Raw genomic sequence first — 72089 nt, 5'->3', positions numbered from 1 at the left:
TATATATATATATATATATATATATATATATATATATATATATGGTTCTACCTGACCGTCACAGCAGAAGACCGACAACGAATCCGAGCTCCAGAACATCGACAATGCAGAAGACCGACACGACGGATGACAACACCGACGCCGAGGATGCCGACATGGGAAAAGGCTGTGTGAGTATGCGGTAGTGACGGACGTTAGGGTGCGAGTCAGGTAAGTGTGGATATTGACGGTCTGTGGGGGATAGGGTTAAGTGAGTTAGGGTTAGGGAGCGATAGGAGTGGGGTTAAGTGAGTTAGGTTAGGGAGCCATAGGGGTGGGTTAAGTGAGTTAGGTTAGGGATAGGGTGGGTTGAGTGAGTTAGGGTTAGGAGCGGGTTAGGCACGCGATAGTGACGGACCTTAGGGTTAGGCAAGGTTTAGTGTGGGTTTGTAAGGATTTTGGTGTGCTTGTGTTGTGTGTGTGGTTTGTGGAATGGGGATGTGTTTTGTTTTTAATTGTTGTTATTGTGGTGTGTGCAGTGTATGGGGTTTCGTGGTTTGTGTACCGGCCGGTTATTTCGTTGTCGGGTATGTGAGGTTTCGTGTTAATGGACTGTCGATTATGTGGTGTCGGTGATGTCGTTGTCGGTGTTGTGTGGTTTCGACTATGTCAGGTAGAACCATATATATATATATATATATATATATATATATATAAATCGCTATCAAACACCTTAAATGCAACTCATTTCTTTGTGTTATGCAACGTATAAAATCTATATAAATTATACTAAAATATTTGACTAATAAAACATCACGTGCATATTAGAAAATTATCTGAAATATAATCCCAAATGGAATTTGTTGTTATGTTAAGTATAATGGTGTATTTTGGTTATACATGAAGGTCAATAATATATGTATAAAAACGCCCCCAGTGCAAAAAATCAACATGGTCCTGGGGGCGTTTTTATACATATATTATTAACACGTGATGTTTTATTAGTCAAATATTTTAGTATAATTTATATAGATTTTATACGTTGCATAACACAAAGAAATGAGTTGCATTTAAGGTGTTTGATAGCGATTTCTGTTTACAACAACTTCGCAAGACGTATCTGAATATACACTGGCTCTTTTAAAATTATGCATTTGTTACTGATTTTATTTAATTGTTTAATTACATATAGTTGTTTCAATTGAAAACTAATTGCACTACTATATAAGGGATGGAACTGTACCACTTTTATAAAGATCTGAAGAAGCTAGTCATTAGTGAAAGCGCTCATCTGTATTACCATCCTGTTCGTTGGAATTCTAATAAAGACTTGTTTTTGTATGGATTATACATCAACGTTTTACCATTTATTTGGGGAATTTGGACTTTGCTTGATGAAGAATTTGTGATTGGTTTGCTACCCACTTCGCAAACAAGAAACCATTCAACTTTTTGGTTTACTTGACTTTTGTGGTACCAGTGTGCTAATCCGACGGGCCGTTAACCTTTACGTAAGCAACATTCCAGGATTAGTTACAACAGCATGCATGAGTATTCCTATTAACCTAACACAACAGATTTGGAACATTTGCATAGTAAACATAACACATGCATATATGGAACCACAATGGGGCATTACACCATGCAGGTTACATTAATAGCAACAGGCCACCAATGACAGTATTTCAACAGGGAACATTAATTGGAATACAGTTCAACATTTATAAAACAACAGGACACATGTCCCAGCAGTAGGCTTGGTGGAAAACATGCCCATTCATTTATGTGTTTAAATTATTGGTGAAAATAAGGTGGGGGACAGAGAGAGATGTCAATTAACAAATGCAGATTCTTGCAGTGGTCACAGCTTTAATAATCATTGCTCTAATCATTACTCTACAGGTATTATTACAACAACCTATGGCCTTGGGTTGGGCAGTGGCATGTTTGTACACAGTGTATAATTACAACTTCTTATAGCTACTTTATACCTTCTCTTATGTGGAAGACCCGTGGAGGGAATGTTTGTTAATACTACTTGACTGTTTCTACCCATATTCACATAGTCAGGGTTACATATGTGCATGCTTAGTGTGTGTGTGTGTGTGTGTGTGTGTGTGTGTGTGTGTGTGTGTGTGTGTGTGTGTGTGTGTGTGTGCTACTGCTATACTCTGCCTTGATTTCTATCTGTCACCCTGGTTGTTGGTAGCAGGGACTGGTAGCTGTGACAGCATGACACTTTTGAACATTTCTTGGGGGAGACCACTTGGTGTATGTACTTATCTTGCTGTCATTTGCAGCCTTGGGGTCAGACTGTGGGTGTTGGACAGAGTATAACTACAGTCTTCTTATAGCTACTTTCTACCTTCTCTTACCTAGAAGACCTGTGGAGGGAATTTAATTTGATACTACCTGACTGTTTCTACACAAATTCACAAAATCCTAGTTGAAATTATGCATACAGCTTACTACCACTCCCGGGATTTGAACTGTGGCTGTTTCTGCTAAAAATATAACAAGTTTGCATTTTATCAGAACCAGCCATTGAGAAACTGCTGTCTTTTTCTTGAATGTTTTCTTTCTAATTCTCTCTTGGTTGTACAATCTGGCCTTGTGATTACAACATTCTTATATATACATTCCTATACATACCTTTTGACATAGCACAGTGTGGAAAACAGTGGTTAACACAACATTACTATTCTGATATCACATTTTGGTGCATGAAACATTTCAAGTCATACGATACCAGAGTAAACACAACCAGTCTGGGTTTTCACTTTTATTGACAAGTACTTACACTTTTATTGATATATAACCTGTATGTCACTATTACTCTCCTACTGGCTTCTTCAGTCATTAAAAATCTTACCCATTTTTAAATACTGCAGGGTGACATTCTACTACTTTTTATTTATTTGCACTACATAATGCCAGCTAGATTGTTACTCACCAGCTTCATGACGCAGTCTTAGCAGCCTGCTGACGTCGGCTTCCAAGTTCACAGTCCTCTCATCTGCAGCTGTACAGGAGATAAGAAAAAGACATTTATGCATACCTATCCATCACATGCACAGGCTGGACATAGGAGAACACTTATTTTGACTAATACTTACACACAACTGAAGAATTCCACACCCTGGCATTTTGGACCCACTGGTCCAAAAGCTGCCTCTTCCTCAGCTTCAAATCAGCAAAGTGGTGCTGTACCTGCTCACCAGTCCAAAGGATGCCAGTGGTGAGATCTCAGGCAAGATGGTCCCAGGCTTCTGCTTTGTATTGGGAACCCTGGTACTGGTCCTTCAGCAGTTTCCCTTCATGGTCTTTAACGAGGAGTCCGACCATGACCCTGAACTCCTGAATGCCCCAGCACTGTGCCCAAAAGCGCACACCTTCACCTACACCAGCCATAGTGCCAACAGTGGGGAGCTACAACAGGTTATGAGCTGTATTCCCACCTGCAAGGTTTAAATAGGGCAAATTTCTTGCCCTTTACCATGATTGGACAGTTTTGAAACTGCTGAGCTAAGCTAAGCACCAGGCAAATCTGCTTAGCAAAGATAACCATTGCTTAAAGGGGTAGATGCTAAGCCCGGCTTACCAGTGTGCAAATCTGCTTAGCTATGCTAAATCTTGCTTAAATTTAAAATTTCACTGATTCCTCACATTTGGGGCTGCTACACTACCCTGGTTAACATATACATAATAATATTCACTATTTATGAAAAATGCATTTTAGTTGTGTTTCACGTATGAAAATGCATGGATTGCTGTGGGGGTTGAACCATGACTGGCTGTATGCTAGGTGAATGCTCTAACCACTATGCTATTCCAGTTTTACTACTGGATGGTGTATATTTCTATTTAACTTCTTTATATGTTTAAACTCTGCTATGCATAGCTGCGTGATGGATAAACTCGTGCAGCTACGCTTAAACTTTATTACACACAGAAAAAAAAAATTAAGAAATATAATTTAAGTATTACTGTTAGAAACTTAGAACATTGATAGAATGACAGGCTTTGTATTAGCATGTATTTTGCAAGAGGTATGCTGTGTATCACACTGCTGTTTTACTAGACTGCACTTCTTTTCTGGTGTATGGTGCACACATATATGGCAGAATGTGTGCATTCTGCCATATATGTGTGTTTTTCTGAGGTAGGCTGTCTGTTGTTTTCTCCACAGACACTGAAATGTCCATGGAGACTTTCATTCTTTTTACAATGCCATTCAGCAATTCTCAATTGCAGGGGGCGTGTGTATTGTGAGAGCACTGCTCTCAGACACACCTCCTGAGCTCATACACACAGACTGTGTCCGTTTAGGAGTAGAGCAGCGCACCTTGATGAATATGCAAGATGACCTGCTGCTCTATATGGACATGGTCAGTTCCGTGCAAGAATAACTTATTCTTGCACGGAACCTTCGTGAATCCCAGGATTTGTCTTTTTCTGTTCTCCCAATTTAGATAATTCTTTTATATTTCTTTTTAAATATTATCCACCATTCTGTCCAATTTTTGTATAAACCTCTCATAGTCAAATGATCTGTTCATAATAAAGCTATAACTTCTGGACCTTTTGCATTCTACTCCTTTTCATTACTTCTCTTTATTCTTTTCTTTATTCTCATCTATTTCTATCGATACAGCGAAATAACCCAAAAACTGTTTCTACTGCATCTTATATCACTATTCTTATAGTTTTAGACATCAAAAATAATCTGTTTCTCTTTTCAATTTTCTTATCAAATGTGTACTTTTACTCAAATTCCATAACTCGAAATTCACATTTTATTTCTTCCATCCATTCTTATCTGATCTTTTTACTTTTTACATCTCAAATCACAATTAAATATCCTGTTACTATTATATCCATATTTACTATAAAATAGTTCAATATTCTTTGAAATAATTTCTCTCGATCTCTTAACATATCATATAGGCATATATTGCTATTAGTCTATAAACTTTTGCTTCCCTCCTAAAGTCCACTTCTGTTAATCTTGCTAATTTAACTAAGATATAATCCAGATTTGTATTCCTCTCCTATATTATATAGCATTCCCTGAACATGTTTCTTTACCCAAATTCCATATTATAACTCCTAACCATAAAAATCTCTGTTATTTTTTTTTTATTTAACCCCCTAATATCCTCCAATACTATTAAATCTACCTCACACATATTACATTATTATATCACACTCATCCTTATTACTACATTTTATACTATTAACACTGGCAGATTATATGCTTCCCTTCTCTTTAATTTGCAATAAATTATTTATCCATCTCCTCTCTTTTTTGCTTTCATTCATAAATCATGACATTTTCTTTTCCTGTCTTTAACCCTTTGATGAATCTGTATCTTTTTCATCACTAACCTCTGTTACACTTTCCCTCTCCCCTTCCCCTTTTTGAATATTAATCACATTTTCTTCTTGATTTGTATCATTACTCTACCTTTTATCTTTTTGTTGTTCATCCTGTTGCAATTGCTCTTTATTATGTAACTCTTCTCTATTCTGTCCTCCTACATCATATTCTAAACTTTTTTCCTTCTCACAATCCATCCACAAATGTCCTGTTTGTTTGCATTTACAACATATTTTTACATTTTCTAGCATCATGACCAGTCTCCCCACATAGATAACATTTCTTTTTATTACAGTTGCTTACAGAATGCCCTTTTTTCCCCACAGAAAAAAACATGATTTTGGTTGCCCCAGTACTTAACAGCAACTCTGTGAGCATCAACATTAATCGTGTTAGGAATAATTACAATTTTTCCATTTCCATTCTCAAAATAACATTACAATTTCAAGCCCCTATCCAAAGTCCTTGATTATCAATTGCTTTAGAAATGTTCTTCACTTCTTTACAAAAGTTTTAATAAGTATTTTAATAGTTTTTCTTTCAGTTTCTGTCTAAAATTGTATATTAACTTTTTTTGCATTTCATGGAAAAAAAGTCTCAAAATATATTTATTCCACAGGTACAATTTTTTTTCTTTTCATATTCTCTCAAAGATACTGTTAATATTTTGGCAGTCTCAAAGAAAATGTCACAATAAGTCTCTTTTTAATCAAAATAAAAGCTCTTACCTCTTGTGCCTTAATTCCGAAAGACACAACAGTCTTGTCCCATATTTCATACCTGTCTATTTCTGATTCTTATTTACTCTGAATTCTTACTACATACGTCTTTTTTCCATTTATTCTATTTTTTATCCCTTCTTTCTTCTTTCTGTTCACTGACCACTTCTGTGAATGACCTTTTCATCAGTTGCTGTCCCTTTTCCATGTTTCTATGATATCTCCCTATGATATATCCTTCTGTCTCCAGCTCACCCTGGTCTACAAGTTCTAATATATCATCCTGCAGCCCTCCTGACTGGAGGGTTGTAATAATACTATCTTCCTTCTGTCACTCTTCAATTCTTCAAACAACTTTGAAATATATCTTCCATGTCCTTGTTTTGAGCTCCCTCTCACTTCTCTGGATCACCTGTCTCCACCTCTACTTCAATATTAATGAGTTGGCCTTCACTTCTACTCCTTACTCCTTCATCACTATATTTTGTGAGCTGTTCCCCCAGCTGCTACTGTGCCAGAATGGATTGAATGCTCACACTCATCAGCCATACATACCACAAGTGTTGTAATGGTAGGGGAAGTGATGTCCTAGCCAAATTTCTCCCAGTAATATGAATTCCACTTTAGTTCTCCCATGAAAAGAAACCACTAGCCTAACTAACTTGCTCAATGAAAGATAAATTAAAAAATAAATGCCAAAACTGAGTCTGTGAGAACTATATCCATGATATTACTACCCCGGTGGGATTTCATATACATTGATCCAAGAAAATCTCATTGACCCAATCTAATTTAATAATATGATTTAGAGTTATTTACCATACCTACTTGTTAAAAAAGCACAACAATGAAAGTATTCATTGTCTTGAGTCCAGAACTTGGAATTGTAAATATTCTAAATAATTGATAGTCCTCATAATGAAGTACAGTTAACAGCTATGCTTTCTCTACTTCCCAAACAAATAGCCAGTTCTGGTGATCAACTGTGATCACCAAAAGTTGTAAAAATTAGTCACATAAAGGCATGCTGTTGCAGAGAACTAAAGATGCTAGTACAATGAACCATACTTCTCAAATGCTCCCAATGTTGTTATTTTTCCCAGTCCCCATTTTTCTGGTAAGTCATTGAGGACTACAGGCAAGTCAATAATGCCAGACATTTGAGTTTCATGTTTCTTATTGATTAGAGAATTCATGTCAATGCAAAACCTGTTGCTCCATTTATTTTTGAGTTAATTACAGTAATATGTAAAAGCTGTCATCAGTTTTGTCCCTTCATTATTTTTGGCTATATATAGCAAAGAAATTCAAAGGTATGCCAAGCTCCAACATTGATTACAGTAAAAGTAAATTTAAATTAAAAAAGATACATGTATATTCCACTGTAAGCAGTATCTACTCTTACCATTGCAGTTTTAGCTGTAATATTGTATAAATTATGAAAAAAATAAATAAAAACACATACCTGCAAAGTGAAAATCATCACTAAAGATCTACAGCTCTACAAATCCATTTTCCTAATAATCGCTAGTCATATGATCAATTGACTAGAGACTGCCGGGAAAGAAATGCAATTAGTTGCTATTGTCAACCTATTACAATTGCGGTGCTTGGACTGCACAGTTTCTGGTAGTCTTTGTTATATTAATTCATGACTTGAGATTTCCAACTTAGAAATAACTGAGATCAGTTGCCCTTAGCAAAGGATTGTAGGTGCATAGAGTTAGACTGCACAGAATAGGACATGAGGTGACTGCCCACATGTCCTGTTACGATGGGAAAAAAATCTTTAGTTTTTAGTGACACAGTTACCAGGGCACAGTATTTTGCAGCATGGACACTTGCATCAGCATGCCCCAGTGTAGTGATACCTATGGATTCGGGAGCCATCTGCCCCTCCCAGGAGACAGTAATGGACCAAGAGCTAAACAGGAATCCCTGCCAGTGGAGCTGGAAACCAGATCTATGACAGACTTTTCTTAACTCTGTTAGGTAATGTAATTCTTAGTAGTGGGCTTTTTGAAATTATGTCTGCCTCTTGTCCTTGAACCCACTGCATGCTGATACATACCAGCATTCTAAGGAACTTTCTGTAACTATGTTTATAACGTTGTGCAAGCTGACTGGGTTTAAAGCAGCTTTAAAAGATATAGCCACACATTGATTTTCATGCTATAAAAAAACACATTCAGTAATTTGAAAACACTGAGGTGCAATCAGTGTTCATATGCTGTCTTCCAAAAAGATAAGTAGCTAAGTGTGGTAGCTTCTCAAAGGGCAACTCCCTAAAACATTTAGGAGTCTGATGTAACGCACTGGATTAATTGTAATGCATTGGCTAGTTTCTTGTACTGAGCTGCTGCTGCACATTGGTCAGGCTTAGTCTCAGACATTTGGAGCTTCAGAAAGTCTAAATGCATAATGTATGGGACGCATTGCTTTATACTGAACCACTGGCTGATTCCAATTTCCATGCTCTGCACATGGAGTACAGAATGTTTGAAGGAAAGGTTCTGATTTTGACAGCTTTTCATTCAGTCTAAGTGCTCAAATCAAGTAAACATCACTCCTCTGTAATGGCCACCATATCTTCAAGAGTTATTGTTCTAGTGTAACAAAGACATGCCCATTCAAGTGGCACCTCTACCATGTGCATCAGCAGATATTTGCTGTTACAAGGTTTTTCATCATCCAGCTTGTCAATGCAGATTTGTAGTGAAAAGACATATGAAAGACCTTAAACTGGCAACCAGAAAAAGTGCTTAATTCACTTTTTAAGAAAGGGTCACATAATTGATAGAAGTGGGGTTCATTCATTTTCAACCTGAAAGTGCATGTTTTCCAGAAGACTGCAGGAAATGAAGTGAACTGCAAACAAAAGTAATTCAATTAACATCTGACTTGAAAATAAGTTAAAAACAAGAAAAAAAAGAATTAGGAGTAAAGAGGTAGGCAACGTATATGAGGAGATACCGAGTAGATGTAAACTGAGTCACCATTATAAAAGTCAACAATTCATACAAGATTCTGAAATATTGATGATTTTATAAGCTCCATAAGCTTACATGAGGCTGCTTGCATCTTTAAATGTGTGTGTGTGTGTGTGTGTGTTTGTGTGTGTGTGTGTGTGTGTGTGTGTGTGTGTGTGTGTGTGTGTGTGTGTGTGTGTGTGTGTGTGTGTGTGTGTGTGTACACAAAGGAATAGCTTTGAAAGTTAGAATGTTTTGTCTCCTTGCAAACATATCATATTTTAGTAAAACATGGGGTCATATGATGTTCTATAATCTAACATGTCATGTTTTATTAAAACATAAGATGTGATGTTGTAAAATCTAACCAGAACTTAAAGGGTGTAAGTTATGTTTTGAAGCAAGTGTAAGTAACAAACTCTTAAAGTTGGATATAACCTCCTTACCATATGCAAACCTAAATTATGCAGTTTTTGATGCAAAAGTGGGTTATTTTTACATTTTATTTTTGTTGATAAGGACTGCCCACTGAACTTTTTTTTGAAAATGAAAATACTGTACCATGGCATCATGAAAGACTGAACCCACAATGTTTCACTTTTTAAGTTCATATATAGGTTACAGAATTATTAATAAGGTTAAATGCATCAGTAAGAGTTTTTTTAATTTCCTCAAAGACTAGTTATCAATAAGGCCTTGCAGGCGAAAGACATTTAACTGAAAATTAGCACATGTGATAGTATAGTAGTGAAACCACAATCTCAGTGTGAGGATATTAGATATTATCTGTGCTAGCATTATTGGCTGAAGTTTTGTAAATAATTGTAAATTACCCTGTGTTACATATGCCAGCATGACTAGCTATAATTTTGTAAATAATTTTATGTCTTTTGATTATCACTCTGATTTATGCAAGATGTTTGAATGTCAAACAGCGATCTTCTGGCGGAACAAATGTACATGCTTTTTTTTTAAGAGAATTCTGAATGTATGTTATTCCAGAGTCAGATGACATAGATGTGATGTCATTGTGTGCCAGAGCTGGGAGAATAGAATCTTCGCTGCAGCTGTTTGTTTACTTTTCAAAGTCTGATATGAGAGAGTAGAATTCTCATAGCAGCTTCCTGTTACTTTAAAAAAAATCTGCTATAAAAACATGTTCTGTTCAGTTTTGTTTTCCAGACCTGTTCAGAGGTAGTAGTCCAGTCATTTCCAGAGTAGTTGTTCCAGTTGCTGAGGACAGACAACAGCTCAGAATGCTGACATAATTCCTCCTCTTGACTTGCATAAGTAAGAGTATACTCTTGCCTTGCTGAGTTATTTAGATTAGATAGGGACAGTTAATCTTCAGATAGTCAGGAAACTACAGCTAGTTAGTTAGAGGTTTTCTAAAATCAATATGAGATCTGTCCTATAGTATTATTTTCATATTTCCTGTGTGTGAAACTCTGCTGTTTATTGGAATCAGTTATTCAGTTTTTATGTTTTAAATCCTTTTATTTATTATTTAATATTTTACTACCTCTCGTTGTGGCTGGTTATTTAGTGAATACTTTTAATAACTTGAGAGTGTTATGCTTATTGTGATAACACCAGGGTAATTCCAAAAAGCTTTTCTGCTTAGGTTACATGCTACCATTTGTATCAATATCTATTTTAGCCAATATAACTGAACACACCTATCAAAGGGTATTGTGGTATCTGACTGATGGCAGCTGTTACCTTGTAATTTGAGCAAAGAAACACATCAGGTAAATCTGTGTCAGTCTTTCCCAATAGTTTGTGTATGTGTAAACATCAGACATTTAAGAGTGAGTGTGTCAGATACCTAGAACTGGGACACAGTGCTCTGCAGTGGTTAGTGTGGAGAGTCATTTGGGGACCTGGAGTGAAGCATATAGTCCAGTCCCAGGTTTGTTGCCTGCTCTTGGTGTACTTTTAGGGATAATTGTGTATTTCTATTAATGCTTTTAGTGATACTTCCTTACTGGAAACAGTTGTGAGGATTGAGGTTCCTTAGTTTCTTCCCCATGGTAAAGGGGGCTCTTCACATATTGGTGGCAGCAGTGTGGGATTTTAATTGAGTTTTAGTAGCCTGTGGGTAGTTGTCACTGAGGTGTGCAGTCTCAACAGCCACAAGGTAAACATACAGAGTTTCACTGTCATAGCACTTTTATTCATTTTTAGAAGGTTTAGTCCGGGACAACAGGCAAAGATGTCTGCTGAGGATTATAGCAAGCTGACAAGGAACCAGTTAGCCATGGTGTGCAAAGCCAAAGGACTGGTGCATCCCAACCTGACTAAGGAAGCAATGATCTCAGCCTTAGTCACAGCAGCAGAGCAGACCAGCAGCTCAGAAGATGTCCAGTTTGGTGGTGGGGGTATGCAGCCTTCTGAGACACGACAGTTCACCTTTTCCTCAGAGGACTTAAAAATCCATCTGGAGTTAAAAAGACTTGAACTGGAGGCTGAAGAAAGGTAGAAGCAGCTTCGATATGAACTCCAATGTTTAAGACCTAGGAGAGACTGCAGCATTTGGAGATGGAAGAAAATGAGAAGCACAGACAGCATGAAAAGGAGCTTCTAACCCTTCAACAGAGTCATTCAGGTAATGGGGAAGGGAATGACCAAACCCCAGAAGTCATAAAGGTCAGTGAACATTTTCCTCAGTACAGGAAGTGAGATAACTTTGATAGCTTTATTTATATATTTGAGAAGGTATTTAAACAGTATAATGTTGACCAAGGGCTCTGGGTATGGTTTCTGATCCCCATACTCCATGGTAAAGCTTTTAATGTAATTGCTAAACTGTCTGATATTGATTTTTTGAACTACAGTAGTGTAAAAGAATGTTTACTCAATTGTTTCAAATTAACCCCTGAAATGTATGGAAGGCAATTTCATGAACATAGACACAAATCAGATGAAAGTGTATGGTATTACATTGCTGATTTAAGTACTTACTTTCACAGGTGTGACAGTGGGTATCAGGTCACCACTTTTGAAGACTGGTGGACCTATTGGTGAGGGAGCAAGCTCTCAGCACTTTGCCAGAGGACATGAGGATCTGGTTGGAAGATCGAGAGTGTAACTCTGCAAATGAGATGGGGAGAAAAGGGGATCTCTTCTTGGCAAGCAGGGCACCACTACATAAGAAAGGGATACCCAGTGCTGCACATGGATATAACAGAACCCATGGAGGGCAACCTAAACCATTCCAACAGAGTTCAGCAGGAACAGGGGAAGCCACTAGTTCAAACACATGGTCAGTATCAGGGATTAGATGTTTCAAATGTAATCAGAGGGGCCATGTAGCATACAAATGTCTACTGAAGCAAGGGGAGAAACAAAAGGTGAGGGAGCCACCAAGTGGGAATGAGAGAATGCCAGTGGTAAGTTGTCTGAAAACAACAGAGGTGCCAAACTATCACCAAAATTTGTATCCCATCTTAGTGGATGGAAGACAGTCCACTGCTAAGAATGACACAACTTCTGATATAGCTATTGTGAGGCCTGCAGTAGTTAAGGAGAAATAGTGCTTGCTTGGGCAGTCCACACCATTAGGAGCTTTGGGTTGGACCCCATTCCAAATACCTTTGGCCAGGCTTCATCTTGACTGGGAGGATGGAAAAAGGAAGAAGCAGGTAGGTGTGTTTGAGGATATCTTTGCAGATGTCTTAATAGAGAATAATTTTGGATAGTGTAGTACCCTGTGCACATGCAGTGACATGCAGCTAAGCTTGGAGACAGGCATGTAGATCTGGTAGCCTGGGGGAGACCCAGACAGATCTTATGCCTAAATCTGGGGCTGCTGATGTGGTTACTTCAGGGAGGAAGCTACCTTTTACCAGTAAGCCTGAAGGTGAACCACAGCTGTTGAAAGGTACTGGTATTCCCATGGACATGGTGACTGCAAGGACGGAGGTGAGTGGTAGTATCCAAGCTGTCAGTGAAGCATCACTGTCAGAAGATACTAGGCTTCCTGTGGAAGGGAAGCTGGGAGAGGTTACAAAGATAGAGTTTAGATGAGGTCCGCTTTTGGATCCTACTTTATGAGGCTTGAGGGGGGTAGCTAAGGAGGCACTTGATGCTCAAGGAAAAAGAGAGTTTGTATACTGGAACAAAGGGTTACTGTACAGAGAGTGGACCCCTAAGGGAGGGCTAGAAGGTGGGGTAATATGGCAGTTGGAAGAGCCCACAGCCTACCATCTGGTACTTCTAGCTATAACCCAGGTAATTCCTTTTGATGTTAATAAAGGGATACTGTATAGACAGCGGACCTTGAGGCAGGTCTAGAGGGCGAGGTAATATGGCAGTTGGTAGAGCCCATAGTCTACCATCTGGCACCTCTAGCCATAGCCCATTATTTATTTATTTTACATTTGTTTACTGGGAAAGTCCGACTGGGCATGGATCCCATTTTCAGCAGAGAGAGGGAGAAAAGATCCACAAAAATTAGTGCAGCAAATAGAGTAAATACAATACATATGTTAATAAAGTACAGTACAGAGTCAAATAAGTTAATAAGGTACAGTTTCAAGGCCAAGAAAGGAGCAAAAAGTAAATATACTATAAGGAGCACAGTGTGTTACAATAAGCGATGCAGTTGAAAGGGCATTTTGTTCAGTCATTTGGTTACATTCATCAGTGGCTAGTACAGTAAACACACACTGAATAAGAGTATAGAAAGGAGTTGTTGCAAGCTTTCATAGAAGGTTAAGGTATGATATGATCTAATTAAATGAAGCTATCTAGGGTCAGAATAATTACATGACCAAGAACTATGTAAATGGGACCGGAGGAGTTTTTTGAAATTATTTTTGTTTTCAGTGGCCTTAATATCTACAGGGATGGTATTACATGCGTTTGCAACAGAAATGGAAAACAAGGAGTCCCCAGAGCTATCATTGCTTTTGCTTATGTCAGCCAGTGCTTTATTGATGGATCTTAATAAGAGTTTGTTAGAGTAGATATTAAGTAGACCTTGAGGAGCAGGAACTCTATCAGGATAATATAAAATTTGGTGGGCTATTGTAAGCTGGTTATATGTGAGCAGATTGGATAATTCTAGCCAAGATAGTTGCTTGATTGCTATGCAGTGATGTCTGCTGATGGGGTGAGTCAGTAAAAAACCTAGCTATTTTATTGTAGAAGCTGTTTAGATAGTCTTGAAACCACACTAGTATGGAGTGGCTGAGATTAAGATCGGAGAGAGAAAGGAGTTTGGATGGGAAACAGTATAGAAGGCCTTGGAGAGCTCTAGGGATACAGTGGATTCTACGTTACCATTGTTTCAATGTTAGTTTACTATGTTGGTAAAGCTAATAAGGGCTTTGGTAGTACTGTGATTGGGACAGAATCTATGCTGGGTGTTGGTTAGCAGTTTATTAGTGAGGAGATACTGCATTATTTGAGAATGTATACATTTTTCGAGGATTTTAGATAAGTGTGATAGAATGGCAATTGGATGGTAATTAGATAGTTCCACAGAGTTACCTCTTTTGTGTGGTGGTATTATTTGTGAAATTTTCCACAGAGAAGGAACACGCTATTCTGATAAAGAGCAGCATGGAGACTGGGAAAGAGATGACTTTGGCTGCGACCTTTAGATATTCTGCAGGTAATCTGTCAGTGGCCAGGGTTGTGGGTTTAAGCCTGTTTAGGGGTTTATATATTGTGCTAGTTGGGACAGGTTGTAAGGAGAAGAGGTTTTGCTCTGCTGTTATGGAAGATAGGTTTGGATGTGAAGTGGGAAAACTACTATTGGTGAGGGCTGGGATGGATTTGGTGAAGTGTTCGTTGAATTGGGTGGCAATATTATTGGTGGTGGTGTCAATGTTCGGGGATAGACTACTGACCTTTCCTGGCTGTAAGATTTTATTAATGGCAGTCCAGAATTTTTGTGGGTTATTTTTGTGTTTGGTTTGAATGCCTATATAGTGGTTCCTTTTGTCTGTCCTAATTTGATTTTTGGCTTTGTTCCTTAGTTCCTGGTATGCCTGTGTATTAGTTTGAGTTTTACTTTGATACCACGAGTCCTATGCTTTATCTCTTTGTTTTGGTCAGCCAGGGGGGCACAGTTGGATTTAGTTCTGACAGTTCTGATAGGGGGAAGATGATTTAGAATGTTTAGAAAAGTGTTATTGATGTAGTCTACGGCACTTTACAGGGGGAGAGATGAGAGTGGTCTCCGGTTGTATTGATTAAGTGCAGATATGAAGTCATGGATTTTTTAATTCTTTCTATACCAGATTTGTTGGAGGGTGGAGGATTTTAATGGCTTCACTTGTTGTCTAATTATAAATGTGGGAAGGTGGTCACTGAGGTTGTCTGGGAGGGAGTCTGAGAGGTAGAATTGAGATGATCTATTAGCAAGGATCTAGTCTAGGATGGACTTCTTTTTTTATGCTTTATCTATCTGTGTTGTGGTTTTGATTAGTTGAGTGAAACCGTGTAGGTTAATGTGGTTAGTGGGATGGCACAAGTTACAGGAGGACCAGTTGATATTAACATCACCTATTATGATTGTTTCTTGTGGAAATATTTATGATATCCAGTCTAGAATGTATTCTACTGTGTTAATGTTATTGCTAGGGAGAATATAGGTACCAATTATATGCAAATGTTTTTTTGAGTTGATTTTCAGCTTAGTGAACATAGTTTCTGCATTATTGAACTTGGGTTGTTCAGTGGCTAACAATTCAATGATCAGGTTGTTTCTGAAGAGGAGAGAAATGCATCCACTTCTTTTGGATAGTCTGTGTTGTCCAAGAACATTGTACCCAGGTAGAACAAAGTAATTATTATTGTTTAGTGGTTTTAGTCAGGTCTCTCTGAAGAGGACTACGTCAGGGAGTAGAGGGCCAGGGTAGCATGTAGCTCTGGGATTTTGTTCAGTATGCCCCTTATGTTTATGTTGAGTATAAGGAGATCTGGTCATTTCCTGGGGGAGGTAGAATGTTATTTGTCTGTTGGGGGGGGGGGGGATGTTATTGTTTGTAGGGCTGAGGTTTGGGTGCAGATTTCCACGAAGTATGATTTGGGATGCGATTTGAATTATAATTTTTAGGCATTTGATTATAGATGTGTTATATTTTGAGGAAATGTGGTTGTTTAGTTGGTGTGGGGTTACTTTGAATGTGGCAAGGTTGAGATCTGAGATGTAGATATTAGGTAATATTACTGAGAAGGCTGGTTTATCTAGTGAATGGGTAGGGCAGGTAGGTGATTTAGCCTGAAATTTTGACTTGCTAGTGCAGTGGTAGGAGGTTAAGTGTGAGGTGATGGTGAGGCTTATTATTAATGTAAAGGTTAGGGGCCACATTTTGCTCAAAGTGTTGCTGTATTGTTGTGAAGTTTTAGTAGGTATCTTTACTGGAGTGAGTGGGGATTTAGGTGTGGCTATACTTTATGAAGGTTGTGGTTAGAGTGGGGGGATTAGGCAAGGGGCATTAGCCTGACAAAATAGTACAATTTGGGTATTGTGTGAGTGAGGTGATGTGGAGTAAAGGTAGATGGTGATGTGGATTGAAGAGAGTGAGAAGAGGAGTGGCTATATAGAAATGAGGTCAGTGTGAGAGAGAGAGAGTCTTAGTAGAGTGGCTAGTTAGGTATAAAGGTCAAAAGCATGGGGGTGGGAGAGAATGGGGGCATGGTAGGGGAGTGGAGTGAGTCTGAGTGTAGTGAAGGGCGAACAGAGATGGAAGAGACAAATTCCAGGTATGTGCAAGTAAAAACAATCAATTGCTCTGAATTATTGGCTCCTTAGTAGTAAATTTGTCTGTCCATTAAGCTATAACACTTGTTATTTTAGGTATTAGTGAGACTGCCTCGGTACTGCGGTGGTGGTGCTGTGGTAGCGTTGTCGCCTCACAGTTAGACGTTGCCCGTTTGATTCTCAGTTAGAGCATCTTCTGTATGTTGACATGCTTGAATGGGCATTCCTTCGTTGAAGGTTGTGCATTAGGCCCGGCAAGCCAGCACGTAAAAATCTACTGCCAATCATTAGCGGACCGGAGTTCCGCTGTGGTGACCCCTAACCGGGAAAAGCCGAAAGACACAAACAAAGTGAGACTGCCTTGGTATGAGCAGCTGGGAGTCTAAATAAATTTATATAATAAAAAGGCCATGGTTAAATAGAATGATGGAAAAGTGAAACTAAATGTATTTAAGTTGAGAAGGGAGTCTATAGGGAAGACATAAAATTCAGAAGATATCTGGTGACCAAATTACAATAGGGACTAGAGGAAAAACTATAATCCAGTACAATGTGCAAGTTACTGTATTAATATTGGTGGAGGAAGAAACAGAGTAAAAACCCCTGCTGCTGGCTCAGGTGTTTGTATTTAGCAAGTTAAGGATTATCATAAAATACAGCTTTCAAAATAACCTTTATGTGGTGAAACATACATATAATATTGTTTGGTTCTTCAGGGCAACATAAACTCCTGGTATCTTTTAGGTTTCACAGAGATGGATTTTTGTGCAGTAAAAGGAGCTGTAGCAGTGTCACGAATGCTGGGAATGCACAGCAATTTAGGGATATAATAGCGTTTGGTTCTTCAGGGCAGCATAGTTGGATTTTTGTGCAGTAAAAGGAGCTGTAGCAGTGTCACTGGGAATGCACAGCAATTTAGGTAGCAACTGGACGAACATAATGTAAAGCTCGCAGGGGAGGGCTACCTATTTAAAAAAAAACATGAGGGTGAAGTAATACAGCAGTTGGTAGTGCACACAGCCTACTGTCTGACACCTCCAGTCATAGCCTATCACATCCCTTTTGCAGGTCATATGGGCATAAACCATTCCAAGAGATGAATTTTGCAGAACATTTATTGGCCTGGGAACAGGGTACTGCAGGACCTGTGAGCAGTGCCAAAATGTAGGCAAGGTAGGAGACAAGGTCAAGACTCCATTGATGCCTTTGCCTGTGACTGAAGAACCATTTCAGAGGGTATGTATGGATCATGCTTTTCAACTGTACCAAATTTCTCAGTATTTACCAGTTTTGAGGACAAAATAATAAGGTGGCACAAATTCCCGAGTGGCCCCTTCAATTTCTGTTTTTTTTTTTTTTTTTTTAATTTTTTTTTGAAGTTGTTGCTGATGTCATCATGTGCAGGGGCATGCACAATGACTCCAGTTTCGTGAGGCTGCCAGCCTGTCGGAATTCATCTCAGAGTTGTCTTTTTTTTCTTTTTACATACATTCATAGTCGTACTGTCCTGCAACATTGAATGTTCACATTGTGGACTGGATAGGATTTTAGATAGCATAGCAGGCAGGTAGGGATGGGTGGGCAGTATACACACGCACACACACACGCACACACACACACACACACACACACACACACACACACACACACACACACACACACACACACACACACACACACACACACACACAGCAAGCAGAGTGGAGGAGCTAGCCGGCCTGTAACTATTAATATTTAATAAGTTAGCTAAACTAAACTTCTGCATTCTGTCAGTCTGGTGGCCAAGCCAAAAGGGAGCAAGTCAGCACAGCAGCAAGTTCAAGAACTTGTACAAGAAATTGTACTTTCTTTCTGCAGTGCAGAGTCCAGACCGGTCCACCCAGCGTCTGTTGCAAGTTAACTCCAGGAATCCCAAATCCCAGAAACACAGACCCATCATCAGGACAGGAACAGTCAGTGACAGTCAGAAGGATGAGAAAATTTATCTTTGGTGGATAGACTTCCTCCAGCTCCAGGTAAAAGAATTAAAAAAAAAAACATAAAATGCATATATTTATATTAGATTCAGCTCAGCTGAGCTCTGTGTTATTTTCGGTGAAGAGTTACATAGTTTGCATAATTTTTCATAGAATGTGCATACATTTGATTTGTCTCGCAGATATTTGTGGTCTGTCACCTTTCCTAATGCAAAGTTTTTTTTCTGTCCGCACACTTTTGGCTGTTTGAACTTTTCAGGAATAGGTGGTTACACTGTGGAAACAAAACTGTCATGCATGCTTATTTTAAAGCTTCCATCCTATAGAATGGAATTTCACTCCTTGCAGCAACTAAAACCTACATAAATGAATCACGTTCTTGCACAGCATATAATGGATTAGGTATAGAAGTCCTTGTCTTTGTCCCAAACAGGTATTATTAGTACCTTGTTGGCAAATGCTAGTGTACAGAATGTCTCCTTCAGACTTTCCTACCCCCATTGCATATTTATTGCTTACAAAGCTTTTATTGTTCTGTCCTTTATTTGCAGGTAAATATCATACATTAATTATCCTAAACATATTTGTTGACCAGCTTAATTTTCCTCTCTTTTCTCACCCCTAACCTGCTGTTCTAACACTGAAGTATCACGCAGCATATCCTTTATCTGTGAAGGCCATCCACAATTTTTTTCTGATGCTTTCTTACCTCAACTCATCACATCTGCCTTGCATACCTTTGCTTGGCTTTTATTCGCTGAAAGCAGTGAATAAAATGAATTGTGCAGTCATATTACCCAGAATGTTAGTTTGACTTCCTTAGTCTGTATATGCAGGCTGTTTGCTGACATCTTTTAGGAAAATAGGAGCAAACTGTATGGAATGTACAACAATCTCATGGCATCATGGGCTCTTAATATCTCTGTCCTGCAGCATTTCTTTTCTAGTTTAAAGATATGTCTACATATTAAGCCAGCACTTCATTTTCTGTGACGTTGCCATGAAGAGCAGCCTTGTCTGTCTGTCTGTGTCCACTGTATTTCACTGTTGTAGTGTTTTTCAGACATTATCTGACTCTCTTGTACTAAAGAGTTCCTTAAAGCACATGAGTGAGAAAGTTGTACGTATATGAGCTTATAAAAGTACATTATATCCATACCTTTCAACCATTCCAAATTCCTTGGAATTTACTGGTTTTGAGGGCAAAATAATGGGGTGCCATGAATTCCCGAGTGGCCCCCTTCAAATCCCGATTTTGTCTATCAGACTCATTGGAGACTCAGACAACATAAAAAGAAAAAAAAACAGTTGCTTACAGCTACAGCCCACCCACAATGACTTCCAGCACTGCGGCAGCCAACCAAAGAGAACATTCTGTCAATGACCTGACTACATCCCTAATATGGCAACAACAATTGAACTTTGTTGGTCTTCACATACCATAATGTTTTGGAAAATCATTAAAATAATTATGCCTTAAAACAGCTTTATCGAGACAGTCATACTGCAATTCCTATATGAAGGGTTTTGGGAAAGAAAAGAAGAAGAAAAAAGACGGGAGGTTAAGTAACTTTATACCAGTCCCTATTATTCACTTTTACTGAGACTTGGTATTCTTATGGCATCTATGGTGAAATGACACCATTTGAACACCTTATAAAAAATAAAAAAAAAAACTTCAAACTTTTTAATAAAATGTACTTTTATTAAAATGCTGCAAACCAGCTTGCAGTTTGTTGTAAAGCATTAATTCACTGTAGTCGTGTGTATGCCTTAGATGTCTTTTTTAAGAAATCTCAAACGTAATTTCTTCCCTCTCACAGTATTTTATTAGGGATGAGAAATGGCAAACGGTCGCTCCCAAATCAGTCACCTGACATTGCCAGTCATGGTAAGCACCATACCTCATTTGATGTACTTTTAACGGGCTCAGTGTTTGTTTCACAAGTAGTAAGTGTTTGCAGTGTACAAAGCGAAACGTGCATGCTTCATAATTTTAACTAGAAAATTGTGACTTCATGCCTTGGCAGTTGATAGCCAAATTTTTTGCAAATGCACTTACATTTCGGGGACTTTTTCATGACAGTTGTATAGGCATAATTTTGGCTATGAGTCGATTTTAAGTACATTTCCTACAGCAATAAATGGATGCATGCATGGATTTGGGAAACTGGAAATTACCGCCCACTGACATGTTCTGCATCAGGTGCAGAATATGTAAACTGGGTGACACACTGAATTGTTTTAATTTGGACTTTGTGTTTTAGTGATACCTGCACTACTTAAACCTGTGCAGCCAAGTTTACTTTGTATGTGTCTTTTTTGGCAATGACCCGTAAGCATCGTTGGGTTATAGTCTAGTTTTTAATGCTTGGCATTACTGACTGTAAGTCTTGGTGATTTATTAGAAAATCAAGTAATTTAGTAGGGACTGGGCAAAAGTATGAGGTGCAGTCACGGGCGTTGTATAAAATCAGGGATTTTAGGAGGTATGCTGCTATCTAATCTTCAATCACACTGTAGGCAAATGAAAGTAATCAACCCAAATGTACACCTTTCTAACTAAAGGAAGAAGGCAAGCAGTACAGAGTCAGAACCAATACCAGACTGCTTTTGGCCAACATAACTTTATGGAATGCAGTTATTATGTTCATCTGACATCATTTGTTTCATCTTGCTGAAAGGAATGGCATTTAAGTTTCTCCTTCTTACTGTTTGAAATGCTGCCTGATAATTTCTATTGGTGTTGGTGGCTAGGGAGAGTGTGGACCAGAACTGCCATACAGAAATGCCAAGTTACAAAACTTCCTAGTAGGATCCGGAATAAGCAACACTACACCATGTAGGTGGTGGTGGTGCTGCGGTAGCATTGTCGCCTCACAGTAAGATGGTGTCCTGTTCGATTCTCAGTTAGAGCGTCTTCTGTGTGGAGACATGCATGAATGGGCGTACCTTCATTGAAGGTTGTACGTCAGGACCGGCAACTTGGCACGTAAAAATCTACTGCCAATCATTAGCAGACTGGAGTTCCGCTGTGGTGACCCCTAACCGGGAAAAGCCAAAAGACACAGCAACACTCTCTCTGTAAGTTAAAAGAAGAATGTAATTTGTGTTATTGTGTTTGCTGTAATCAAAGCTACTTCTAGTCCTTAAAGCTTCCCTGGCCTGGCCCCTTTATGTCAATGCTATTGAGTATATAGTACCAGTTGCAAACATATAACTCATCTTTTTTTGCTCAAGAATTCTGTTCAAAGCTAAATATAACTGGGTGGGGGGGGATAGTGGGTATGCCATGGTGCACAAATTAGTTTTTAATAGGGGTTAAGTAGGTTAGTAGATAATTAGCCCAGAGTGATCTATGCATGTTATAGGAAGATGTTGCCTCACAGCAAGAGGTTCTCCTGTTCGATTCTCGGCTAGAGTGTGGGGAGTGCATTCTGTGTGGAGTCTGCATGTCCTCCCTGCGGTTGGGTGGACGTTCGAAAGACATGCATAAATGGGTGTGCCTTCGTCGAAGGTTGAACTTTGAGCTGGCACCTCGGCATTTGTCAAAATCTACTGCCAATCATTAGCGGACCGGAGTTCCGCTGTGGCGACTCCTAACCGGAAAAAGACAACATTATGTTTTATTTATTAGAGAAGTATGCATTTGGATATCTGTAGGATTTACTGATATTTGAAATTAGGATTTTAAGTACATGCTAATAACTTTTGAAGCTGCATCCGTCGATTAGATGTTTCTGTCACAAAGTGCTGCGTGTATGTGTTTCTTTAAAAAAATTAAAATCATCTGTCGCCATCATAGTCTCAATCTATGAGCAAGAAATCTAACAAACTTCCATTTACTACAGGGTCTGAGCCTCTGGAGTCATATTTTGGTTGTCTATTCTTTAGTTTGCGTTTGAAAGTTGGTATCCCACAATCCCATTTGAGTGGGTGGGGTTACATAATTATATATGCAGATTTTATGTTAATTAGCATACAGATTTGTACATACTTTTCATGGGCTTTTGTCCAGATTTTTGATGTTTCCAGGTTGAGAGGTATGGTGAATACTTTTAATAACTTGTGAGTGTTTATACTTGTTGTGATAACATCAGGGCCACTCCAAAAAGCCTTACTGCTTGGGTTACATGCTACCACTTGTATCAACATTTATTTTACCCAATATAATTGAATACTCCTTTTGAAGGGTATTGTTGTATCTGACTAGTGGCAGCCATTACCTTGTAATTTGGGCAAAGGAACACACCAGGTAAATCTGTGCCAGTCTTTCCCAATATTATGTGTATATGTGTGAATATCAGACATTTAAGAGTGAGTGTGTCAGATACCTAGAACTGGTTCACAGTGCTCTGCAGTGGTTAGCATGGAAACTCATATGGGGACCTAGCTTGAAGCATATAGTCTAGTCCCAGGTTTGGAGCCTGTTCTCAGTGTAGTCTTAGGGGAAATGTTGCATTTCTATCCCTGCTTTTAGTGGCACTCCCTTACTGGAGACAGTGGTGAGGATTGAAACTCCTTAGTTACTGTCCAGGGGTAAAGAGGGCTCTTCACACTCAGTAAGAAGTTACTCTTCTAAAGAAGTAAGTTAAGTTTGTTTACCCAGAATTCTTTGCAAGTGTAACTCAGCTGCATTAACCGATGTAGTATAATTAGAGTCAAATCTACTGTAGAATCTAGATGGGAGTGCAGATTACCTGTGAGAGCAGTAGGCATGGATTGTGTTCAGTGAATCAAGAGATAAGGTACACAGCATTAAGACTCTCTGTTATGTGAGTCCTCCATTTTGAAAAACTAAACCAAATTCAAACAAAAACATTTAATTCTAAAGCTCACATTTACAGCTTTAAAGATTTCTGCAGGGCTTTGACCCCTACATCCCCAGTATGGTATATTACACCTTCCATGTATATCGTCTGTTGGCCTGATGAAGTCCAGTTTGTGGACAAAAGCACCTATCATAAATAAAAACTGAGTTACTCTAATGACTAAGTCTCCTCAAGTTTATTTCTTCACTACTTTTATAGAAGAAGAACTAACACTGGAAGTTTTGAGCTATTTATTACTGTTGTTTATAATTCTAAAATCAAGAGTTTTTTTTCTGTTTGTCTCAAATAAAAGAAGGAAGAGTAGACAGTCTGCTATTTCCACACTGGAGAGCTGTTTCCTCACATCTCTACTGTGGTTTATGTACTTGTTTGCCTTGTGACTCACTCTAGGTGTACACACGGTTCCTAAATGTGAGGTGGATTAACATGGGCTAATGGTGATCTTTCTCATTTGTCATTTGAGATTGCTTGGAGTAGGGGAATATTCTGAGATATTGCAGCCTCAGACTTGAGATATATACCCCCATGTTTACACTTTCATTTCCTCAGTTGTGAGGACTGCAGTTAGGGTCCCCAGAATTTCAACAAATATTAAACTAATAGACATAATCATGCAGTATGCTGACTTGAAAAAAAGAACCAATGATGTTGGTGTAATGGACCACATATGCTGTAAGTTAACATACCAGATGCTTGGTATGGTTCTTTACTATTGGAGTGACAGAAATATAGACTTGCTCACATATGAATGCTGGCTCATTTACACCTGACTAGTCAATACAAAAAAATGCTGTTTAAGTTGTTCTCCAAAATAAAAAAAACTTGTATGATTTTATTAGTAAGTTAAGATCACTGAAAATATGCGACGATTGGTTACTGATTATGTTTGACATCAACACATTATATACAGTAATCCTAGAACAACCCTTTTTATTGCATAGTATATATCTAAAGGTATTGCTTCTAGGTCCAGAAATGTAATCATTTCAGTGTACTTGGAACTCAGGCCCATCATAGAGTATAAAACCCCTTACAGAATGTATATGTCCAAACTCTTGTCAAAACTAGAATGACCACAATGCTTTCTAACAAATAAAATCAAGGGCCAAAATCATAAAAAAAAATATTCAGACCATCTCAAAGCCTTGTCCCTTTTCACAGTATCATACAGGCCACTGATATATGACATCTGCTGCACATATAGCACTTGAACAAACCCTATTCTGTCAGACCTACTAAACATTTGTAAGTCCAATGGAATTGTAAACACACTGACTCAAGATCTCAATCTGTTTTACAAAATAAATAAGATATGATGGATGGATAGGCATGTGTCTCAGACAATACCAAATTTATTCAACTGTCTTTCACTCCACTTTGTTCAAATGTCATTAGGATAAATGAATGAGTAACTGCAAATTCAATTCCCGGTTTAACACCCCTGTCCCTCCAAGACAAGGAAAACATATAAATGTCCTAACATATCCTTGTTCAACCCATTGCTAGTTTATTCATATGTAAAAAATAAAGGCTAGAAACTACCATAGGAATCTAAGGTTAGGCTTTTTAACATCCTCACAAATCAATAACCTAGTAAGTACCTATGAACCTGTAAACAAGAAGGTATTTTGAATGCTTTTATTGATTTACAGAGTCATAGATATTCCAAGATCATCGAATGTTATGACCATTCATGTCCTACCAATACCCCCTCTCAGGCTGTACCTCATTTCTCGAAGAGGGCCATACCAGTCTGTCTTGGAGTAAATTTGTGAATACCCATCTGGTCATTTTAGGATATGTTTAAAGGAAGAACATTAATCACACTGCTTAACGTGCAGGAAAAATTTATCCCAGAGTTTAGGGAGGAACTAGCTTATAAACCTGTCCCTCCACCATGCTTTATTTAGCTGTTTGTGAAGATGTAAGTCCTAATTTCTAGTACTGATGGAGCTGTTGGAGTTGCAGAGGTACAGGAAGTCCAAGACAACTGGGCCTGGAATGGCACAGTAAGCAAGACAGATATTTCCTCTGAAAAGTCTATAAGATACTGAGTATAGAGATAGAGCTTCCAGTCTCTTTTGGTATCTCAGGGACTTCAGGGATGTGATCATTTTTGTTAGGAACCTTTTGTGGCTTTTCTAGTTGCATACTATGTTTAATTAGATGCATCCATAAGGGGTGCTATATTCGATAATTGATCTGATCAATGATGACTATAACAGAATAATTAACCTTTTTGACTTTGAGGATATTTCCGTGTCATTCAGCTGTGCAAAATAAAATTATTTCTGATAAACATTATCCACATGATGGTCAAAACAGAGGGAGTTATCTGCTCAAGCTCCTTGGACCCCAAATACATTTTCATTTTGCAATGGTGTATTTTCAGTATAGCATGATGAGGGGAGGGGTTGTTTGCCAAAAGTCATGATACTCCATTTTATGGTATTTAGTTTGAGCCCACATTTAGTCCATCAAGACTTTACTTGGGAGAGCTCATTCAGGAGGATTTGGGTGTTAGAGGGTGACTTAACAACAATCCCCAGTTTGCAGTCATCTGTAAACTTTGTTGGCCAGTTGTCTTGGTTCTCTGCTTGGAGTTCTGAGAAATAAATGGTGAAAAAGAGAGGTCCCAGTCCTGTGCCTCCGGGGCACACTTTTGGTCACTTTCATACTTTCTAATGAGGCATTTACAGCTCACACTGTATGAATTCTGTCTTTCATCCAGTTTGTGATCAATCTCACCACAAATAGGATCATAGTATCATAGGAGGTTACCAGGCTAACAGCTCTAGAGTCTTTTTAAACCTATCCATTCATGCCCTAATTTTCCCTAATTAGGAATGCCCAAGGACTAGAATGGTATTTGTTTGTGTTTGTCCCTTAGGACATCTCTAAGCTGCCCATGTACATAAGGGACACAGGTGACAAGCCAGGGATGAATTTGTCATTTCTCATCCATTGGTCCAAATTGCATTTGAATAGGCTTGGGGAAAGCTCTGCTTCACATGAAAGGGGAATCTGTTCCAGAGAAGGGGCAATCACTAAAACGCATAACAATCCCTCCAGCATGCTTTGTTGATGTTCCAGATGAGGTTTAGATCTGTAGATTGGGTAGTTCTAGTGCCATTTGTTTTGTGAATGTGTAGCAGATATATCAGAGGTGGCTCAGAGAGTGCCTTGTAGGTTCAAAATAGATCACCCTTCAGTGGTCTGTAAGAGACTGAGTACAAGGGACAGGGCTAGGAGGTGGTCCACATAAGGCGTGTTAGTTGCACCCAGTATTCTTTTATGAGGAACCTCTATTGCCACAATTACCTGAAAAGATACATGCTGAAGGGTGCACTGTATCCAATTATTGGTCTAATGAGGGCTGAGTATTGTGAGGTTATGATTTACTTGGATCTGTATGCCATGCCCTTACTTACAAGTTATGAAACTTAGAAGAATTTACTCACCACAATGGACACATGTTGATCAAACCTCAGGTAACTGTCAACCTGAGTTCCCAAGTCCCTTACCACTGGGTCAACTCTTATGGGAGTGCTAGCAATGTTATGATTTGCAGGGGTGATCATCATCCCAAAGGGTATAATTATGCATTTTTTTCTGCATTGAGTTTTTGTTTGATAGCACTTGTTTGTCTGTGTCAGACACTTCTGGAGTATAGCTACATCTTTGGGGGATTCAATGACTATACCCGGCTTGCAGTCATCAGCAGATATGGTCAGCCAAAAATCCTCTACATTTGCCTTGACTTCAAACAAGTATAATTTGAGCTGGACAGATCCCAGTACCAAGACCTGTTTGACTCAACTATTAACAGGTCTTTTGGTGAAGGTGGATTCTCTAACCCTAACATCACTGTCCTGTCCATGAGACATTTGGCTCTCCATTGGGTGACCTAGGGATTTATGCCTAAATTTGTGAGTTTTTCTACGATACCAAACTCAGGTATTGTGTCATATGGCTTTGCCAAGTTGAGCTAGGCAGTATGTACCGTTTTTCCCTCCTCGAAGAAGTCAACCAGGTTTAGTAGGCATGAGCTGCCTTTGATGAAAGTGAACTGGGTTAGGGTCATTGTCTGAAGCTTTCCTAAGTCTTTGTTTAGCTAGTCCATAATAGTTCTTATCATGGCCTTGCATATAAGACTAGTCAAACTCATGGGCCTGTAGTTTCCTGGGTCTGTTGATGGTACCCTAAACTTAGAGGGATGACCATTGCAGTCCTCCATTCCCTAGTGAATGAAGCCTGTCTGGAGGCTGTGGTTGAATAAAGACTGTAGTGGACATGACTGGTCATGTTTCAAGCTATTTAGGAGGCATCCTATGATATTACATGCCCCATCAATGCAGTGTATTTAGCTTTGGAAAGTGACTGGTAATCTTGTCCCAGATGTTACAGATTATAAAAATAGATGGAAAAAGGGGCTAATGCTTCTAGGTACATCATTGAAAACTAAGCAGGTGGGAAGATATGATAAGGAGAGCATCTCAAACATTAGCAGCCTAATGGGAGGAGCTTCCTAGTTTGATGTTCTAGTGTTTATTAGTGCAAACAGCAGAGTTGTAGCTGGGATGAGATTTGAAAGACAAATCTATAGTAAGGTCAAGTTTAAAAGGGCAGTACTGTTTGGCTGGGTAGGCAATCCATATACTGAATCTATGGAATGCTATGTAAGGGCAAATGTATTTAAACAACTTAAGGGGACTGCCTTCACAACATGATAGCTACTGAAAGAGGAGAGGGAAATAATTTTATGGTCAAATTTACATAAGGATCTGACAATAAGAGAGAAACTGGGTTTAAGAATAATACAATAACCAGGTAGGAGGGTGGAAAAATTATTCAGACACTTATCTCTGCTGTTGAATGGCTTTCAGTTATCACAAACTAATATTTTAATAATGAATTAAAACATATAAAGCAAATACAAACTGATTAAAATTAACTTAAACAGAAAAAAAGCTAAACGGATACTGATTGATAAAATGAACTTAAAGGAGATAACAAAGAAATGAAAATTCTTCAGACACTTATCTCTGTTGTTGAATGGCCTGGGGTTATCTAAACAGCAGCAGTTTAAAAAAACAGAAAAAGAACATGGCAGAAAAGTGAGAAATTTCTTCAGACTTTTAGCTTTTTTGATGAATAGCTTGAAAATAATTTAAATCAATAAGATGGTAATGATTTAAAACAATTAAAATATATACAATATATAGGTTCATAGGTTCATAGGCATGTACTGGGCTAATGGCTCTGGAGCTTTTAAAAGCCTAGCCCATAGGATTATCCTGGCATCGTGCCACCCGACCTTAGTTCCCAGTGCCTTTGTCGAGTAGAGCCACTGGAATGATTCCCGGGGTGAATTTTTTATTTCCCATCCACTCATCAAGATTTCTCTTGAAGAGGGCCAGTGAGGTGCTCTGTTTGCCATGTATGGGAAGTCTATTCCAAAGCATGGGCAGTGTCTGGGTTATGAACCTGTCCTTCCAGCTTGTTCTGTTGATTGTGGTAATGAGGTTGACAACTCTGGAGTGTGTGGTGTGGAGGGATTGAGATTTATTTAGATATAGCATTTCTAACAGAGTTGGGTCAGACATGGATTTGTAAGTCAAGCAGAGATTGCCTCTAAGTAGACGATATGAGACAGAGAATAGTTGGAGTTTTTTGAGCCTGTCTATATAAGGCAAGTGTTTAAGGACTAGGATCCTCTTTGTGAGGTACTTTTGCAGCCTATCCAGTTGTTGCAGGTGTCTAGTGAGGTACATGCCAAATGGGGCATTGTACTCAATGACTGGCCTAATGAGGGAAGAGTAGAGGGAGACAATGACCTCTTTCTTCCTGGATGCAAAACCCTTAGTAATGAGATGTGCCAAATAGAAGGACTTTCTGACCACAGTGGCAATGTGGTGGTCAAAAGACAGGTTGTTGTCAACCTATGTTCCCAGATCTCTTATAACTCCTTCTGTGTTCAGTGGACTACTATTGATGTGGTAATTCATGGGAAAGAGGTTTTTCCCAAAGGGGATAATGGCACATTTTTTGGCATTGAGCTTAAGGCCATGGTTCTGATGGTGAGGCCTTTCTGTTGGATGTCAACATCACTTGGGAAGTTAATAATAGCTCCCAACTTATAATCGTCTGCCAACTTTGTCAGCCAGAGTCCCTTTGTGTTGGTCTGGAGTTCAGAGAAGTTGATACCAAACAGGAGAGGACCCAGGACTGAACCCTGTGGACTCCACTCATGACAGGTCGACAGTCTGACCTGGAGTCAGCTACTTTCACACTGTGGGTTCTATCTATGAGCCAGTTTGCAACCCACTGAGTGATATAGAGGCTGATGCCTAGCTTAGTGAGTTTTTCTATGATTCCTGAGTGGGGAATGGTATCAAAGGCCTTGGTCAGATCAAGGTAGGCTGTATGAACCACCTTGCCTTCATCCACAGCTCTGGTGACTCACTCAAAGAAGTCAACCAGGTTGAGCAGGCATGATCTACCCTTCACAAAACCAAACTGTGTGGGATCCAGAGTTTGAGATTCCCTATATCCTTGTTTATTAGGTCCATGATGATGTGTTCCATAGCTTTGCATATCAGTTAAAGGAGGTCTTCTCTCCCATCCTACCCCATGTCTCTGTATCTCCTTTTGACTCTACCCACCTCTTAGTTCCACAGCCCTTGGGTAAGTTATAATGTAACATTTCTATAAGTTCATTTCGGTCTGCAGGTCAAAGCCAAATGATATTAATGAATCCATCCTGAAATGAGCAAATGTATACTCAGATTACATACGGACAAATTGTATCTAGCATTCACTATATTACCCAAACCATTTACTCCTGAGGCTTTTTTATGTTGAGTACCTAGTGATCTGTATGCTACATTTCCGGACAACTTTAGATAGAACAATTGAGATTAATCAAATTGGTCATTCTTATGGTCAGTGGTAAGAACCTAGATATTGGTTATATTAAGAGAAATGGGTGGTTAGTAGAAAATACCATAAAATTATGAAAAATGTATTACTATTGATCTTAAAGTGTATTGGTCACAGACGCATCACTGATTTACAATTAATTTAATTTCTTGTTATATTTCTTATGTTAAAGAGAGTTTGAAGAAAATGAAGACCAGAGTGTGCTTGTTTTTTTAGCTCCACTGTTTACTCAGTTTTTCTGCATAGGCACACCAACAAAATGATTTCATGTTAGGTACTAGGTGATGATTTACATATGAATGCAAAACATTATGTGTAAGAAATCTGCCACCATAAATAAACAACTTCTTACTTACATTGTGGTTTCATTAGTACATTACAAGGTGCTTATTTTCAGTGTAAGATGTTCCACCTGAAGGACTAATTGGCAATTTCACTTTCTTGGAAGTAAGAAGCCAATATTAATGCAATTATCATAGAAATTCTTTAGCTTATATACAAGTTTAGATAGTGTGGCATTATGGTTCAAGTCTTTCATGATGTCATGTAAAGGATTTGAGCTCTAAGAAAAAAATTAAAGAAACCATCCTTATCAATAAAACAAAATACATAAACAACACACTTTTTCAACTGTATAATTTGATATTGTGTATAACAAGAAGTTTTTTTTCTCACTCCAAAGGTTTGTTTCTTACTCTTGCCTCAGGAGATGGCCAATACACTTTAAAGAATAAGTATATTATATTTCATGGGGATGTATAAAAATAGATAGGGGGTAGCTATGGGGGTTGTAACCCCAACATTCATGGGTGATTAGGAAGACAAGTATTTATATAAATCAGAACATGGTAGTAATGTTGTAATATGTCTACACTTTATTGATACTTTTTTATGTAATGGTGACATAGATATGTTAATGCTCACATTAAATTAATTAGAGTTTCTTAATAATGTGAATAAACTGAGTGCACTGTTTTCACAAAGAGTTTATCCTCAAGAAGATGTACAGAATGAGATGGATGTGGAAATAATTGAGTATAAAGAAAAGTACAGAACAGTTATTTATGAAGAAGGGAATTGATAATGTCTGTCATTCTAAGACTAAGCTAAGAATGTGTTGTGTGATAATGTAGCTAGAATGGATATTGAATTCTTTGGGGATGTTATCAATATTAAGGGCATAATTAATAACAATTGGAAATTGGTGTCAAGTTGTATCTAAAATTGTGGATATGTCACCTATATGTCATAGTAAAAAAGGCATACATGTGTGTCCTGTCTGAAAAAAGGAAGAGATAAAAAAGAAGGAAAACAAAGTTCAACAGTTTGTCCAAAAGGTACTCGCACATTTTAGGCCCTGCAAGATATGTAAAACATTGTTAATAGTCTGTATTACTTGAAAGAGAGCTCAGCGCTGACCTATGATGTTAAGGAATGGTATATCTGTTCTACTAGTAATGTGATTTAAGGAGCAAGCAGTGGTGATTGTTCACCCTTTGATGTTGAAAAGACTGGAAAACAATTACAACAAAGAGTTGCTGAACTCTATTATTCTATTATAAAAATACACATGAATATAATGCACTTTAGAGACATTCAGTCAAATATATTTTGCATGTGTTTCTTGTAATGAAAAAGTGTGTTTAGAGGAAAAAAGTGGTGATTTGCAACTTAGATTCGATATTATGAGACTATTTTGACACCTTAAGTTGACTGCCAATAAAGCACCAGGCTTAAATAAGATAGTTTATATTAAACCAGTATTAAAAAGATAGAAGCTTTAGACAAAGAAGTTCACAAGCATTTTAACCAAATAAATGATCATGTAATTTTAAACAATTTGTGATCAGATGGTGAGACTAGCCAAACACTGTTTAACTTGATTGATTTTAAGTTCTTTTAAAAGTGTTGCAGGTATCCTTTATGGGGGAGCACCAGGCATTACTAAGAACTGTGTTCAAGTGTTTGAAAATGAATATTTAAAGAAGGGGCTGGATAGCCCTAGACAGAAGTCACAACTGGAGGTGTTACATAAGTTAAAAAATAAGCACTGTATGATTCTAAAGGTCCAGGGCAGTGGCTCTGGAGGAGCATTCAACAAGAAATGTTCTGTCAGGGAAGAGTTGTGGCAGCTATTATCATGGGTGAAGAACAGAAACAGAGATTATGTTTATTTCAAGTGGTTTCAGCACTGAAAGTACCATGAGCATTTTTGTTATAAGACCCCAGGTATTATTTTATTTGATTAGGTAAGCCTTGATGGTGCTGCGGTAGCATTGTCGCCTCACAGTAAGACGTTGTCCTGTTCGATTCTCAGCTAAAGCGTCTTCTGTGTGGAGACATGAGTGAATGGGCATACCTTTGTTGAAGGTTGTGCATCAGGGCTGGCATCTCGGCATGTAAAATCTACTGCCAATCATTAGCAGACCGGAGTTCCACTGTGGCGACCCCTAACTGGGAAAAGCCAAAAGACACGACAAGGTAAGTCTTGCATTTCAGCTCCTGTAAAAAAACAGTTGTCAGCTGTTTTGGTAAAAGAAAATTGTGGGGAAACACATTTGGGAGAACATTCGTTTGGCATAATCACATTTAGTACATACATGTAGTGGTTGTATTTTCATACTGAATTTTGAGAAGTGGTTTAGTTAGCTGATTATTTACATAATGGGCACTGTTGTTACTGATATTTTTTCTGAGTGTGCTTTAAAGTTAGTGATGTTCTTGTTAGTTTGTAATGATTATAGTTATCAAATAGGGCTAGTGTAGGGAATCGTGACCATTAATTTCTGTGGCAAATCATTGCTGGTGCAATGTCTAAGTTTGTGCCAGCAGTGATCTCAGTGTTTTGTCAGATTTTTCCCATATGAGTTAGTGTGATTGTGGGGTTAGTACAGATAAGTTCAAATCACTGCTGGTGCAATGTCTAAGTGTGTTCTAGCAATGATTCTTGTGTTTCGTGAGATTTTCCCCATCTGAGTTAGTGTGACTATAGGGTTAGTATACACAAATTCAAGACTGTGAAGGGGGCACTTGCTTCCCATTTGGAGGTGCATGGGAGCCTGTCTCTACCTCTGTGGTTTGCCTGATCTTTCTCTGTGACTAGAGAAGTTGTACGTTTTAGTTGTAGTCGAAATAAAGTGTGATTTTATCTAATGTTTTCTAGCAAATGTGGTTCTATCATAAACACATAGAAACTGTGACTAAATATGAACAAAGTCATATTCACACCTGTTACAGTGAGATTTGTCCCTCTTCCATTTGCTGGCTGCATGGATCCTGAAACTCTGAAAACCATTTGACATGTATAGATATTTGTATCATTCACATGGAGATTCCTGATGTGAAGAATGCTAGTGAGATTATGCTGAAACCACCAAACATCTGCTCGTCCTTCCAGTCCTTCTCTTATAGTAGACTTGCTTCCACTGTAACTTGCAACCACAATTTTATTTCTCTTCCAGCTTATCGTGACACTTTCTGTTAGTGGGTGGCTACTATTTGTGCAGCAGATGCAGTTCAGGTATACAGAATCCTTTGTTTGTTTCACTGTGGTTGTTGGGTTCTGAATCAAAGAAAAGTGATCATACCCACCTAAAATGCAAAAGAACAGGCATCAGAGTGGCATTTGCTGCAGTTTTTCAAAACACTGAATTTAGTTTAGAGAAAATCAGACAAATATTATCCAAGTTCTTTTTATTGCATCCTTAGGGTGGGACTCAGCATAACACATATTGACAGTTCAAGGAAGTGAAGATTTCAAATTTCATTGGAAAGATAGGAGGCAAGGTCATTTAACTAGTGGGTACCTACCAAAGATTTATTACAAACTAGAATCATATGTTGGCAGTATCAACAGCATCTGGTTTATTTTCTAGATAATATTGCCTACTGCAGGTCTGTAATCAGGGCTAATGCACTTTATGGTTAGTAACATTCTTAGATACTTTATCAAATGTAGGTTTATCTGTCTATCAATCTATCTGTCTTGCAGTTCAGCAACCTCCTTGAAAAACAAGGCACAACAGATCTGTGTTTTGCCTCCCAACTTTTTCATTGTGTATTATATACATATATATTTAAATATCTGGCTTGACCATACTGGACCATACTTTCTAAGAAACACTGTGTATTTCTACATCCTTAACTATTCCCATCCTACTGTACAATTCTTCTAAAACATATTCTTGCTTCTAACTTTCCAATCTCCTGCCTCACTCCCATGCTCTACCTCAATCCTACCTGATAAAAAAAGTGTAATCTTTTTTCTGTTACTCTAACTAGTGTAGCACATGTTTTTATTATTATTTGTATCTACCTCTTTGGACTTATTTTGTATGCCCTACGTGTTTATTTATGATTTAATACTTGCCAATACCTTGTTCATGTATAATATCAAACTTCCTTATTCATGCATAATAAGTAAAACAATATATAAAACTTTCTTGTACAATTTGAAGCTTTTCTTCCCGGGCCTCCACTGAAAATGGGTTCCTGATCCAGTCAGACTTTCCTGGTAAATAAATGTTAACTAAATAAAATAAATAAATATAGTACTTTGTGGATTAGTATAATGGTTAAGGTGTTTTTCTCATGGACACAAGGTACGAATTTTGATTCTCACCTTTGAAGGGAAATTAGCAAGGCTAAGATAGCCTGCAAGGGCAGCTAGTCTGGTATTTGTCTATGAGTCCATCTGTTCAGTGGGAAGGTTAAATATTTCTAATATGGCAACATTATACTGGAAATACTTCAGTTAAAAACAGTGCAGACAAACTAATAACAGCAAATATGAATATTTAATTAAGCTGGAAAAATATGAGTAACTCTTCTTGGTGCCTCCACCTAGTAAAATTAAAGATGAAATGCTCCATGCATGATGCTAATGGCTGTGTTCAAAGGCAGTAGCTGAGTGACTGGCTACTTAAATGAGTGACTGAGTGATTGATTACCAGGTGAGTAACAGTGCATGGTTCCCAGTGATGGATGGCGTTCACAGTCTTGGTTTTTGAGATAGCAAGTAAGGAACAGCATGAAACAGCTGACCTCAGTCAGCAGGTCATGTAAATATAATTAAATAATAAGGCATATAAAGTCCAAAGTCCATTTTCCAGTTGTGCTTTTTATGGTTCAAACATGTTGATCCCTAATGTAGGTATAAATACAATAAACACCTCACTCTACCCTCAATCCACCACCCCCAGCACCACTCATTTACCCACATGCCCAAGTATGAGTAAGGACACAGAGAATCAAGCTTTAGATTTAGCCCCACTTGATTTGGCCTCTACTTTCTTATTTAATTTATTTATTTATTAGTGTTTGCTTACCAGGCTATAGCTCTGATCAAGAGAGACCAATTTCAGGCCCAGCCTGTGTTGCATAGATACAACAAGTTAAATAGCATAAAAGGCATAGTACAGAATACATTAATGGGAATACAGTATACAAACAGTAACTATATATGAATGTTACTACAAAGTGGCAATAAAAGAAAATATAAACAATATACATAAGGGATGTGGAAATTAACTCTAAAAGAAATTATTCCAGAAGATAATAAGAGAAATGATACTGGATACTGATGACAGCAATGCACACATATATATATATATATATATATATATATATATATATATATATATATATATATATATATATTAGTTGCAGCCAACTGAAAGTAGAGAGTCAAGTTTGACAAGAAGACAGATATATGGGACATTTGGAGAAATTATCTGGTCTGACAAAAGGCATTTGCATTTCTTCTCTTTAACCAGGTATGATTTATATTGTAGCTTGAATTCACTGTAGGTGGGGCTATCCTTTAAAAAAAGGTGAGCTTCTGTCATAGTTTATAGTTTGACTGACTTCGTGGTTGGTGTAGTGTAGCTTTGTTCTGGGTGTTTGTAGAGCCAGCCTTGACAGAGATTGATTTTCTAGGCTGTATGTAGGGGTGAAAGGAAACAGTTTAGCTGAGGTGGCTCTGAGAATGATACAGCATCTGAAAGACTAAAGAGTCTTGTAAAAGGTCGGTTCTTTGTCTTATGAGCAGAGAATTATCTTTCTTAATAGAGAAGCAGACTTGCTCTTGTTTGGGGAGGTTGGCTATGAAGTTACAGCTTTTGTTAAAATGTGATTGGAAGGTTGCAGTGGTCTTCATTGTGTAGTGGCTGTTAGTGAGAGTCCATATATATTCCATCTGGACCAATAATGAACCTTTGCCTATGATGGTATGATGACTCTAGCTGGAGGGGGGGGGGGGGGGGGACGGGAGAGCTTACCAGTCCAGAATAGATTTTAGATCTTTTTTTTTTTCCTCGATGTGGACCCTGAAAATTCAAAGTTTGGTATTTGAAGGTACAGGGTTTATTGTGGTCTGTTATGTTTAGGATTTTACGGTATTTTGTCAGTTTGTGATGTGTACCAAAAGTCATAAATTTACTTTTATTTAGATTAAGCAGTTTCCTCATAATAAGCCTGGAATTTAGTGTTAGAAAGTCTTCTTGGAGTTACTTTTGTATTTCAGTAAGACTAAGGATAAACAAATGAATGACCATGTCATCTGCATATAATATTAAGAGGAGATTAAGATTATTGTGAAGAGCTGAGGGGGAATTTTTTTTTATAAAAATAGAGAAAAAGTGGGGTCAGAATGGTACCATGATGGACTCTTGCTTGCATAGGATAATATGTGGAAGTAAGTATCTGGATTTTATCTTCAAGATTCATGTGGAAAGGAAGTCTTTGAACCAGGCAGTAGTTCATGTATTGATACATATTTGGATCAAATGTGAAGAAGTACAGGATGGTCAAGCAGGTCGAAGGGACATGTGAGATGAGTGAACAGAACACCAGTGACATCTCCTTTCTCCATATTTAGCAGAGTTTCATCAGTAAGAGTGCACGGATCAGTCATTATGCTTCTTCTTGACCAAAATCCATGTTTCTCCTGAGTCAGGAGGTGATATTGTTGCAAGCAGGTCAATGATAGCTTATGATTTTCTTTAGAATTTTATCAAGTGCAGGTAAAATTGAAATTGGACAGAAGTGAGCAATGCAGTGTGTGTGTGTGTGTGTGTGTGTGTGTGTGTGTGTGTGTGTGTGTGTGTGTGTGTGTGTGTGTGTGTGTGTGTGTGTGTGTCACGTAATTGATAGGTTTAGTGGGCTTAGGCTTTGGACTGCATCCTAACCAGTGCTGATTTCCCCATGTAGGATGTTTCAATGTGAGGCATAAGCTGTTGTAAAGTAAGGGATGATTATAAAGTCTCTGCAGTGGTACAGGAATCAAGAAGCCAAATCATCTAAGCCAGGAGGGGCAACTGCATGAATATTTTCCATAAGGTTCTGAATTGCTTTGGGAGTAGTTTGAAGTAGAAGGAAGAGAGATAAAAGGGATGGGAGTCAGGCTGTGGGTGAGGAGATGAAGCGGAGTATGGGAATGATGGAAGTTTACTGAAATCGGTGAAGAAATCTGATATGGAACGATGCCCTTAGGTGCATTGAATGATGCCCTGTGATGGATAACTTCATGCTAGGACAGTCAGGGAGAGTTACCTAAGGTAAGATGTTTGTCAAGAAACTTTGTGTCTTCTGATGAGTTGTTTGACAAGGTTTCATTCAGTGGGGAAATGTGAACAAGTGGAGAGGAAAGGAGTGTTCTTCCAGTTGTGCTAGGCTTCATGTTTTAGATTTAAGAAGTGTTTAAAGTTCTTTTGTAAGCCAGTTGATTGATTTGTTGTCTAAAAAGTTGAGAAATTAGTGGAAATAATTTGTCTTGCAAATTCTGTATGATAACTAAGTTCTTCAGAATTGGAGTTTGGGTCTCAAGAGGAGAGAATGGCAGTCCAGTCTAAAGCTGAGTGGTAAGATTTTAGATCGGCAATATTATTTTCTAATTTGGATTTGAAGGATAGCAGCCCAGGAGAATATCTGATAGTGAGGCTGTGAATGTTGGTGTATTATTGTTTTGTTATTAACAGGTCAAGCACAGAGAGATGATTTGCATGAGGGTTAGGACAGCTTGGACTGTTATGGACTGTATAAAGTCTAGGTCTGCAAGGCATTCAGTGAAATTATTAAAATTAGGACCACAAAAGATGATTAAAGTCTCTTGGGTGAATGTGTTTGTATGTCTGCTCATATTTAATAATGTTCTGAATGAGGAATTGTAATTTTTGATGGAAGATAGTGGTGATGGGAGATAACAAGGAAGGAACAAAATGTCAGTTTTCTGGGTTGTTTGTCCTTTTAAGTATAAAATGGAGCAATTTGATTGGTTTTGTTTATACAATCAACTTGGAGAGAGGATAACTTGAAATGTACAGTATGGGATATGTACGCTGAGAGTACAGGTTTTATAGAACAAAATATAATAATCTGTAAAAAATGCCAGTACTTGAATACATGATATGAAGTAGTTAGGATAAAAAAAATGTGTAGACTGTGAAAGTCAAACTGCTACCCTCCCAGAGCTTAATATTGTGAATGACAGTAGGAGGAATTTGATGATAACAAAAGATGTTGCTGTTGAGAACACTTTTGAAGTCTTGGGGTTAAATAACAAAGTGCCAAATAGTTTCAATTCTAAAACAATAAGAGGCAGGAGAAAGAGTCAAGTGAGGAGGAGAATTTTTCTTCAGAAAGAAATATTGTGGATAAGAATGAAGCAACGGTAAGCAAGAGAAGAAGGGAGACAATAGGAAACCATCACAGGTTAACGAGAAGGTTACGAAAGACGTAGTACCACAAAAATGTACTGGCCAAGTATAACTAATAACCACGCACCACTTGGCTCAAAACCAGTCAAGGACTCAAGTTACTGCAAAAATAAGTTTTATTCTCAAAAGGTTAAGTGCTTTTGTCCCCTACAATCGGGACTTCATCAGAGCTAAATAACTCATCTTATGCTACCTTTATATAATGCATTTAATTAAAAAAAAAAGTCAATCACCATTGATTCATTTTCATGCTAAATTAATCATTACAAAGCCTAGTTTAAAAGACATAATATAAATCCATACCAAGATAAAAACATAATACATCATATAAAAACGTGAAACATTTAGAATATGATATAAAGCTTGCTTATATCATGAAAATTAATAGTAATAAAAAGAATAAAAGAATTGAAATGCAAAGCACCTAAATGAGAAACCTATAATTTTGCTGCCCTCAACTTCAACAAGCTAGTTAAAGAGACAGCATTATTCAATCCTGGCTTTACGCTTGCATTTGCCATAGTAATTCCTTATATTCTAGAGTGCATTCTCAGGGACTGCCCCCTGGGTTCTTGACCACCTGTTCTAAAATGAAAAAATAATATTTTTTATTCTCCACACAGCCAATACTATGCCTATATAAGGTGTTCATCTCCTTCTTGTGGTTGACATAATAACAATGCTAATAAATCCTTTTTGAAGTGACCACTCATTTTTTTCCCATATAAAATGAATAACAAAAAATTACAAAATGTCAGATATACAGCTCCCAAAGTTTTAAAATTCAAACTTTGATGGAAACAAAAAGCATAGCCTATGCTACATAATCTAATAACATCCCCTTCATAAACAAAACTACATTGTCTGCAGGCTCCACACTGCCTGGTGCTTTTCCTTAAACCACTACAACCATCAGTGCTACTATAAGTTACTTTTTCAATTTTTTCTTTTAAATTATTAAACCTCAAATAGAGGTTGGTCACCCACCTTCTCCATTAACTCTAGATTACTTTCAAAAACCTTCCAATTACCCTTTTTTGAGAATAATAGCAGGCTGCCTATCAGATAGCCTCAGTGATCATTCCCCAACATTCCTACTCAAAAAACACCTATATCAAGTTAAACCGGTCATCTACTGTCAAATACGTAAAAAATACACTTTAACCCAATCACATTCATCTCATCCCTCAAAGAATGTAACTGGCACCATCTAAATTACCTCAGCCTAGATGACCCAGTCCAATTTTTCAATACTACCTTCCTAAGCATCCTAAATAACCATGCCCCCATAAGACTTACCAGAACCAAAGCCCAACCCTCCCCATGACTACAGAAAACCACAAGGCAGAAATGAAAAACCAAGATAAAGCCTGGGAACACTGGCGCAAAACCAAAACCTGCTCAGCTAGAGAGAAATACATAGAACTAAGCAATAGAGTCAAAAAGCTAATAAAGGAGGACAAAACCCAATACTACCAGTCTGCCCTCAACTCCTCCCAACACAATGCCAAACAATTCTGGACCTCCATAAACTCCATCCTCCACCCAGGTAAAAATCAATACCCCTACACCTAACATTCTTCACTCCTCAGAAAATATTGCTACTTCATTCAACACACACTTCACACAAACCATACTATCACTAGGTAGACAACACAACCCCCCTCCCCTACACCCCACACCTTCACCCAGTAATCTCCCCAGACAACACAACCCCCTCCCCTACACCCCACACCTTCACCCGGTAATCTCCCCACACTCTTCTCATTTTCTCCCATTCCTACCTCCAACATAAGAAAACTCTTAACTAAACTTAAACACACAAAATTAGCAGTAGACAACCTCCCAAGTGAATTCCTACAAATTGCAGCTGACGTCCTAGCCTACCCAGTATCCATCTTGATTAACCAATCTCTGTCAGAATGCTATGTCCCTACACTATGGAAAACATCACACATCATTCCCCTTCACAAAGGCAGCCCCTCCACAGATCTAACCAACTACTGCCCCATAGCGATTCTATCCCCACTCTCCAAAATACTAAAGAGATGCATTCACTCTCAAATCTCTCAGACTACCTCCTTACTACCAACCTCCTTTCTAATACTCAACATGGTTTCCGACCAAACCATAGCACCACCACTGCCTTACTCTCTTTTGCTAACACTATCCTTCACCATAAAAACAATGGCCATCTCTCCTCTGCTACTTTCCTAGACCTATCTAAAGCATTTGACATTGTCCCGCACAAACAACTCCTCTCTGCACTCAATAACCTATCCCTTTCTCAATCAGTCACCAACTGGTTTCAAAGTTACCTGTCTGACCGCCAGCAATCTGTTGTATGGCAAAATGACATATCTCCCCAACTACCCATCTCTATTAGTGTTCCCCAGGAATCCATCCTTGGACCCCTACTCTTCTCTATTTTCACCAGTAATCTAGCCTCTGCCACCAAACATGGCACACTCATACAATATGCAGATGACTCAACCATTATCTGCTCTACCCAGTCCCTACCCGAACACTAAAAGGTCACACAGCATGCCTTTTCCTCTGTTGAAACTTGGCTATTCGATGCCCAGTTAATACTCAACCCAAACAAAACTAAACTCCTCATCTTCAAACCCACCAAACATACACAAAACAACTCTCACTTTAACATTACAGGAAAAGACAACACCACTATCCACCTAACATATCACACCAGATTGCTAGGAGTTGAAATAGACAACAATCTCAAATTTGACATTCACATATCCATGACCATAAACAAAGTCCACCAAAAACTAGGAGCCTTATACAGAAATAAACAACTCCTCACCAAAGCAGCTAAGATTTCAGTTGCAAATTCACACCTTATCTCCACCCTACTTTATGCCTCTCCAATATATACCAACCTAAGCCAATGTGATCTAAATAAACTCGAGACCTGCTACAACAAAATCGCCAAATTCGCCACCGGGGCATCTTACCACAGTCACCACTGTCTCTCACTTACTGAACTAGATTGGTTAGAACTCCCTCACCTCCTTCAATGGTATCAACTCACACTCACCCACAAACTGGTTAACCATCCTCTAAAGGTCCCATCCCTCCAGTATCTACAGCCCTATCTCACCACCAGACCTCTACGATCCAGCAACAAAAATCAATTACAGGTTACTAGAGCCAATAACACTGCAGGAGAAGCACTATTCTCCAGTGCTATAGCCAAATTATGGAACACCCCCCCCCCCCACAATAACCTCTCTACCATTATGCACCCACCTCAAAGCTTTACTTAAAGCGCACCTAAAAACATGCCGGCTATGCCCTTGTAACTCTCTCCTCTAACTTTTCCCACTCCATCTACCTCTCTTCCACCCCACAAACTACCTTTGATTACAGCAAGCTCTGATACTTCCATACCTATCTACTTATTATATGGCAGTAACTTCTTATTGTAACAGTTGTTAATATCTTCTATGACTTCGTGGATAGAACAGATGCTAGTTATCTACTGAATGTACTATGTTCTTCATCTGTAACTATGTTTGTAATATTTTAATTGCTAGAATTCTTCATCTGTAACTATGTCTGTAATATTTTAATTTGTGGAGCTTTTCTCCCTGGGCCTCCGCTGAAAATGGACCTGCGTCCAGTCGGACATTCCCGGACAACAAATGTAAATAAATAAATAAATAAAATAAATAAATAAATTGAGTCCTTGACTGGTTTTGAGCAAAGCACTGTGTGGTTATTAGTTGTATACTTGGCCAGAACATTTCTGTGGTTGTGGGTCATTTTAGTACTATGTCCAGTCCCAAGTTATTCGAGCAGTCCTGCGCTACAAAAGATACTGGTTCATGTAAAGCTGGAGTGGTGGTGTCGTCTTCCCTTATTGGAGATTTAACCATGCTCATTAAAATGTTAAATCAGCAACTTCGTTGTTCCCCTAACATTTTGGTTGATTCCAACATAGGAAATGGTCATGCAGCTTCCAGTTCTCCTAAAGAGTTTACTAATCTGCCAGTTATTCATTTTATATGGGAAAAAACAAGCAGTCACTTCCAAAAAGGATTTATGGGTATTGTTATGATGGAAGTCACAAGAAGGTGATGACTGCCTTAGAACAGATGGTTAAGAACCCAGGGGATGGCCCCTGGGAAAGCACAGTAGAATATAGGGAATTACTATGGCAAATGCGACTGAATGCAAATGAGAAGCCTGGGTTGGATGATGCTGTCTCTTTAACCAGCTTGTTGAAGCTGAGGGCAGCAAAATTATAGGTGTTGAGTTCTTTACAATTCTTTTACTCTTTTTATTACTATTCATTTTCGTGATGTAAGCAAGTTTTTTATATATTTTCTAAATGTTTCATGTTTTTTATGTGATGCATTTATGTTTTTATCTTGATGTGGATTTATTTTATGTCATTTTAAACTAGTCTTTGTAATGATTAATTTAGTTTGCAAATGAATCAACGGTGATTGTTTTTTTTTTAATTAAATGGTACTATGATGGACTTTTGCTTGCATAGGATTATCTATGGAAGTAAGTATCTGGATTTTATCTTCAAGATTCATGTGGAAAGGAAGTCTTTGAACCAGGCAGCAGTTCATGTATTGATACATATTTGGATCAAATGTGAAGAAGTACAGGATGGTCAAGCAGGTCGAAGGGACATGTGAGATGAGTGAACAGAACACCAGTGACATCTCCTTTCTCCATATTTATCAGAATTTCATTAGTGAGAGTGCACAGATCAGACATTATGCTTCTTCTTGACCAAAATCCATGTTTCTCCTGAGACAGGAGGTGATATTGTTGCAAGCAGGTCAATGATAGCTTATACAAGGCACAACAGATCTGTGTTTTGCCTCCCAACTTTTTCATTGTGTATTATATACATATATATTTAAATATCTGGCTTGACCATACTGGACCATACGTTCTAAGAAACACTGCATATTTCTACATCCTTAACTATTCCCATCCTACTGTACAATTCTTCTAAAACATATTCTTGCTTCTAACTTTCCAATCTCCTGCCTCACTCCCATGCTCTACCTCAATCCTACCTGATAAAAAAAGTGTAATCTTTTTTCTGTTACTCTAACTAGTGTAGCACATGTTTTTATTATTATTTGTATCTACCTCTTTGGACTTATTTTGTATGCCCTACGTGTTTATTTATGATTTAATACTTGCCAATACCTTGTTCATGTATAATATCAAACTTCCTTATTCATGCATAATAAGTAAAACAATATATAAAACTTTCTTGTACAATTCGAAGCTTTTCTTCCCGGGCCTCCACTGAAAATGGGTTCCTGATCCAGTCAGACTTTCCTGGTAAATAAAAGTTAACTAAAAAAAATAAATAAATATAGTACTTTGTGGATTAGTATAATGGTTAAGGTGTTTTCTCATGGACACAAGGTACCTAATTTTGATTCTCACCTTTGAAGGAAATTAGCAAGGCTAAGATAGCCTGCAAGGGCAGCTAGTCTGGTATTTGTCTATGAGTCCATCTGTTCAGTGGGAAGGTTAAATATTTCTAATATGGCAACATTATACTGGAAATACTTCAGTTAAAAACAGTGCAGACAAACTAATAACAGCAAATATGAATATTTAATTAAGCTGGAAAAATATGAGTAACTCTTCTTGGTGCCTCCACCTAGTAAAATTAAAGATGAAATGCTCCATGCATGATGCTAATGGCTGTGTTCAAAGGCAGTAGCTGAGTGACTGGCTACTTAAATGAGTGACTGAGTGATTGATTACCAGGTGAGTAACAGTGCATGGTTCCCAGTGATGGATGGCGTTCACAGTCTTGGTTTTTGAGATAGCATGTAAGGAACAGCATGAAACAGCTGACCTCAGTCAGCAGGTCATGTAAATATAATTAAATAATAAGGCATGTAAAGTCCAAAGTCCATTTTCCAGTTGTGCTTTTTATGGTTCAAACATGTTGATCCCTAATGTAGGTATAAATACAATAAACACCTCACTCTACCCTCAATCCACCACCCCCAGCACCACTCATTTACCCACATGCCCAAGTATGAGTAAGGACACAGAGAATCAAGCTTTAGATTTAGCCCCACTTGATTTAGCCTCTACTTTCTTATTTAATTTATTTATTTATTAGTGTTTGCTTACCAGGCTATAGCTCTGATCAAGAGAGACCAATTTCAGGCCCAGCTGTGTTGCATAGATACAACAAGTTAAATAGCATAAAAGGCATAGTACAGAATACATTAATGGGAATACAGTATACAAACAGTAACTATATATGAATGTTACTACAAAGTGGCAATAAAAGAAAATATAAACAATATACATAAGGGATGTGGAAATTAACTCTAAAAGAAATTATTCCAGAAGATAATAAGAGAAATTATACTGGATACTGATGACAGCAATGCACATATATATATATATATATATATATATATATATATATATATATATATATATATATATATATATATATATTAGTTGCAGCCAACTGAAAGTAGAGAGTCAAGTTTGACAAGAAGACAGATATATGGGACATTTGGAGAAATTATCTGGTCTGACAAAAGGCATTTGCATTTCTTCTCTTTAACCAGGTATGATTTATATTGTAGCTTGAATTCACTGTAGGTGGGGCTATCCTTTAAAAAAAGGTGAGCTTCTGTCATAGTTTATAGTTTGACTGACTTCGTGGTTGGTGTAGTGTAGCTTTGTTCTGGGTGTTTGTAGAGCCAGCCTTGACAGAGATTGATTTTCTAGGCTGTATGTAGGGGTGAAAGGAAACAGTTTAGCTGAGGTGGCTCTGAGAATGATACAGCATCTGAAAGACTAAAGAGTCTTGTAAAAGGTCGGTTCTTTGTCTTATGAGCAGAGAATTATCTTTCTTAATAGAGAAGCAGACTTGCTCTTGTTTGGGGAGGTTGGCTATGAAGTTACAGCTTTTGTTAAAATGTGATTGGAAGGTTGCAGTGGTCTTCATTGTTGTAGTGGCTGTTAGTGAGAGTCCATATATATTCCATCTGGACCAATAATGAACCTTTGCCTATGATGGTATGATGACTCTAGCTGGAGGGGGGGGGGGGGACGGAAGAGCTTACCAGTCCAGAATAGATTTTAGATCTTTTTTTTTTTCCTCGATGTGGACCCTGAAAATTCAAAGTTTTCTGATGGAAGATGATGATGATGGTAGATAACAAGGAAGGAACAACATGTCCGTTTTCTGGGTTGTTTGTCCTTTTATTAAGTATTAAATGGAGTAATTTGATTGTTTGGGTCTATATTAGAACATCAAAGTTTCAGAACTTCGAATGTTCTAATATCGACCCCTATTCAGCGAACACTGACAACATCGAGCATTCAGAACAGCAAATTTTTTCCTAGGGAAAAAATTTGCTGTTCTGAAACACATACACACAACACAAGCACACCAAACAAACAGCAATCCACACACATACACCTAAAACCTTACATCTAACCCTACACTAAACTGTACATACACCACTAACTATTCACTTACCTTAACCCAAACCCTAACCCTAAGGTCCGTCACTATTGCACACTCACCCGCGCCCTAACCCTAACTCACCTAACCCGCCCTAACCCTCATGTCCACACAATCGCACACTTACCTGACCCGCGCCCTAACCTTAATTCACCTAACCCGCCCTAACCCTCACGTCCACACAATCATACACTTACCTGAACCCGACCCGTAATGTTCCACCACATTGCTGAAAATAGCGAAGCGACAGAAACGGACAACTGTATTCTTTCCCTGGGAAAAAATTTGGTTTTCTACAGCTTCACTATTTTCAGCATTCACTGAATAGGGGTCAATATTAGAACATTCGAAGTTGTGAAACTTCGATGTTCTAATATAGACCCGATTGTTTTTATTTACACAGTCAACTTGGGGAAAGGATGACTTGGAAATGTGCAGTATGTGATATGTATGCTGACAGTACATGTTTTATAGAACAAAATAGAATAATCTGTAAAAAATGCAAGTACTTGACTAAATGATATGAAGTAGTTAGGATCCAGAAAAAATGTGTAGATTGTGAAAGTCAAACTACTAATCTCACAAAGCTTGACATTGTGAATGACAGTAGTAGGAATTTAATAATAACAAAAGATGTTGCTGTTGAGAACACTTTAGAAGTCTTGGGGTTAAATAACAAAGTGCCATATAGTTTCAACTCTAAAACAATAAGAGGCAGGAGAAAGAGTCAAGTGAGGAGGAGAATTTTTCTTCAGAAGGAAATATTGTGGATAAGAATGAAGCAACGGTAAGCAAGAGAAGAAGGAAGATAATGGGAAACCATCACAGGTTAACGAGAAGGTTACGAAAGATGTAGTACCACAAAAATGTACTGGCCAAGTATAACTAATAACCATACACCACTTGGCTCAAAACCAGTCAAGGACTCAAGTTACTGCAAAAAAAGTTTTATTCTCAAAAGGTTTACTGATGTTGTCCTCTAGAATTGGGACTTCATCAGAACTAAAGGACTCATTGTATGCTTTCATTATATAATGCATTTAATTAAAAAAGAACCAATCACCATTGATTCATTTTCATGCTAAATTAATCATTACAAAGACTAGTTTAAATGACATAATATAAATCCATACCAAGATAAAAACATAAAGACATCATATAAACCTTTTGTTGAGTCATAATACTTCTTGTTAACTTGCTCATCTGGTGCCATTTATATTTGTCTCGGATGAGACTGAAATATGCCCATTTAGATCAACACTCTTCCTTGGTTACCAAATTGAATAAATAATAACCAAACAAACAACTAAATAAATAAGCCAATACTTAAATATTATGTTTTATGTTTTCTAAAGGTGGTAACTTACCTGATTCTGATAGAGTGATTGATATCATCCACCTGTAGATTCTATAGCCATAAGAAGTCCCTTAGGCATAGTTAAATACTGTGCATGATTTGAACCTGATTTCTCAATTATAGCAGAATCCCTCTCATCACTAATCAAATGAAGTGCAGGCTGGGAATGAAGTCGGACCCATCTAGAAGCCAGGCAAACAGTGAGCAAATGTCTCACTGAAGAAATTACAATGACATATTCTGAGCCTGAAAAATTTTCAGTGGGCACAAAACAGAAGGACTAATCCTGATTAAGTCACTAACCAACTGCAGCATGCACACTCACTGCCAAAAAATGATATATTAACAATAACATGGAGCTATGGGCATTTCCATCTATAGTGATAGTGATTCATTTATTCTGGTCATAGATCACAATATGGGAACTTTGCAACCACAGTATTTTCTATTTTATAGAGTCATTCTAAGGCCACTGAGTCTCATAATTATTTTCACCTTGCTATTACCCTCCTTCAGGCTACACCTCCTTTGTCCAGGATGGCCATACTGGTCAGTCCTGGAGTAAATTCATGAATACTTATCCAGTCATCTAGTTTTTGTTTAAAAGAAGATAGTGAGTCACACTGCCTAACATGCAGGGAATGTTTATTTCAGAGGTTTGGGAGGTGCTGCATTATAAATCTGTCCCTTCATTGTGTTTTATTTATCTGTTGATGAAGATTTAGGTCCCTGGTTCCAGTACTGGTGGAGACGCTGGAGCTGAAGAGCAACAGGAAGTCCAGGACAATTGGGTCTCTAATGGCATTGTATGCAACACAGTGATGTCCCTTCAAAAATCTATAAGACACTGAATAAAGGTATTTATTTTATTTTATTTATTTTATTTTATTTAAATTTGTTGACCGGGAGTGTCCGACTGGACGTAAGTCTATTTTCAGCGGAGGCCCGAGGAGAAAAGCTCCGCAGTTAAAATAAACAGACAGTATATACATTGGATTACATAGTGAATAACAATTTACATAGCAATTACTTACAACATATTTACAGATGAAGAACATAGTACATCAGTAGACAACTAGAATCTTTATCTGTGAAGTGCATACCAGACATTAAGAAATGTTACAAGAAGAAGAAGTTTGTGCTGTATAATAAGTACTGGCTTATGAGCATCTGAGCTTGCTATAATCAAGGTAGTTAGTGGAGTGAAAAGAAAGGTAGTGGTTGGATGGGGTGGATGATATTAGAGTGGGAGTTGCAAGGGCATAGCCAGCATGTTTTTAGTTGCGCTTTTAGTAAAGTTTTGAAGTGGGTGCATGATGGTATGGAGGTAATTGTGGGTGGGAGTGAGTTCCATAATTTGGCTATGGTGCAAGAGAATAGTGCTTCACCAGCAGAGTTATTGGCTTTAGTGATCTGCAAGTGACTTTTGCTGCTGGATCTTAGTGGTCTGGTGGTGCGACAGGGTTGGAGTAGATTCTGGAGGGATGGGACATTTAGTGGATGGTTTACTAGTTTGTGGGCGAGTGAGAGTTGATACCACTGAAGGAGGTGAGGGAGTTCAAGCCAGCCCAGTTCAGTAAGTGAGAGACAGTGGTGACTACGGTAGGATGCCCCTGTGGCGAATTTGGTGATTTTGTTGTAGCAGGTCTCTAGCTTGTTTAGATCACATTGCCTTAGGTTGGTATATATTGGAGAGGCATAAAGTAGGGTGGAGATAAGGTGGGAATTTGCTATTGAAATCTTTGCTGCTTTGGTGAGAAATTGCTTATTTCTGTATAACGCTCCTAGTTTTTTGTGGACTTTTTTTATAGTCATGGATATGTGAATGTCAAATTTGTACAGGATGGCAGATTAGTATAGGGTTTCCAGTCTCTCTTGGTAGGTCAGGGACTTTAGGCCTGTGATCTTTTCGGTTAGGAACCTTTGGAGTCTTTCCATTTAACATGTTTAGTCAGATACCTTCAGGAGACACTGTACTAAATAACTGGCCTTAGCAATGCTAAGTATAATGGCATAATTATGTCTTTAAACCTTAATGACATTCCTTTGGCAATTGGCTTGTTTAAATAAAAAGGATTTCCTGACAAATGTTGTCAATTAATGATCAAAAGAAAGGGAGCTATGAACCCAAGTACCTGAGTCCCTAAATGCATTTCTGTTTTGTAGTAATGTGTTATCTAGTCATATGATGAGGGAAGTAGGTGTCTACAAAAAGTGATGATACTATGCCTTTTAACATTTTTTGTAAGAAAACAGTAGCAATTTCTACTAATCTGCCATCCTGTACAAAAACAAGTTAATTTTTATTATACCAAGAATTTACTAGGGAGATTTCATTCTGGAGGCTTTGGGTGTCATAGGTTGCCTTAAAAACAATTCCCAGTTTTCAACAGTATGCAAAACTTTTTTTAAGCCACTGGTCTTGTCTGTCTGCAGGGAGATCTGAGAAATAAATATCAAATAGAAAAGGTCCCAGCAGAGCCCAAAGGGCCAACACTAACTACTTTCATACTTTCTGATTGACACCTCTAACTTGCACTGTGTAGATTCTGTCTTTCAGCTTGTCTGCTGTCCATCTTACCACATATGGGTTTCTTTTTAAAGCATTTAACTTTTGTATATGATGCCAGCATGGGCAATGGTGTTGAATGTCTTGCCAGGTCAAGATATGCTGCATGCACCACATGGCCACCTTCTATTGCATCTGTATCTCTTTTGAAGAAATTTACCAGATTAAATAGGTTCCACCCTTCCTAAAGCCAAATTGTTGTGAGTCATATCTAACAAAATTCTTGATATCACATTTTATTATGTCAGTTATCTACATCCAATGGCTTTGCAGATAAGGCTTGTAAGGCTGATAGGTCTGTAATTACCTGGGACAGCTGAAGGCCACCCTTACGGGAGAAACCTCAGAATGCTGTGTACCGCTCATCAGGGACAAAAACAGTAGCAAAACTTAAGTTAAACAGTTGAGGAGTGCATCTGCAAGGACATGTTTAGCAGTATTAAGCAACCAGGTCAGGTGACACAGATTAAGCATTTTTGGCCACGGTTAACACTTTCAATAAATGATCTTTAGATTTTTGGAACTTTGAATACAACTCTCAGGGGTGAAGTTGGCACTAAATTTGTTTGCAATGGTATTGGCAAAGTCAGTTGGGTCAGAGTACTAGGCACTATTATCAAGAAGTTCTGACCAATGTGGGGTATTTTGTAGTTTTCCAACATAGCTGAAGAATAATTTTAATTACCTTTGACTTCATATGTTGCTTTACTGGACTTGATAGTGTTATTCAGGTTTTTGATATTACGCATACAAAATTTGGGTTTTATAGATTAGTACTACGCTAACTGCCCTTGTGGACCATTTTAAGCCTAGCCCATTATCCCATGTGAGAATCAAACCCTGCACTTTGTGTCTATTAGGTAAACACTTTAAACATTATAGTACCTCCCAATTTAAGGAGTTTCTTTCTTTTGTTGTATGGTTTATTTATGATGGTAAGCTACAAGGGTTTTTTTTTTTAATTTCCCATGATACCTGGTCCTGTTAGGGACTGTTAGTTCTATGCATTTTTTCTAAATGGGTGTAGAATTCCTTAGTGTAGCTTGCTATTGTATTAAGGTTAGGGGAGGTGCAGTCATAAATAAATTTTGATAGTTCATCACATAGCAAGTTGTAGATAGCATGTTTATAGTCCTATCATAAAATATAAAGTTTGAAGTATATCATAAAAGGAAGGAGAATACAGATGATTTAATGTCCAGACATCCTGCAGCATTTACTTTGCAGTATTTGCCCTTGGCGGCAGAAATGGTGTGCTATGCATGTTCATGCTACAGAGTATGCAGTGCTGTGCTATGCATGTTCTTGCTGCAGAGTATGCAGTGGTGGGTTATGCATGTTCATGCTACAGAGTATGCAGTGGTGTGCTATGCATTTTCATGCTACAGAGTATGCACTGGTGTGCTATGCATGTTCACACTACAGAGTATGCAGTGCTGTGCTATGCATGTTCTTGCTGCAGAGTATGCAGTGGTGTGCTATGCATGTCCATGCTACAGAGTATGCAATGCTGTGCTATGCATGTACTTGCTGCAAAGTATGCAGTGGTGTGCTATGCATGTCCATGCTACAGAGTATGCAGTGGTGTGCTATGCATGTCCATGCTACAGAGTATGCAGTGGTGTGCTATGCATGTTCACACTACAGAGTATGCAGTGGTGTGCTATGCATGTCCATGCTACAGAGTATGCAGTGGTGTGCTATGCATGTTCATTCTAGAGCATATGCAGTGGTGTGCTATGCATGTTCTTGCTGCAGACTAAGTCTGTGAGGAAAGACAGTGCTACATAGTCAGCAGGGAACATTTACCTTGTAAGGTATGATGAATATGACATACCTAAGTAATTATTGCATGTTCTTCTATGATCTGCTGTCCATCCACCTATCAGTTCATAAGGCTTTTCACTCATTCAGCAAGACGTCAGACCTAGGATCATTATCATAATATGGTAATGAAGGAGGTCTAATGCTAAAATTTAAAGGAACTCTGTTGTGTCACTGCATTGTAGTAGGAAGGACAAGTGCATCTGTGATAGTATGTTTGCTTGCACCATAGAAAACCTTGTTGCAGGTAGTGTTTTTCTTATTTTTTTTAACTCTTGTGCTGTTGTTGCTGCTCACTTCTGTAAGCTCAGCAACAGATAAGCAGTAAGGAGTGTTTGGTGCAGTCAGACAGACTACACCATCTGTAGGTACACATTTCTGGTTCAGCAGCTTATGCAGTTGTGACCAGCCCATATGCATTTGGTGTAAGGTGTCTGAATCCAGATGATCGAGGGCCAAGGAAGTGGGTTCAAATTTAAAATTGCTCTGACTTCATATTGTTTCAATTACACAAATGAATGAATGTATTTCAGTAAAATTATCAAACTTTTCATTACAAATAACCCTCCTTATATATAACTTTAAACAAATGACTTGCAAAAACTATAGGCCACTTATCTGGTTGAAATCCTGTACACAGACTGCAGCTCTTTAATGGAGAAAAAGTGCATTTATTCTGTCTGATTGTGCAAAGGAACAGCTTTATAATTAGTGCCAAAAGATCGGTATCTCATAGCTGCCTGCATGTAGGACACTCCAACAAAATGTGGTAAATCTTGAACTTTTTTCAAATAGCAGATATTTAATTCACCTTTAGGATAATTTATCATTTTGACAGCTAGAGAGTCCCATGCTGAACCATAGATTTACACTGCAAACAAACAGAACACAGGTCTCTTGAAAGCAGTTCATAAAGGTAAACTTGTTATTGTGATTGCACTGAAGACAGTGCATAAAATCTTATGCACATCCTTCACATCCAAAAATGTCATTATTTTATATTTCATACCATAGACTTTGTATAATTTACTTTACTCAGTAAGTCATTAATGAAGTATACTTATATAATGTAGCATATGATCATTTCCTTTGACTAACAGACTTGTTCCAATTATTTCTTTCCACTATCTAGGTTTTGCTTCTACTCATCCATATAGCCTACAGAAAACACTTTTAACACATTGTTGTTCTTGATAAAGCTAAAATCTGACAATCCACTAATATCAGTACTTTATATTCTGAGATAAATATATTTTTAGACATTATTAGCCCATATCTCCTTAATCAAGAAGGCTGGTGTCATACCTCTTAGCTTAACATCTACTAGCAAGAGTGAATATTTTTGGAGAATTAAATAAAGCTATTAAAATAGATTTTACCGACAGTCTCCTGTCTTCCAGATAAATAGTTTTACATTTGTTATTCATGCTGTATTTAATCATTTAAATTTTTCCTAACATTTATCACTAAAACTTTTTTTCCATAAAAACTTCAAGTGTAGCCTTTCGATATCTGAGCATGAAGTCAAGACTAAACAGTTATCTGCATATCCCAATATGGGGTAGAGCTACCCTGCGAGTTTAGGAACACCTCCACCTATAATTTCCATGATATCAAAATATCATTAGCATAAATCTAAAAGAAGAGAAATATCAAGGCATACCCTGTCTAACTCCTCTTTTGAGCTTAAACTCATCTAATACAAGATACAGTGAAGATATATTCACCGTGCCCCAATTTGGAGGACATAGAGTCTCATTCATAGAGGCCAAGTCTTCAGCAATCAAAATTTTCTCATAAGTAACCACAGCTTTCATTTGATCATAGCCTTTTTCAGCCTAGGAATTTATGCTACTTATTTCACAATTATCAATGCCAATGGGCAAGAACAGTTTTTGTATATGCCTGTTCACTAAATCAAAAGCAACTTCAGAGTTTATAAATACAGTATAGTCTCTGTAGTCTAAATAGTGTATACTTTTCAGCTACATTGTTAAAAATAATGCAGGCAACAAAAGTCAATCTATTTTGCTGGAAGGTAAATTGATTTCTATGGGCGAGTTCTCTCTTTTGGAACTTCATACTTTTGAGAACCGGACTACAAAATATTTTATTTATCTAAGTAGATCATAGCATTGGATTAAATATTTGTGCTGTCATAAACTGCATTTCAATAGAGAACTTGTCTTTGCTATGTTTGCAGTGTTTTACTGTTTCATTGTTTTTGGAACATATGTTTAAATATTCTAGATATTTTGAACACTGTTTATATTGTGTGAATTTTGGCAAAAAATATCTAAGATGGCAATGGGATGATACATTTTGTGAGTCTTTTGTATCATTTTTTTATATATTGGACATTAATACCTTGTTGCTAAAATCTCAGATGTTTTAAGTCTGCCATGTAATTCTTTAAAAAGGTTTGTCATCAGCCTAGCTCAGTCATCCTTATTTTCAACATATATCTTAGGTTCATAGATGTGTACTAGGCTAACAACCACAAGGGCCTTTTTAAGCCTAGCCATGCATCCCAAATCTCTGACAAGTTCTGATACATTTGATAAGTGTAAGCATCGGCCTGGGAGATGAACCATTTACAAATTATCTGTCTGCATTAGAGACATAGGTGCCAAACCAGGGATGAATTTCCGGTTTTCCATTCAATTGTCCAAGTTGCACTTGAATTGGATTAGGGAGGAACTCTGCTTCACATGGATGGGGAGCCTATTCTATAGATGGGGTAGTCTCTGGGATACATAGCTATCTCTCCAGCAGGTCCTATTTATATCACTGGCAAGGTTTAAGTCTTTAGAATGGGTAATTTTGGTACTGTTTGTTTCGTGGATATGCACGAGGTCCATCTGAGTGGGGTCTGAAAATTCCCTGTATGCCAGGCATAGATCTCCCCTCAAAAGCCTGTAGGAGATAGGATACAGGGATAGGGCCTTGAGGCGGTCTGCATAGGACATATTACTTATGCCCTGTATTCTTTTAGTGAGGATCCTCTGTGGACTTCCAGTTGTTGGATATGCCTGGTTAGATACATACCAAAGGAGGCATTGTACTCAGTGATAGGTCTGATGAATGCCGAATACAGTGGAACAATGACTTCCTTGGACTTGGATGCCATACCTTTGTTTATAAGTTGCACAACATAGAATTATTTCCTCACCACTGTAGACATGTAATGATCAAAGGCTAGATTACTATCTATGTGTGTCCCTAAGTCCCTGACTACTGGGTCAACTCTAAGGGGTGTGTTGTCAATATGATAGTTACCAGGGTTGGATGACTTCCCAAAGGATGCTATTATGCATTTCTTGACATTTAGTTTTAGTCCATGATTCTGACACCAGTTGTTTGTCTGTGTCAGTCCCCTCTTGGAGAACATTTGTGTCAGTGTGAAATTCAATGACAGCTCCTAATTTGCAATCATCTGAAAATTTAGTCAGCCAGAGACCACTGACATTGGCCTTGACTTCTGAGAAGTAAATGCCAAAAAAGGAGCGGTCCAAGTACTGATCCCTGAGAGACTCCACTTGTGACTGGCCTCTTTGTAGAGTTGGACTCCCCAATTCTAACTTTCTGGGTCCTATCTGTGAGCCAGTTGACTATCCACTGGGTGACATACAGGTTTATACGTAACCTCTTGAATTTGCCAACAATGCCTGAGTGAGGTATTGTGTCAAATGCCTTGGCCAGGTCAAGGTAGGCAGTGTGAACGATTCTGCCTTCATCCATTGCTTTGGTGATCTTCTCAAAGAAGTCCACCAAGTTTAGTAGGCATGATCTGCCCTTTACAAAACCAAACTGGGTTTGCTCCAGTGTCTGGAGGTTTACTATATCTCTGTTGATCATCTCCATGATAATTCTTTCCATGGCTTTACATATAAGACTAGTGAGACCTATGGGTCTGTAGTTTCCAGGGTCTGTAGATGGCCCAACTTTGCGCAGAGAGATGACTGCTGCCCTTCTCCATTCATGAGGCACAAAGCCTGTTTGGAGGCTACAGTTAAATAGTAATTTCAGAGGCTCTGATAGGTCATTATTTTACTATTCAGAAGGCATCCTGTGATATTGTCTGGTCTTATTGATGCAGTGTTCTTGGTCTTAGAGAGAGCATTAAGGACCTATTCCCTAGTGATAGTAGGGGGAGTTATATTTGATGATATTTTCTGAGGGAAGGTTGAGGGGGAGAGAGGAGTAAAGCTAGAGCTGAATTTATCAGCCAGGAGGTTTGCTATATCTTCTGGCTCAGTATAGGTGGCTCCATTTACAATCAGCTCTGCACACAATTGTGTATTGCCTTTGAGGTTGCAGAAATAGCTAAAGAATGCTTTGTGGTTGTCCTTGGCCTAGGAGGCCAAACTTACTTCAAATCTGGTAGACTTTATTTGTCCTCTGAGTTGTTTGTTTGGTTTAAGGAGAGTGCTTTTATCCTGCTGGGTGTTGCACCTCCTAATTTTTGCCATGATTTTCTTCCTCCTGTTATACATCGAATTGATTTTGTGATTCCACCAGGGTGGCTTGTGTTTTGAGTTAGTTCTGTACTTCTTCCTAATGGGTACAGATGCCTCTATGCAGCTATTAACGTGCTTGTACAGGATTTCTGTGAACAGTTCTGCATAGGCATAAGTGTTCTCAGGGTTTATAGGGGCTTGAAATTTTGCCAGGTTTTCACTTAATAACAGAAGGTTAGCCGTAGAATAGTTCCTGAATATTCGAGGTTTAGCTGAGGGTCCAGGTTTTATTTATACTTCAAAAGAGACCATTTTGTGGTCTGACCTTACCAGGAAAGACATTACAGTAGGGAGTGTGCAGCACTCTCCTATACTAGTGAGGACCAGATCAAGTATGGTTGCACTCCTGGTTGGTGTATTGACTAGCTGATCCAGGGAATTTGTGTTTGCAAAATCCAGGAATCTCTGTGCATGTACATTTGATGTCGTATAGGATTCCTAATTAATAGTGGGGTGATTAAAGTCTCCCATAAATATGGTATTGAGTTGGATGGTTAGTGTTTCTGATATGTTTAAATACATAGTATGGGTTTCGGGGTCATAGAGGGTGACATATAGCTATAAAGGAAATGGTATTGGATTTTACCTATGGTGATTTGAACACCGAGCAGCTCAAGTGCATTGTCCTGTCTGACCGACCTTGAAGTATATTTATTTTTGAGGTAAATAAAGACACCTCTACCTTTAGTTCCTGCCTGTGTGGTGGGTGCAGCATGTGTACCACTGACAATCTTATTGACATTAGGAGTATTTTTATGAGAGCTTTGCCTCCAGTGATGTTGTGTAAATTTATCTGTCACACTCCCACATACTGTATCAGTTTGTGTGAGAATTAACTGGTTGTCAGTAAACACAAGGTAATTTCTACATTGCCTCAGGATGCCCATATCGACCAAGCCGTTAGCGAAGACAGTAGGAAAGTTCCTATCCATGGCAATAGACACTTTTTTATTGACTAAACTGTTGGAGTGAAAATATCAATCACTGTCAGAAGTATCTGGTTTGCAGCTATGTGGACAGTTCTTGTTACTGCAAACTAGCTGTCCTATGTGCAACTAGATATTGGAGAAAGTTCAGTTGTGCTTTTACAGGAAAACGTCACTCAAGGTGTCTGAGTCTGTGCAGAGCACTGCCAAACACTTGAGGGGAAACTAATACATAGACACTGAAAATTTAAGGATGAAGTATTTAGGTAGATATTCTGAAGTTAAAAAAAAATCAAGCAGTACTTACTGAAAACAAAGAATTAGTTTGTCAAGAATGATGAAAAGAGGAGAGTCGCATGAATGGCTACTGCCTGACTACTACTAATGCTCGTCTCACCACAGCTTCACTCTGTTAGGATAAAATACTCCTTTGCTTCTGCTCTCACCAGAAGCAAAATGTTAGCATCAATCCCAAGAAGAGAAGCACAGTCTTGTCCCAGATGATACAAGAGTCTGCAGGCTTGTAGTTTTTTTCTGGTAGATACCTCGAATAGCAACCAGACCAATCAGATACGTTAAGCACAAACACTCACTCTCCAACCAGAAAGAGTCAGGAATCAATGCATTCTGCTCCTACTCTCACCAGGATCAAAATAGAAACATTCATTTCCTACTGCATCCAGACCTGGAAATTTGTTATATTTCAACTTCCCCAGAAGATCCCTTACTTTTCTGGGGATCATCTGAAATATTTTAGATAATTCCCCATACTGTACTCTTCTGTCTTCTCTTAATTCATCATTTGATAAGTTTTCATTTGAGCCATACTGAATCCTAAAGAAAGAAATTCACTTATTTCTGTTTGTGTATTAGGCCACAAAGGCTTAAAATGCCATATTATTCTTGATACTTTTCGATGTATAATTTTTTTGTGATATGTAAGGAAGTATCCTGTATATTTTCCTAACATTTCCTTAGATTATAATATTTAACAGAACCCTTTCTTTTCAATCACAGTTTAAAAAGTCTATAAATTTGCTTTATTCTTACATACTCCTTATCAAAGCAGGTTTCCATGTTCCCTTCCAGTCCATTGTCATTCAAGTAATCCAACTTTGTATTTCTAAATGTTATTTCCTATAACAGCCCTCTTTAGTTTCTCTATTTCAATAATTCATATCCTGTAGTTGTTTAAGAAGGTAATCTATAAAATACACAATTAGTATCTTAAACGTCAAGGTATTCAAACTTATCTGTCTGGGCTACAAAATATTTTATCTAATTCTTGGCCTGACTATTTTCAAAATTAACAACTCAGTGAGAAAGAAAAATACTGTTCTCTAGAGTTTGAACTTAAACCCCCATGCATCCATGGGGCTATCACTGCCACTTGACCAATAAAGACCATCTAGAAAGTCAGATACCTGGTTCCCCCAAGATCAGTTGTTTCTCCTTTCAGCAAGGGAAACCACCAAGATGGTGATTTTTGAACACAAAATCAGCAATGTAGAACAACCAGTTAACCTAGAAGTGTATTGACAAGTCAACAAAACAAGAAGTTGCTAACACAATGCTAGGCTAATTGGTTGTTCGGCACTGTATTTTTCAAAATTAACCCCCAAACTCAAGGGGAAATGATCACTTTTGCTTCTAATGTTTACATCTAGATTACAACTTCCTCTCACTTATGGGGTGGATAGAATATAATCTAAGATGGAGGTAGCCTTCTCTGACAGATGTAAACCTACCATTATTCCCCTGTTGCACCAGATCTATTCATTTGCTGCATGCTATATGTGGTAACAGTATTTAGCAAAGGATGCCCAACCTTATTAACAACAGTATCTTGAGGATTTCTCTGGTGCTTTTTGTTTAGTAAAAATCCTTCATAATCATGATCATGATACCCTCCCATTGTAGCATTAAAGTCACTGCACTTCAGGGCTTTATCAATTGTCTCTTGAGCAAAACCAATTAATTCCACCAAGTTTTCCTGCAACAAAGAAATATGCTGATTTATAAGACCACTCGGGAGAATATATATGTCATATATGGACCAATAAAACCCATTCATTGTAGTCTGATAAGTTATTACTTGTAAAAGAGAACAAACAAGTATAGCTAAACTGTTGTTCATTCTATGGAATACTTCATCTTTAATAGTTGACACTAAAAATTTCTCAGAATTTTGAAATCTTGACGAGGCTATATCTGTTAGCCACACTGTAAACCCTTTTCTAGTGAATCCTCAAATGACTTTGCCATCCTGCAGGAAGGTCTGTCCCAAATAAATAACTGGTGCCAAAATCATGGACTGAAATTAAATACCAAAAAATGCATTATTGTATCCTTTGGGCAGTCATCTATCACAGGGAACTACCACATTAACATTATGCCCCTGAGTGTTAACCCAGTTGCTTGGGATTTGGGACCTTATGTGGACAGTGGTCTAACTTTTGATCAATATGTGTCCATTGTTGAAACAAAGCTCTTCTATATTGCACAGCTTATAAACAAAGCGGTTGTGTCTAGATCTAGGGGATGTCATTGTTCACATTACTCATCCCTCATTAGACCAGTCATTGAATATAATGCCCCCCTTTGGCATGTATCTATCCAGACACACGTGACAACTAGAACACCCACAGAGATACCTTACTAAAAGGATACAAGGCCTAAACAACATGTCTTACATGGAGCATCTCAAAGCCCTGTAATTATATTTGGAATTCTATAGACAGTTAAGAGGTGACCTGTGTCTGGCATACAAGGCATCCTCTGATCTTATACTGATGGATTTACTACACATCAGCAAGTCAAATGGCATCAGAAATACTCAGTGTAAGGATATAAACCTATTCTGCAACATCAACAGAATGGTTTGTAGGGACAAGTATATCTCACAGAGGATACCACTGCTGTCGAGCAGACTTCTCATCAACATAAAACAAAGCTCATCCCTGTCCATATTCAAGTGGAGCTTGGATCTATGGATGTAAAAGAGGAAGTTTACCCCAAGACTGCCCCCTGTACTACTAATGGACAGAGGCAGCTCCTAAATGCTCTATCTCATACATGTGTCTCCTCAAATTATCTGTGGGATGATCCCAGATATTTTAATTAGGGGTAATATATAATTACCAGCCACGAGATTGGTAAGGCCAATTTATAACTAAATGGGATGGGTTAATTTGAGCCCAAAAGGGAAATTGGTTAGGATAAAATGGCCTTCAAAGGCTGATAGCCTAGTACTTTCCTATGATCAACCTATTGCAAGACTTTATGAATTATGTACACTCTATGTCGTCAATCTTGTTATATTTCAGGATATTATATGTAAAAGTTCCTTCTTCAGACTCACTTGGATACATGCTCTTAGCAAGCAGTAATGTGGCTAGATAATAGGATAATATATATATATATATATATATATATATATATATATATATATATATATATATGTATATATCTTGTCTTGCAACATGTGTAGCTGTATTTATGACTCACTAAGTGCTTTAGCATGCCATTCTAATGGGTGTCAGCCCTAACTCATGGAGTGCAATATTCATGAATCCTACCCAGTATCTTCCCTTCTTCAGTTAGGCCAGCTGAACAGCTAGTTATACAACCTCCTATCCCAAAGCCAAACTAAAAATGTGAACGTCTTTCCAGCAAGCTATTTCTTTTGCAATGACTTGTGCACAACGTTTGATAATGGCTTCTCTACAAAATGTGTTTTACTTGTTCAAAGCATACAGGAATTCTCTGAAAATGTTTAGTTATGTAAAAGATTTTTGAAAAATATGCCCCATGAGAACATCTTGTTTGCAACTACAGAGCAAAAATGTTCCACAGCAAATGAATTTAGAACCCAAGCAGTAAAACTCCAGCAAAAAAGTGAAACACTTCTATTTAAAAAAAAAAAAAAAAAAAACAATTTCCAAACCTTGCTTGACTACGCCTCATAAGAAATATGCAAATTATATCTCAGGATAGAAATGTGTTTCAACAAAGTAGCTCTTGAATGCATAGCGACACACTCTGCAGAGGTGTTCGTACGCTCCATAATAGTTGCCTCTTCAGAACAAAATGACAAATTGATGTGAGTTGAACAGTGTGTGTGTGTGTGTGTGTGTGTGTGTGTGTGTGTGTGTGTGTGTGTGTGTGTGTGTGTGTGTGTGTGTGTGTGTGTGAGTGGGTGTGTGTGTTTCTGTGTGTGTTTCTGGGTTTGTTTCTGTGTGTCTTTCTGTGTGTGTGAGATCAAGGTTACAGAAATAAAAAGGAAGGAAACCAGAGATGAAAGTATGATAATAAAAGTGTAAAAGAATTATGAACAATTGAGACCGAAACATTAGTAGAGGTTTAGATGACATGTAAAGTCTGGGGTATACTAAATGAGTATACTCAACCTGGAATAAGAAAGCATTTAAAAGACTCTGCATGTGTGAGTGTGTGTGTGTGTGTGTGTGTGTGTGTGTGTGTGTGTGTGTGTGTGTGTGTGTGTGTGTGTGTGTGTGTGCTTATTAAACGTGTGCATTATGTGTGTGTGTGCATATATATCTATATTAGCATCTTGGTGTGATTTGAAAATGTTATAGCAGAGATTAAATATACAATGTATGAGGCCTGTTATACAAGCCATTAGCAAACTTAAATAACAGCAATGCAGACAATTAAGGCTATGAGCTTATAATAAGCTCCCAGTTTAACCTGACCTGTACATGCATGCTGTCCCTTTAAAAAGGCTATTGTGTCTTGAAGATGCAGTGACAGTGGCTCAACAAGGTAACACACTTACCTTTGGTATTAAAAGATCAGCAGGCTATGGGTTCTATTCCCATACCAGGTACTTGGATTAATATTCCAATACTGGCATTACAGTGTTGCACTCTTAAGTGTGCATCCTTCAGATGAGGCATTAAACTAAGGCCCCATTTGCCTGAGTTAGGGTTGCTGTGATTATCCTCAGAATCTGGGAAGGACATAAAGAGAATTATTAGTGGGTCACCAATCATAACCAATTTCTGATGTATTCGATACATGGCATCCAAAAAATTCACCTTGTGAGAGAAGCTCAAGAGGTGTTGTTTGGCATCCATGTCAAGAACACAAAATAAAGTGTTATGATCAGCGAGAACCAATCATGATTCTTTATAGTGCATGGAACTTTATCTGATCAGTGTTCTATCACTTACAGAATAAAAAAGAAGTGTAAGAATGAGCAGTGTTTACAAAACCTTTGCAAGCCCGTAAAACACTTAGGGCTGCCATACAAACAGCTGACAGAAATGAAGTGCCACTGTGACATAACTCTCAGCTACCATCCTCATAAAATTTGAGGTTTTCTAGCAAATCACTGAAGACTGAAGTAACTAAATAATGACACACATTTGAATTTCAGACTTCATATCCTTTAAAAAAATGCATAATAAAACCAATCCTATTATTCTTGTAACTTTCTGAGTTTATAAGAGCAATATTTAAAACCTGTCCCTATTTTTGGGCCTTTGTCCCCCCCATTACTTTAGGCTTTGTCCAGATTTCTTATGCTATGAGGTTGAGAGGTATGATGAAGAATGGAAGAATGAACAGCTAAAAGCTGGTAGACACTTAGTTATATCACAGTTTTGTTTATGAATGTGGCAGAATGAAGTATCCATCAGTTTTGTTATGCACCTCTCAGTACTTTTAAGCTCTAATCCCATGTTAGAGGACAACAGCTGTAAGCGCCACCAACCACAGAACAACAGCAAGATGCTAAACAGCTTTAAAAACTCTTATGTAACTTCTCTATCTCAACAAAATAATGATTGACAGAGAGAAGGATTTAAAACCTTTTAAGGTTATTCATTTCTCATAGCTGTCTGTGTGGTGAGCACTATATTTTATTGTTTTCAAAACTATGAAACACATTTGCTCCTACACTTTTTTCTATAACTGATAGTACATGTAGCAGATAAAACTCCATGCATTGCAAAGAATTATGACTGGGTCTCTGATCATAAAATTTATTATGCTTTGTTTACATAGATATCAAGATTCATCTCACAAGCTTCACGTCACTCCTTCTCAAGGTGAATTTCCTGACATCCATGTCTCAGGTACATATGTCAGATGGAATTGGAGACCTGCTCATAACCTTCTGTATTCAGAAAGAGCAGGGAAACAAATCTCTCTAGTAATAACCAAATCAATCTCTTTGCATTTACAATAAAGGCACCATGCAAACATTGTCAAGAGTATGTTGTCAGAAAATGCAATTAAGGCAACAAATATCTTCAAAATAAAGCTTGTAAATGCACTTATCAAGTTTTTTCAGAAGTAACACTATGAAGTTTACAGCATAAAGTAACACAAGATAGTTTTTATATGAGCCCCATGATACACACTGGCATGCCACATCCATTTGTTTAGTTAATTTCAATAATGATTCATGAAGATGAATTGGTTTTGTTCAAGTTTTCTTTCAGCAGCCTTTCGGCACAATATAGTTTGCATTTTATAAGCACTTCATTTACACATAATAAAATAATTTATAGTGCTTTATGCATCTAGGCTTTCCAAGAACACTCTACACATTAAGCATGGCCAAGCCACAAGCAGAAAAAGGAAATATAAAGTACTGTTGTCCAACCTACAGCTTGTTCATTATCTGTAAATGTTATCTCTTCTTTACCACACATTAACTCGCTTAGCATTGAGTTGTCTGAAATCACTGATATTATCATCAAGCATTTATTTGAGCACAGAAGCTTCATTTATATGCTAAATGGTTAAACACAAATTTTGAGCATATTGTATTCATGAGAACAGGAATACTGCTGACAATCAGATGCATGTTTTTAACAGATGTATTAATAAACTGTGTATTAAGTTTCTCTATGAATGATGAAATGTTAGCAAAACAAATAAAAGAAAGGCTGGTGACAAACTGATGGCTTTAGGAATAGAAAGGTGTTAAAAATTAGAAGCAAACAATTCAAGAAACATTTCAGTCTGTGTCATTGTTATTTCTGATCCTTTGTTTATAAAAGTAATGGACTGCTTGTCACTGATCCCCCCGGTTCCCTCACATATGAGTAACAGTCATTAAATGATTATGGTTTAGTATAGAGTGGGTTGGGTAGGCTGACTGCAGTATGTGAAAAGCTGAATGCAGTAACAGGCAGAGTTCAAAATTCTGCAAGACATGGGATAGAGCTTCTCTTAGAACTGAGTTGTTAAACCAAAATAAAGTAAGGATCCTAACCTTTTGCATTTCTGTTAACCAAGTGCTCTCACTAATTTCTGGTTTCTTTTACAGTAGAAGCTCAGGAACATACACTAAGTTGTGTGACTTTGAAAATGGTCAATATAATTAAAGTAAATCTGAACGTAGAAAGTGCAGCTGCAAGAATGTGAATATAATGAGTACCACCACTGGACCAACAAAGACCACCTGGAAAGTTAGGTACCTGTTCCCCCCCAAGACGAGTTGTTTCTCCATTTGACAAGGAAACCACCAAGACAGTGATTTCTGAACTCAAAAGCATACAGTGCAGAACAACCAGTTAACTGAAAAGTGTATGAACAAGTCAAAAAAAAAAACGAGTTGCTAATACAATACTAGGCTAACACAATACTGGCATGACTATAAATTAGGTACTGTTATTCAATGTTCAACTGACACAATTGCTCCAACATGGATTACACTATGTTAACAACTGGTGAAAGGACAATGGTTTCAAATTAAATGTAAAAAATGTAGCATAGCTCATTTTAGTAAACAAAAGAGTTTCATTTACTATATAGGTGATGCAGTCCTCAAATCAGACAGTTGTAAGGGATTTAGGCAGTTTTGTTGATAATTCCTTATCATTTGACCAGCATGTTCCACAGTAGTTCACAAAGCCTTATATCTGGCTTATCTAATGTCCTAAGGCATCTCCACTAGATCCATAATGCACCTTCTGGCAAGCATCTGTCTAAACACATCACATGAATTTAATTCCCATCTGGTACAATAATATTTTAACATTGTCTAAGCCCCAACCTCACAATATGTCACAATTCATCATCTTTCTCCTTGCAGACTGCAAGTATTAAAAACAATGTCATTAATCATTCCATTGTTAAACATTGGAAACTGTGTCAATAGACTGAGCATCAGACATAACAAAGCTCAACGTCATATTGCACACCTCTACTGCTATGTGACATCAGTACTACCACTCTGTCGGCTAAGGACTTCATCTGCTTTCAATTGTGCAAATGCAGTAGGCAGGTTGTGTGTTTTGTACAATAGCAGTAACATGGGAGATATGCATTGTGCACCCATTCAGACATATTTTGTTAGCCTGACGTTTGCAGATGTGGCTGCTGAGGAAGAGAATGGTACTACAATTAGAGCACAAATGTGGAGTATTGAGGACCCCAGCATATCTGTGGCACTCCTTGTGAAGTGCTTCAGGTGTAGGCTGCTGTAGAGAGATTATACCAGGTCTGAGTATAAGGCTGAGGCTTGAAATAGTTTATCCATGGCTGTCTCCAATGCAACTGGCATTCCACACATTGGAGATCAATGTTGTCACCACTACAGTGACCTTAATAAGAACAAGCAGGACCTCTTAAGCTGATGGGAGGCTGAAATTATGACTGGAAACATCCCCAGCTGTGTAAGTATACTGACCTATAGCCTGTCTATGGTATGGCATTAATCATCTGGCTTGCTGACTTCGGTATTCATTACGCTTTCATATGTATTTCTTTTGTACAGTTGCAGAGGAGATCGCTGCAAACCATGCCGCATACTAGGATGGATTAACATACCTCAGAGAAGCACAGGGTAGGTATGACTCAGATCCACATTCAACACAGAATTTTGTTTTCTTTCCTTCAAGCACTAACATGTTGAGCAGGCATACCTCAACCTTCACCTCAAGCATGCATGTCTTCCCCAGTAACTATTGCTGCTTGCATTCAGTAATGAGAACACCAGCTTAACTGTATATGGGTTCAGTACCAAAAGCAGCAGTTACTTGTTATTACTGGATAAGTATTTATGAAATATTAACAGCAGTATTTCAGGAAGAAATAAATTATAGTAATTGCAATTATTACATTAGAGTGTATACTTCCTGTCAGTCATAGGGAAATAAAGGCTGCTGTATCTTATATCACAACAGTAAGATCTATTCGCTTTATGACACATAAATACCTTTCCATCATATAGGGATGTGGCAAATGTGTACAATAGTAAATTATCAAAATTGTTTATGTATTGCCAAACCAACTTTATTTAAAAATACAGTACTGTGACATGCTATGTATCTAATTGTCTCTTTTGTTTTTCTCCCCCAACACAGTCTCTCTCTCTTGCTGCTGTAAAATTAATGATCAACAGCAGAGAGATGTAAACTGACCACTGCAGCTCGACCTGCCATACCTCCACAGATGACAGCACAGACATCCAGCACTTCAGCTTACAAGCTGTCAGTGTTGTTCCACAGTCCCTGCCCTACCTGCTTCAACTGTGTCAGGTAGCTCCGCCCTGGCTGCTGGTGCAATTGTACCCACCGGGAGCAGTATCAGTATAGCGGGTGAATTTGTCAACCTGTAGGAGCTTACAGGGTTGGTGGAGGATATAATGGAGAGGGGCCTCCATGCATATATCTGCAGGTTTGAAAAGGTCGTGCATCGCATTACAAAGACTATGCCACATCCAGCATTGACACACAAAGTTGCTGCAGGAGACAGTGATGACAGTTCTGAGGGTGATGACTAGAGTCTTGCTGTTCTCAAGCTGAATATGGTGGCACCTCCAATGTCTCTTACATATCCCCAATAATGGTGTCCCTCAACGTTTTGTCTCCATCACCATCCCTGTCTGTTTTGTATGTCCTGTATGTTTGCGCATGGTAGCTAACCTACTACAACTGTCCCAATATTCCACACCCCTCAAAAGAAGGCCATCTGCCCAGAAAAAAAAAGAAAATAAAAATAAATGCCCCATACATAGTTTTCCACTTTGTTTATGTGTCATTTTGACACAATTTATTTGGGCCAACTGGCCAGACAACATTATTCTGTTGTTGTCAATCATCACTGATGTGGTGGCTCTGCAAAAGTCATAAAATGTTATGTACAATTGTACATTTACATTGTGAAGAAGTAGATAGCTATGGTGCTGTCCCATGACCCTCCTGCAAATTCCTGTATTCTTTCCCCTGTGTCCTGCCCTCTGCTTGCCAACCCCGTTTTCACCATTATCCTAACTACCCCTATTTCACAGATTTAAATTGGTAAAAAAATAGATTTGCACGCACTACAAATGGCCAGAAATGGCCTACGGAAATGCCTTCACTTTAAGGCCTCAACATTTGCATGGAGTTTTTGGCATAGCACAGCAAAGTTGAGTGACAGAGAATGCTGTTTAACTTATTGCAAAAGCTGAAGATTTCAGTTTAATCTGTAGTGGTCCACTTACTTTCATGAAAATATGCTTAAATCTGCGGTGTTATGGGAATACAATAAAGGCAGACTAAAGGCAGCAAAGAAGCAACAAATGTATCCACCACACGATTTATTATATCTCACCACACGATTTATTATATCTCACCACACGATTTATTATATCTCTGACGTCTCAGCCACAGCCTTCAAGGAGTACAAAAAGACATACAAATGCTTCTCTATATATACATATATCAATAAATCTATTAACTCAATCAACCTATTATTTAAAACAATTAAACAATTAACTAATTTAGCAGCATTTTCCAGTTAAAATCTTCATTCAAACCTTCAGGGCACAAAGTTTTAAATTTAAGAATATATACAGCTTCTTTATGTAGCAGTTGTTGTTTAATATTTAAATCACCATACTTATGGTGATGCCAAAGGCTTGAAAGGCTGTGTATTAGAACAAATTAAATGTGACAAGTATGGTGATTTAAATATTAAACAACAACTGCTACATAAAGAAGCTGTATATATTCTTAAATTTAAACTTTATGCCCTGAAGGTTTGAATGAAGATTTTAACTGGAAAATGCTGCTAAATTAGTTAATTGTTTAATTGTTTTAAATAATAGGTTGATTGAGTTAATAGATTTATTGATATATGTATATATAGAGAAGCATTTGTATGTCTTTTTGTACTCCTTGAAGGCTGTGGCCGAGACGTCAGAGATATAATAAATCGTGTGGTGAGATATAATAAATCGTGTGGTGGATACATTTGTTGCTTCTTTTTTCCTTGATACTCTGTGGTTGTTCTTAAGACTAAAGGCAGCACTTTGGAACAGTTAATGCCTATTGCATTAGGCTGTTGGATGCATTAAGGTAGTGTGTTGATATAATTACTGTGTTTGTAACCAAATGTTTTTGCATAGTGTCATGGGTTCAGTTACAGCTGTGTACCAACTTATTACTTCCTGTCATACATTTTACTGCAAACGACTGTCTCTCTCTCTCTCTCTCTTATATATATATATATATATATATATATATATATATATATATATATATATATATATATATATATGCATCTCTTACTTGTATTACCCAAAATAAGCTTGATATTTTTGCTGTAACTGAAACCTGGCTTAAACCCATCATAAATAACTCCAAAATTACACCTCCCAGCTATAATATCATCCTTAATGACTGTATAAAGAGCAAAAGTGGTGACATTGCTTTAATATTTTCCAGCAACTACCACATCTCCCCCTACAACAAGCCAATACCAAAATTCAATTCATCAGAGCTTCTTATAACTTTCCTGAAATTAAACACCTATAAACAAATATGTATTACTGTTCTTTACATCCGTCTTGGTGGTAATACAGCTATACTGGAAGATATCCTACAATGGATATCCATAAAAATTCCACAAGAAAAAATACTATTACATAATGTGAATGTCAATCGGTTGCAAATAAATTCTAAGCCCCCTACATCTAGCATGAACCTATTTGGTTTCATACAACTAATTAATAGACCCACATATTATAACAAGGCATCATATTCCCTATTTGACTGGATCCTAGTATCAGATTCTATCAAATACACCACCTCAGGCATAATTCCTGACTGTCTCAGTTATCACCTCCCAGTCTACATAAAAAAACATCTCGCACATCCACTTAAACAGCATTTTTATAAAATACTATGCAACCTTTCCGAGTGTAACCTAGAAATGTTCATTACTAACCTATCATCTATTAACTGGAACGTCTTAAAAATCTTCCCCTTAGATGATGCTGTAAATGAATTCAACACAGCTTTCCTGAATATCCTAAATAGACTTGAACCTCCTAGAAGAAGGAGACTAAAAACAAATAATGCAATTTGGCTGCCCAAAAAGAGTAAAATGGTAATGCAGGATAGAGAAAAGCATTCAAAAGAATGGCAAAAATACAAAGCACCACATTATCTTGAAAACTTTAGAATGCTTTGCAATCATAAACAAAGTGATGAAGACAAAAAGCTATCCTATAACACATTTCAGAATAATATTAAACACAACTCTAAAAAATTCGGGAGAGCCATTAAAGAAATGTTGCATCCTGGCCATAAATTCAACCTTAACCCCTCTCCTAATAACTCACTTGAAACCGCAATACAATTCAACTCTTATTTCATAGATAGTAAAGCATCTCTAACCAAGGATTCCCCAGCATCTAATCCTAAACCTGCCCAGCAGCCACATATTACCACATCCACTTTTACCTTCAAACCTGTGCCCGCATCTTATAAAATTCTACTCTTAAATAAAATCAAAACATACCCTACTTCAGCTGATGACCTACCAAGTGAATACCTTAAAATAGCAGCCGATAGCATTGCCTGCTCTGTCTCAATCCTTATAAATAGGTCAGTCTAGGAATCCCATGTTCCATCTTTCTGGGAAAAGTCACATTTTCCCACTGCATAAAGGAGGAAATGCAACAGACATTACTAACTTTAGATCTATAGCAATCTTATCCCCTTTCCAAAATACTTGAAAATGTATTCAAACCAATTGCTAAACTAACCCCTGCAGGAAGAAATCATGACCCCCACACAACATGGCTTCCATCCTTTAAGTACTAACGCTGCATTTCTAACCTATATAGATAATGTCAATAAAGCTAGAGATAATGGCAAACTAGTCTCCTCCTTATTTCTAGACTTGCCTAAAGCCTTTGACACATTTCACCACAGCAAACTTCTACTTCAAATATCCTCATTGGGTCTCTCTCTCAGCCCACCCTTCCATGGATCAAAAGCTACCTATCTAGTAGGTATCATTTATTAAAATGGCACTCCACCCTCTTTCCATATCTCCCAGGCAACACTGGTGTACCACAAGACTTTGTCCTTGGTCCGCTACTATTTAACATTGTCACTAACATTCTCCATACATCCACACAATAGGCCTCCCTAATATAGCATGCAGATGACTCCACACTCTGACAATGTGGTACACCTCCAAAAAATTATTCAGGAAGCTTTAACAACAAATGAAACATGGCTTTGTAACTCATAATTCATGATCAAACCTAACAAAAAAAAAAAAAAAACGTTTTTTTCCCCATATCTTCCTCCCATGAAGAAACAAAATTTAAAGTCCCCTGTCTTAATAATACAACTATTTAAGTTACTTCTAATAGCAAATTATGCAAATTATTAGGGATAATAGAAATCCAGTTGCCACAATACACAGGACTGATGATATAAAATATCTTTAATAGTTAAGCACTTTCATCTACCAAAGTAGACTTCATCAGAACAAAAACAGTGCACCATATCCCGTTTGTATATAAATCAACAAACTAATCCATCAATTATACAATTGATTAATTACTTAAACACCCTAAGTTTAAAGGTGTATCTCCTAAAAACACACTCATATGTATAAACATATAATAATAAAATGCTCAATAAAATGACAGTAAAAACACAGAGAAGTGGAAAGCAAAAAATATAAACTTGTGTTATTCAACATTTGCAGAACTAAATAACACCTACTCAAAACAATCTTAAGTGAACACATTAATTATTAGAAATAGCTGTAAGCTTAAGCAAAGGCGGTATAGACATTTACTCATTAAGTTCTGGTGATTTAGTTGGATTCAGTTTTAACTGCCATTTCATCTCCTTTTCCTTTAGGGCTATAGTCTCATCCCCTCACCTTG

This window comes from Protopterus annectens, chromosome 10.part0 (assembly GCF_019279795.1).
Source record: "Protopterus annectens isolate FY-2018-M chromosome 10.part0, PAN1.0, whole genome shotgun sequence".
Taxonomy (NCBI): domain Eukaryota; kingdom Metazoa; phylum Chordata; order Ceratodontiformes; family Protopteridae; genus Protopterus; species Protopterus annectens.
Note: the sequence above shows the minus strand (reverse complement) of the source record.